At 39.8% G+C, this 72,089-nt stretch overlaps 6 protein-coding genes and 1 pseudogene across 6 annotated transcripts in view; 1 reads left to right on the top strand and 6 right to left on the bottom strand.

Moving 5' to 3' along the window:
- The window catches only part of mmp15a (matrix metallopeptidase 15a), an 18,997-nt gene extending 11,885 nt beyond the window's left edge, over positions 1–7,112 (bottom strand). Inside the window, exons 1-4 of the mRNA XM_042496403.1 lie at positions 6,344–7,112; positions 3,599–3,747; positions 1,296–1,418; positions 884–1,206 (exon numbers count right to left, since the gene is read on the bottom strand). Of these exons, the coding sequence (XP_042352337.1) occupies positions 884–1,206; positions 1,296–1,418; positions 3,599–3,747; positions 6,344–6,466 (718 nt within the window). The 5' untranslated portion in view covers positions 6,467–7,112. The remainder of the gene's footprint in view (positions 1–883; positions 1,207–1,295; positions 1,419–3,598; positions 3,748–6,343) is intronic.
- A 6,821-nt stretch (positions 7,113–13,933) lies between these two features.
- Positions 13,934–18,834, bottom strand: zpd (zona pellucida glycoprotein d). Its single transcript, XM_042496573.1, has 10 exons — positions 18,565–18,834; positions 18,333–18,384; positions 18,144–18,251; positions 16,942–17,150; positions 16,684–16,841; positions 16,000–16,114; positions 15,784–15,911; positions 15,508–15,691; positions 14,284–14,389; positions 13,934–14,115 (listed from the first exon to the last, which is right to left on the bottom strand). Exons 1-10 carry the CDS (start codon positions 18,583–18,585, stop codon positions 13,994–13,996), a joined length of 1,203 nt encoding a protein of 400 aa, XP_042352507.1. The 5' UTR covers positions 18,586–18,834; the 3' UTR covers positions 13,934–13,993.
- Positions 18,835–24,650: 5,816 nt separating this feature from the next.
- nup93 (nucleoporin 93) lies at positions 24,651–62,795 on the bottom strand (the record flags this gene model as incomplete). Its single annotated transcript, XM_042496072.1, has 22 exons — positions 62,711–62,795; positions 60,723–60,909; positions 59,860–59,977; positions 43,747–43,809; positions 41,224–41,352; positions 40,334–40,408; positions 39,308–39,400; positions 39,000–39,139; positions 38,714–38,846; positions 37,571–37,728; positions 37,310–37,475; positions 36,475–36,568; positions 31,701–31,892; positions 31,484–31,610; positions 31,250–31,322; positions 30,370–30,414; positions 26,613–26,729; positions 26,374–26,492; positions 26,172–26,289; positions 25,946–26,029; positions 25,515–25,643; positions 24,651–24,758 (listed from the first exon to the last, which is right to left on the bottom strand). Coding segments are annotated over exons 2-22 (2,460 nt in total), but the record flags the coding sequence as incomplete, so codon positions are not given.
- A 2,785-nt stretch (positions 62,796–65,580) lies between these two features.
- LOC121949819 (histone H3) lies at positions 65,581–66,220 on the bottom strand. Its single transcript, XM_042495600.1, has one exon. It carries the CDS (start codon positions 66,033–66,035, stop codon positions 65,625–65,627), a length of 411 nt encoding a protein of 136 aa, XP_042351534.1. The 5' UTR covers positions 66,036–66,220; the 3' UTR covers positions 65,581–65,624.
- Positions 66,221–66,396: 176 nt separating this feature from the next.
- Positions 66,397–66,985, top strand: LOC121949820 (histone H2A-like). Its single transcript, XM_042495601.1, has one exon. It carries the CDS (start codon positions 66,397–66,399, stop codon positions 66,778–66,780), a length of 384 nt encoding a protein of 127 aa, XP_042351535.1. The 3' UTR covers positions 66,781–66,985.
- Positions 66,986–68,620: 1,635 nt separating this feature from the next.
- Positions 68,621–69,118, bottom strand: LOC121949821 (histone H2B 1/2-like). Its single transcript, XM_042495602.1, has one exon. It carries the CDS (start codon positions 69,100–69,102, stop codon positions 68,731–68,733), a length of 372 nt encoding a protein of 123 aa, XP_042351536.1. The 5' UTR covers positions 69,103–69,118; the 3' UTR covers positions 68,621–68,730.
- An 893-nt stretch (positions 69,119–70,011) lies between these two features.
- LOC121949818 lies at positions 70,012–70,979 on the bottom strand (annotated as a pseudogene).
- Between the last annotated feature and the right edge of the window lie 1,110 nt (positions 70,980–72,089).

The raw sequence follows: 72,089 nt of genomic DNA, 5'->3' as shown, positions 1-72,089 counted from the left end.
GTACATGCAAACTGCAAATAGAGGTCTTTTAAAAAGGAGTAATCCCTATTTCAAACAAAAATTACAAGTGATCACACAATGCCAGCTAATGATACTCACTAGATTAGACACACAGTAAAGATCACAAATCTGGGATACTCAACTTGTTTTGCTTAGGGGCCACTTTTGCAAAATGATAGGCGGCCAGTGGCCAGTCACAGCAGCCCCATTGATGTTTCTAAGATTTTAAGACGTTTCTCTGATTTTAGCATTTCTAGCATTTTAGGACATTAAGAGCTTGGCTAGGACCTCTGTTGGGGGTGCTGAAGATCCTCAACTGGCACTTTTTTTTGTTAAACAAGCTTTATTTTGTGCTGTTTTATGCACTCTATCACCTTATGTATACTAAAAGTACAAAAAAACTTCCCAGTTTAAATCACTGTATTTTTATTGTAAATCAGAAAATGGTTGGGAAGCCACCCGGCACCCTATCAGGGGCCAGATTTGGCCCACATGCTGTAAGTTGAGTATCACTGTCATAAATGAATCAAAGAGGTATTATGTCATCAGTCCACATTGTTGTATAACTTAAACATTTCTGAAAGAAACAATATGAACTCTTCCATCATTATGCAAATCATGAAAACACTTCCAAGGTGATGTACCTGAAAAAATATTCTAACGAGCTAATCAGCTGGTTAGATTTTATTAGTATGGCATCTCAGCGAGCTGGCAAAGAAATCTCATTCCTAGTCTTTGACGTGTACCCAGTGAACCTTTCAGACTGCAGCCCGATTGACCAGTAAAGACCACAGATAATCAGCTAATGGTTAGAGAGATTATCCCGTTACAAGAAAGTCACGTGTTCAATTCCCACAAGGAGATGAAGAATCAACCCACTCACCTCCGGGGTTTTGGTTGTCCAGTGTCCACGGTTCATCAGCATCAAAGTGTGTATCCCCACCTATCCCTGGTCCGGGGTAGTAGGCGTGTGCCAGCGACCCTCCCTCACCATCAAACAATGACATATCACCATGGAAACCAGACGCAAACAACAGCAGGATGTCAGCCAGCTCTGCCTGGCTGCTGTTGGTGCTGAGGTTGTTTTCTGCAGGTAACTCCTCAAAGGTGAGCGGCGTGACCCGTCTCCACGCCTCAAAGGCGTTGCGGATGGCATCATACGTACGCTCTTTGCCCAGCGAGGAGGGGATGTGCTGGTCCATTATACTGGGGACAGAAGTAAAAGCACATCAGTGTTAGTATGTTAAACATTGTGTTTTGTTGTTGTCTTATTTTTACGTGTCAGTCTTAAAAACCTGAATGTGATGTGGTCTTTGCCCCACTGCTGTCCAGTGAGAGCGTAGCGTTTCTTCCTCGTGCTGTCTTCTAACTCATCCGCTTTTCTGTCTGGGAGGCCACAGCGAGGCCGATGCATGGCCCTACACACACACACACACACACACACACACACACACACACACACACACACACACACACACGGCTTATGCATTGTTAGCTGCAAAAAGTGGTCCTACAAATGCAGCTTGTACAGGTAATATTATGACAATTTTCTCATGGCCATAAACTCAGCCTTTATTCTGCTTTAGATTTTGCAATTTCAAATCATTTGTCCAAACTCTTCACAAAGCTGGAAAGCCTTTTTCTCAGTCAGGACTTAAATGGCACAATAATCAGTTCTTACCAATGCATTTTATACCCTTTTCAGGAATTATCCCTAAAAAAAACAAAATGTTAAAAGGACTAAACCATAAGGAAAAAAAATAATTTGTCATGTTTGAGGAGGAGATTGACATTTTAATCGACTTAGTTTTTTTTGTTGAGCGTTAAATTAGAAGATTCTGAAAACTCTCATATCTGTACTGTACAACAGTCAGAGGCAGGTTAACTTAGCTTAGCACATGCATGTCAAAAGTCTGGCCCGGGGACATATTGTGGCCCTGGAACCAATTTAAATGGCCCTTGGCTTGCCTTTCAAAATATACTATATCTGGCCCGCCACACAATATACAGTAGGTTAATCAACCAATATCAGTTTGCTTGTTTTTCCTTCACCTCACAATGACAGGACTTTCACAGAGTTTGTAGACATGCATCGAGTAGGGACTGTGCAGGCAGAATTGATGTGTTTTTATAAAAAGACTCAAAGACATGGCCACAGCAAAGAGGTGTAGAGTCAACAGTGAGGACTGCCGCTTCCAGGAATGGTGGAAAGTTGAAAACTTTTTCATGGAACAATGAAACAGTTGCATTAGTCTCATTTGTGTGTGATTTTTTTTAATAACCCATTTAATGTGAGAAGCAGCTGGCCCCCAGGTATTTTCACATTATATAATCTGGCCCCCATTCAAAAAAAAAAAAGTTTGGACACCCCTGGCTTAGCACAAATACTGGAAACAACAGGAAACAGTAAGGAGGGGTTACTGAATGGGCCTAAATAACACATATTGATCACTAAGAAACACACAAAGATCAGAGAGAGATGCAAAGGAACTGAAAAGGGACATATATTAACTACAAAATGGGGCAAAACAACCACTAAAAGACACAAAATGACCAAAAAAGAGACACAAAATGACTTAAAAGAGATACAACCCCCCCCAAAAAAGATGCATTACAACTATACAGAGATGCAAAACAACAACACAAAAATAGGCTATGTGACAATAAAGTGTGTGTCACTTGCTCCTTTATAAGGGGGGGTTCTTTTGCATATTTGTGCCCAGGGGCCCACTGATGGATAAGCTGCCCCTGGGAAACAACTAGCTTTGCTGTTTTTCACTTCAGGTTTTGTTCATCTTACCCAAACAAGACATAAGGTGTTAATTTATTATGTATTGGCTGATTTTCTCACCTTTGCACAGAGCCATGCCTGCTGTTTCCCCCTGTGTACAGTTTTATGTTAGGCAAGTCGAACCTGCTGCTGCTGTTTAGCTTTAACATATAGATGTGAGATTGGTATCAGTCACCTAACTCTCAACAAGAAGACTTATTTTCTCAAACTCTCCCTTAAAGACCTTGTCATTTTTCCACAAACGCCACGCACATTGTACAGTGAGAACAAAGGTCTAATACAAGGTCCCAGTTGAATGTGAGGATATGACACAATAGCCTGACTATAGCCTGACTATATAGCCTCTCATTAGTTAAGATGTGATATAAGCAAAGGGGAACTACTGTATAATCCAAACCTTATGGGCATAAAAAGTCATTACGAGCTGGCACTGTTTCAGCAGCCCCTAGTAATACAAAAACATTACTGTGACTATGTTATTAGTATGTTATGTCATGGGAAAAACCCAGTGCTCTGAGATAAGTAGCTTCAGGATGTTTAGTTGTTGAGTTGAGGTTTGCTGCTCAGAGTTTTCAGATGATGGCCTGAAATTTGTGGCCATGCATCATTCCATCTATAACACAAAATGCATAAAAATGTGACATTTTTTAAAAATGCAAATAGAATGTAAAACAAATTCCTACATCCCACAAGATCTCTGGATTCAGTTTGTGGTCACTGCGCACAAATGTTGAGTAATGCTGCAAATTTTTGAGACAAATGTCCTACAGAATAAAAACCACTGCTACAGAAAAATATAGAGCTTACATAACGGTGGCAGGGTCCATCTCTCCTGTCACCTCGAGGCCGTAGAAGCGCTGCATGTCGCCGATGGCTTTGGACAGAATCTGAGCAGACTGCATGGTGGACATCTGGCTGCTCGCCTGAGACAGGTAGCCAAACTTACGGAGCCATGCCTGCGAGAAAGAAGCGAAGAGTTACTCTAGCTTGGGGAAAGTTGACTTAACACATATCTGTTTTTGTGCGTGTGAAGCATGGTGTTTGTGTGTATGACAACTCATGCTAATCCACTGACTAATGACTTTGGAGAGCATCTCAGGAGTTAAAAGTAAAGAGAAAGCAGAGATAGAAACCAGATGGCTTCCATATAACATTACGACATTCCTGCTCTCTCATTCCTGAGCCTTCTCCTCACTGACAGCCAAGATGAGGAGAGGAGAACTGGAAAAAGGAAAACTAAAAAGACAATAACTAATCTGTATGTCACTACTTTAGCACACAAGATAAATATAAAACTCTGCATGTGTGTACTGCAAATGGTGGTAAAAGGCTGACAGTGCTGAATTTCCCCTATTTGTTTCATGTTTGCTGACAGTGAAATTGAGCGTGTTGAGCCACGTTGCCAGGCGAACAGAGCGATGGCTCCTGGGGGGAAAAATTCTGTCAAGGTTTTAGTTCTGCCCTTTAAAAAGCCTCGACAGCAGAGATAAAAAACAACAGCACAGGCCCTCTAACACAGCTGGATCATGGGACTCATACTTTCATGCATTTACAGGATGAGCACAAGCCAGGGGCTAAACACACATTGTGTGTGCACACACAGAGGCAGAGAAAAACCCTAACCCTAACCCTTAGAGACAGTTTCTGCATGGCATCACAAGTCCCAAACCAAATAATGTTAGAGTGCGCGTATTCACGTGTGTGCCTGAGGAACATTAAGGAAAAAGCAATACATCTGTAGGATATAGCTGAAATCTAGACTGTGACATACTGACACCTTTAAATGCATCACAAATGATATATCAAAGAAGGTAATTATAAGCAGATAAAATGATGCATTCATCAACAATATTTAACTGCAATCCATCAGTAAACAGTTACTACATGACATATAGCCAGTGCTGGTATGGTTACTTTTAAAATGTAATAGGTTACAGATTACTAATAGCTTGTTAAAATGTCATAAATTATGTAACTACTTTAATTACATAAATGTTGCATATATACTGCACTCAAATTCAGCTTTGCTGAGCCACGTTGTCCAAAAATATGCCAAAAGAAGTAGTTCCTGCATGGCAAAAAGATAAAGCAACAGAATTAATGTTTTAGTCTAGTTTTAGTGTATATGTTGAGTTAATATATACATTTTTTACTGAAAAGATTTCTTTTGTATGTAACCCCTTTGTAACCACCAACATTTTGATTACTGACTGTAATTGAATTACATATTTTTTCTCAGGAACTGTAACTGATTACAGTCACATTTATTTTGTAATTTAATTACTGTAACGAGTTACTCCCCAACACTGGTTATAAAGCATTATCTGTTTATGCAATTGTACAAATATTCATGTTCAAAACTCATAGTGACGTCACTAACTAAAGGTCAACCAGAGGTGTGGACTCAAGTCACGACTTGGACCTGAATCACAAATTTCATGACTTTCGACTCGACAAAATCAAATGGGATTTGGACTCTGCTTGGACTTTAACACCAGTGACTCGTGACCTGGAGCCTTTGATCTGAAAATACTTGATGCCTTCACCTGAGCCCGACTCAAAATTTAGGACTTGGGACTTGACTGGCGACTTGAGTGGAAAGACTTGACACCCACTTGTGATCTGCAAAACAATGACTGACTAGCTTTTTTCAAAATGTCAATATAATCAGAAAATAGAATTTGCTCAGTTCTCACGAGAGTATTCACAATGAAAAAAAATACAAAAAAACCCATTTTACATGATTACAAATGTATTACAATGTTGCCAATCATTCATTATCAGTTTATACCCGTTATGAGGGCTTAAGAGATGATACAAATAAGATATACATTAACTCAAAATGTCCTTTTATCTGTTTAATACTGCGTGACAGTGTTATAAAAAGTTTATTCAGAGTTTATATTCTGCTAAAAAAAAAGTCTAATGCAAATAAATGCTTAAGCATGAATTTGTTAAATTTCACATAGTATGATCTTCCAAGTTTTCAACCAAACAGATGAGTGTTACCTTGTAATACAATCACACTACACAGACAGATACAGTAAGGATGCACAATATTAGATGTTTGCCAGTATCCAATGTGCTATCTATCTATCTATACATACAGGCAGAAATCAGCATGGTGGCCAATTCCAATATCTAATTTCAAAGCCAACATCTGCCGATACTCTTGAGACGCCAATATTATCGTGCCTCCCAGACTGAGAGATACAGATACATAATGTTGCTCTTACATGTGTGTACCACATGTGCTGTTATTTGGAGGAAAAAGGTCAAAAGGTCAAATGACATCCCTGCAGAGCAACAGCTCACTTGATGCTTTTGTGTTTTACCAAAACAAACATGAGGATTTGAACTTATAACCTGCTCATGGAGAGCTGTAATATTATATTAAATTGAATACAGGATTTCCTCAGAAACTTTTGTGGCAACATTATGAAAAATGTAAATTCCTAAACAATGAAAATGAAAATTCCTAAAAAAATGTAACATTGTGACCATCTACATTTAAAATGTGGTTTGTATCCTGACCCACAGACATGAGTGTACCTCAGCACTGAAGCCTTCTTCCTCTGGGACATCTGTAGCTGAGCTGCACAGGACGATCAGGGACAATAAGGACGATAATGTGATGATGGTCTGAGTCCGGGGTTGTTTGGATGCCATCTTCATGGAAGATACAGTGGCAGAAAATGACCTCCTTCTCCTCCAGAATATAGAACAAAGTGCTGTCGGTGTTTTTCCTCTTCTGCTCCTCTTACATTTAATCACAAACCTCCGCAACAAGTGATCTATCTGCTCATTTTTGGATCTCGCGCATCAGAAAAATCGCCACAAACTATGTTACGCAAATAAAGACGCATTTACAAACCCTCGGAAAAACATAAACCAAGATGATACTAATCCATTCCCGGTTGCAGGCAGTCCGGTTTGTCCTGGGCCAGCAGCCTCATGGCTCACTCAAGTGTTCATACAGCAGATCCTTTCATGCATGCAGCTAACACACTGTAGCCAGCGGGCACATACACTAGACCTTGCCCTTTTCCGACGTCCACAATGGCTGATCAGCAGCTGCAGGGAGCTGCAGAGAAGAAGCAACAAGTCTCCTTCCACTGTGTGCAAATACGAGCTGAAGAGTTAACACAAAAAAAAGTGTTTCTTCTTAAATCACGCAGTTTCTGAACTATCTGCAAAATGTTGCACAAAAAAACAAAACCCTTCAGATGTTAAGTAACACGCTTTCAAATTTCACCTGCATCGTTTTCACCAACGAATATTTCCGACTTTTGTCTCCGTTTTAACGCTGAGGGAAACGCGTGAAGTATTTTGAAAGCGTCATCAGACAACAGTGTGTCTCACAGATTTCTAATGATTTCATGTGGAGAAAGAGGGCCCTCCTCTTCCTCACACCAGACCACCATCAGAGGGTCAGTGCGACCTCTGCTGTTGTTACAGGAAACGACAGTCAAACTAATTGTAGAATAAATCGTAAAATATTATAGATTACGTACAAAGCCCTGAGAGGCCTCAGTCAAAGGCCCCACGTCCCCTCTCTCACCCTGACATCCTCAGATGTGAAGCTCCTTGTCGTTCCCAGGTTCAGATAACTCACTCCTAAACTTTACTGACCAGCCTGAGATGATCAGAGCCGCAAACTGTGTCTCATCTTTTAGATCACTTTTAAAACTCCACTTTTTTTTTTTTTTAGTAATTCTACTTGTTTTACGACCCAGATGTTGTTTTACGACATCTGTTTTTATTATAGTGTTTGGCTCTTGGATCATTTTGTTTTGTTTTATTTTGTGTCATGTTTTTATTGTAATTGTGTTTTGAATGGTGCTATATAAAATCAAGTTTATTATCACTACGGTTATTATTGTTAGTATTATTATCATCAACTCCGTTTTTTTTTTTCAAATTGTTTTTTTAGTGACTTTTCTGACATTTTTTACTCATCTGTTTCTCAGCATTTTAGCCAAATATTATCACTACTTACATGATAATTCCTACAAATAATTGTCCATTTAATCTGTTATGGTAATTTAACATCCCTGAGAGATAAGGAAGTCATGTAACATAATAATTTTAGATGTCTGATGTTGACATTTATTGAATTCAAGACCAAACCAAGTGGTCACGTGGTAAAAAATAGTGAAGCTATGTAGTTGTAGTAGGACTTATTCTGGACCGATCCTGGAGGCTGCATGGAGGCAAACAGAGCGCTGAGTGTGGTTCACTGTGTGGACCGCTGTGGGGCTCGGCTGGTCCACATCCACTCTCAGATGACTCGGGAAAGCCAAATACCCAAGAAGAGTCCTGCCCTGTGAAATCAAAAAAGACTCATGATCAATTTTTGTACAATGTGCTTTCTACTTAAAAGTGCTAGTTTGGGATTTTTGACGTGGGGCTGTATAAGATGCTTATCTATACATAAGCAGTGTTTTACATATCGTAGCTGGCGGCCGGTGCGCTCCCGGTTTGCAGAAAAAGACAGGGTGTGCACCCCACAGGGGTTGATATCAAAACATATTTTAGCCAGTTAAGAAATGGCCCACCAAAAAAAAAAATCATTTCAGTCTAAGGAGACACTATATTTAAAGTATTTTCATCACTTTACTTCACCGTCACATATTCTTTTCCTTTGGCACTACATGTGTCATTTGCCCCCAGACAGCTGTTTGGATCAGAAAGTGCTGTAAGCAGCTGTTACGCGATCCCACTGAAACGTAACTTCACGTTGAAAACACTCTCAATACAGCATCCACTTAGACTGATATTGTATTTTTTAGGTAAGCCGTTTCTTAAAGTGGCTAAAGTGGTAATGCAGAGCTGTGGGGTGAGCGCCTCGTCTGTTTCTACAAACAGTGAGCAGGCCGACCTCCATCTACTGTGTTGACGATACAAAAGTATCTCATACAGCCCCACTTAAAAAATCCCAAACTATCCCTTTAAGTTGACAGACAACATTATCATCATCATTCCTGCAGATTCAGTGATCACTAAATAAACCAGTTTAATCAGTACTGTCACAGCGTAAAAAACAACTGTACGCTGTTAATTAACTCCAGCTTATAACCACGTTATGTCACCTCTGCTTTACTTCTGGTCTAACTTACTTACTAACTTGATCAAAAACACAGAGACCATCGCTCTCCGGCTCATCTTGTGTTCAGCTGTCCTCCTCTGGTCAGGACAAACTTCTTTGTGGCCAGAAAAGTGCAGGATGGACCGCAGGAAAAAGTACAACAAAGTTAATAAGTCATAATAGTCATAATAATAATAGTAATAATAAGACATTGAATATTAATAATTATCATGTTACTAAAAACTAAATCAAAGCAGAAAATACTTACCAAGATGACTGAAACAGTCGATCAACACTCTCACGCTCGTCTTGTGGTCGGCCATCCTTCTTCTCTGATCCAGAGGACCAACCTCTTTGTCGCCAAGGAAACTGCTGGATGTACCGCAGTAAAAAAAAAAAAAAAAAATACAAAAAAAAAATAAAGATGAATCAACTTTAAAATAAGTGATTATTAGACTTGGAGAAGACTTTTATTAACATGGTTCCTCTCTATCACCCTGCCTTCGTCAGTTTCAGCTAAGTGTAGTAAAAAAGAAAGAAAAAGTCAACAACAAAATGATTAAGATCAAAAAATCACTAAAATATTATTGATGTATTGCAGGATCATTTTCTGAACGTTACATTACCACACCTCTGTCAGACATGAACATCTACCCTTTAGTTTTAAAAAGTCAAAAGAAAAACACAGTGAGTTGGTTAAATTATCACCACAAATATTAAATGATTAAAAGACAAATATGGTTGATATGATTATTCGTTATTGTCTTACCTCTGTCTGCTCCAGCTATCTAAAGGATATAAAAAAGACTCAGACAAAAATACAGTTAGTCAGATAAATAATCAGACTTTTTGAAAAGTTGATAGAAAAACATGCAGCAGACTTTATTAATGTTTTATTAATTATTACCGTACCTCCATGAGATGGAGTCATCTACATAAAAAAAAGATTTTTAACACGACAAAAAACATCAGGGAAACAAATTATTAAACTACTGAAAAATAGAAGTGCAGGTAACAATTGTTGGAATCGTTTTTATTGACTTACCTCTGTCTGCTTCAGTAGCACAATTAAAAACATGGTGAATAAGATTATGACTGAATTATTTAAAATATGGTAATAAGACTTCCTCTGCATCTCAGCAGTAACTTGCAGCTCTCCTCTCTGCTCCTCTGTGCAGGAGCTGAGGTCAGACGTTGGTAGTTCGGATCCTCCAGAGCTTTCTGCCTCACTGAGGTCTACTCACAAAACCTCGGCGACTTGTTAACACTTACCTGCTCCCGGCTCTCCTTTTGCTGCTCCTTTTCATGGAGCAGCTGAGGCCAGGAGTTGAGGGAGCAGCCTCTTTAGAGCTACTTCCCTCCATCTAGTGTTGCTCCTGTCTCCTCCTGTGAGACACTGAGGTCGCTGTCAAAAAGTGTCCATGACAGCTGACCTTCACGTAGCTCCTGATGCTGCTCCGCAGGCTGTAAATGCTCAGCAGGAACCTGCAGGTGCCTGACAATCAGTCTCTGAGGAGCAGCAGCCAAACAGGAGCACGACGGAGGAGCGGAGCACCAGAAACACCAACAGGAAAAGGAAGAGGGACCACCAGCAGGAAGACCAGTATCAGCACCAACAGGAGGAAGCACTTGTCACCCAGCCTGCCAAAAGCGCTGCTGTCGGGCTGCTGGATGCGAGCTCCGGCGTTGCCGTCAACCTCCTCGGACATGGGGCGGCAGCCAGCCGTCCAGGGGGTCGTCGTCGTCGTCCTCCTCCTCTTCATCAGACGAGAACAGAAAGACCTCACCATCTTCAAACAAAAACACAGACCCATCCTCGTCATCATCTTCATCATCAGATAAAGCTGCAGGGATGTACTCACCCTCCTCTACCTCAGGTGCCTCGTCCTCCTCAGAGAACAGGTAGAGGTAGAGGTCGGCAGGTCTGATGAGCCACGAGAGCGCGTCCGCGCGGTCAGCGTCTGGATTCTGAGAGGAGCCACCTGAGCAGAAAAGAAGATACAAGCACAATGTTAGTTACATAAATAAACACACACATCCGAAGAGTTAAAAGGCTTTTAGCTCCGAAGGTGAATCCCAAAAATAAAGTCGGATCACATCCAAAGGACCGTTTACACACAGCAGCAAAAAGCCCAGCTCACTGCAACAGTGTGTAAACACACACACACACACACACACACACACACACACACACACACACACACACACTTGTACAGCGTGCTGCAGATCACTTTCCACTGACACATATTATTATACAAAAAAATGGACAATAAATATTTTTTTCACGTATTACACAAACATTAGGATAGACAGAGATTAACCCTTTAACACCTGAATCGACATCAGTTTTATTGTGCATTCAGACGTCTTACAAAAGCAATCAAACCTCTGAAACCTGGAAAACTGGTCTTTGTTGGTTTTTGTTTTTCTTTTGTGCTTATTTTAAGAAAATTTTCTTACAACTTTTTACCACTTTCTTGCTAATTTTTGGGCCATTTCTTGTTATGTTGCACCTTGCCTTCTGTGTTTTTGAAAGAAATCAAGCCAGTTTGCTCAGATTTCAGAGGGTTAATCAAGTAAAGTAGTAAAATGGTTACATTCATTCAGATTTAGTTTCTATTTCTACTACCAAAAAAGTGAAGAATTTGTCCTCATCCATATTTGCATAATTTGACATAATAATCCTGTTCACACCACTGTTTTATTTTTCGAAACATGTATCTTCATGTATCTGTGCAAATTATTGATTTTTTGTTACAGAACTTACTAATATTACAAATACGAATTACACTTTAGATAGCCTACTAGAATAATGAAATCAATTGCCTTTTTATTCCACTGGAAACATTTTGAGATGAATGGACTGAAAACTATCTTATTTGATAGAACATGTGAATAAAAAAGTTTTCCTTTGTGGACAAAACTTCCAATTAAAAAAGGTCATGAACTGCAATACATCTCAGTTTATGTAATTATAATACTCAGCATATTGCAACATGTTTAAAATCGTAATAATATTATATCATGACTTAAGTATCCTGATAATGTTGTATTGTGGGGCCTCTGGTGATTCTCATCTTGCAAACTAATAGTAACTCATTGCACACACAACTGCATTCCTCTCTTTTCCTTTAGGTATATTTAAAGTGAAGCTTCAACAATCATACAGAGCAAACTCAGCTCTCTGCTGAGAGGAAGCGGCTCTGCTTTGTTTACATTTGTACATCGTGCACGCTCTGACGTCAGCTCTTCATAAATCCACGTCTCCATGGTGCTCAAGAAAAATGCAATTTTTGGCATTATTCAAAAAAATGTCCAGTCGCCATCTTGATTTTGATAAACTTCGACGCCAAATTCACAAAAATGTCCCACTTAAACAAAAATATCATAGTTTTCGAATCACTACATGATTATTAACACATTCTGAACTTTTCCCGCGAAATTCAATACACTCCAAACATGAAATATTGATTTTTTTTTGCATGCAGAAAATGTCCTGTGAGGGGCTGTTCTCCCAAATTATTGTGTCTTAGTGACACAAAATTCTTTCACTTAAAACTCAATAAAATACTCACATTTTGTACTGCAAACACCTTTAAACACCCACTTCTAGGCTTTAGAGACACTTATTTACGAATTTTGAGGACAAAAAGTAAACTTAAAAGTTTTCTTACCTTCACCGGGGGAGTCTGGCACACTGGCGGCTCCAATCAGCAGGCGGTCCTCCCAGGCTGGTGACCTCGGCCGGCTGCACGCCATCTCTCCAGGACAGGTGCTGCTTCTCCGGGAACAGAAGTTATTCACTGGTCCACAGCAAACCTGCAAACAACAGAGATCGTTTTCCAACAGAAGTTTGTCGTTCAACAACAATTCAGCTTACCAGCGATCAGGTTTTGCAACAGCGTCTGTCACTTGTGCCAAACTTGCATGCAAAAGGAGCGTTGGAGTGATTGACAGCTCTTATATAGCCTACAGGTTCCACGGTCGCACGTCATTCCGTTACGTTTCTTCTACTGACGCATGCACGTGCGTGTGCGTGAGCAAGTGAGACAGACTATTATAAATAATCCAAACATAAATTACTTGTGTATCAAAATATCTAGTTTTCTAATGTGTTTGATTCCCATGAAAACTTGGATCTTTTTTTAAAAAATAACATTTTTCTCAATGAAAATGATAATAATAATACCTATATATTTGTGAAGTGGTTTTCTAGACCAAAAAATGCAAAAACCCCCAACAAAAGAAACCTGTCCCCTACAGCATTGCTGAACACTGCAGCCCAAAACAGACATGGCTTTACTACATCAAACATACTGTATATATGCATTTTTTTCCATTTTAAAAATAAAGCTGATTTTTTTTTCAATGACTGACATTTGTACTTTAAATTTATCACAAAATCTTGGCTCTCCTTACAATTAAAAATCTGTCTGTTTGCAGCAACAAGATTAGAGGAAGTAGGCCCACACACCCTTGATTTTTTTTGCAGCCGTACTGTTGCTTTTGTTAATTTATATGCAAATGCTCCCAGACATAACAGCAACATTTTCAGTCTATTCTGTGGTTATCAGACAGTAAACTTTTTTTTCTATATGCATGTCTGTGCACATATGCACTGAATCGTTTCTCCAGAGAATGTCTCTTATGAATTATTATATCTAGCTGCAGTAATAAATAAAAACACGACTTGTCATTGGGAATACTGTTACTGTCATTATTATTTGCTATTGTTGCATTACTTTGCAAGTAAAACAAAGTGGAAAAGGTTATTTTTAAGACCTGCACAGGTTCTGCAGTTGGCAATTTAACTCCCAGACTCTTTAACCGTGTTCTTGACTCTGTTAAAACTAAAATTGGAATGAGCCAACATGGAGCAAACTGAGTTTACTTGCACACCTTAATTTACACAATATCCAGTTGTATTACTGCATTTGACACAAAACTTAAATTTTGCTGCTGAAAGCAAAGGTCACCGTGACTCAAAACCAAGCTGCTTCACCTTGCTGTGACACACCATCTGTTTTGGGACTTATATATCGGGACAGGAATAAAAGAAGATATGGATGCTTTTTGAAGTTTTATTCAAGCTGCCAACAGCAGCATTGTTGTTGTCAGTGCTCCTCCGTTTGTGCGAGCCTCCTGCTGCCTGCCTTGGCCACAGTGATGAGGATGATGAGGAAGAAGCCCACAGTCCAGACACCTGCTACAGGCAGCACCACCGATGTCAGTATGCCTGAAACAAAAGCCAAAGAGATAACTGTGGTACCCGCAGTGGGAAAGTATCACTTCCAATGAAGCCTACAGAGAAAAAAAAGACAATGGGAAGGGCTGACGCAGCAATGACCTTTTGGTCGTGCAGGGGTAGAAATATGGCAACAGTGACAGAGAAACAGGAGCTTACTGGATTGAGGTCTGTCCGGCATTTCAACCCTGATGGGTCCATAAGACAGGAGGCCCAGAGTGGGGGCGGCTCTCACCGCTTCTCTCTTACTGATTGAATTACAGTTCTGTACAGAAAAACACAGGGGACATGAGAAAAGTGGAAAAAAAAGAAAGCCAAGTCAAGAAATCTTTTATATAGGGATGCATGAAATTGGATTTTTTTGCTGATATGCAGATATATGACAACTCATTTGGCTGACAACTAATACATCGTATCTACTTTTTTTGCCCACCTAATTTTAGTGATCATCAAGTCTCATCTGTAGTGGAATTATCATATAATGCATACTCTCATTATGATGGTCCGCCAGCAGATACAGACATCATATACAACGCTTTTCAGTGTATGTAATTTATTGCGCAAAATAAGAAAAATATTTCAGCTTAGGCATGATGTTTTGTACATGTTCACTTTGTCAACTTAAAAAAAAAGGTTTGTTATATCGGCAGAAATCAGCATGTTGGCTGATTCCGATATTTAGTTTTAAAGCCAATATCTGCTGATACCGATGACGTGCCATTATTACCAAGCATCCCTACCTATATATGATAGTATTTTCATTCAGTGTTGGAGATTTATGGGCAATCAGCTTTTTCTATAAAAGCTACAAATAAGTGGATCACTACCTGACGGTAGAAAAAAGAAAGTTTGAATGGGTTTTTGGTTAGTTGCCATAAATAAGGTCTGTGGTTTACACAAGATGAAGAGAATTTCACATTTTGTTCCTCGACACAAAATAAGTCAGGATACACCACACTGTGAACTTTGAAGCTTTCATGAGTCTTAAAAAAGGAGATTGCTCACAAGTCACTAAATGAGAATACAGAATGTCATCACAACAAGCTGCGTTGAACACGGCTTTAACAGCCTCGCACTAGTGATGACGCCATTGTTGTGTAGTTGGTTTAAAGCTTAAAATGAGCTTTTTACTTTCGGCGATTACATTTAGGCTTCAAAAATCCTAAAGGGGTGTTCATTTGTGACGGTAATCTTACTGAGCAAAACATATAGGTATCGTAAACGTTTGTTTACCACAGAGCTTATTTTCTGCAGTGATTCAAATCCAATGGAAAAATCTCATAGGCTTTTTGACGAGGGAACCAGTAACAGCTGCCGGGTTGGCCTACGGAAAAACATCCCTGGGGCTTCTCTATACCAAGTAAGTAAGATGAGTGAGCTCACGGGTGTGCAGGACTTGTGGTCGTCTGGCTCACACAGCTGAACGGTGCAGTGCAGATAGAGCTCGGGAGGTTCTGCTGTGAAGCGAAACATGTCGAAGCTGTAGCGAATGGTTGAACTTTCTCCGTTACGCCCCGACTGTCCTGCGCTCACGTTCAGGAAGGAAACAGTGCTGTCCTTCACACACCTGGATAAGGAGATGGAAACGAGGAGCTGACTGGAGTTCATATTTAAAAAGGACAAAGGTGTGATGAGCTGTGGATAGAGAGCTCCTCTGACCCGTTCAGAAGCAGAGTGTGAACGAGTCCCTCTGAAGTGTTCGGCTGAGGAGACTGTGTGGCCCAGCACTCGTTAATCCGGAGCAGGAAGAAATCTGCAGGCTCTGTGACCGTCACCTCCACATACACCTGAACACAGAAACCCATCACTGAGATGATACAAACTGCTTCACCAAAATTTTATTAAAATTTGGATAAACTGGCTGATGAATGTTACCTTGTCTCTGAGTTCAATGGTGGGAGCACTGGTGTAGGCCTTGGAGTAGGAGCGGTCTGTGAACAACATCATTTGTATTGTGGCATCGAGGTCATCTACTCGCATCACTGCCTCACTGTGTGTGTACGGGAAGAGGCAAGGAAACAAAAAGGTCTGTTTGGTGACTGAGTGCACATCTCAAAGGAGGTATTTCACTGATACAAAGAGTCTTCACATAAAAACTTGGCCATCTCTGCAGCAGAAAGATGCAACTACTATCTTTTCTATGTAGGTGCTGGTTAGATGCAAAGAGGTCTATCACAGTTCACCTACACATACTATCTACATTGTTTCTGATACAAAGCTGGTTGAAAAAGTTGAAGTATCCCTTTAAACATTACAAATAGCTGCAATTTCAATTTGTACAAAATAATGTTTTCAGATTGCAGTGCACAGATCTGATCACAGATCAGGCCATCAGTGAGACTCACTGGTTCCACACAACCCGTCAATTTCACATGTGAGCTTAACAAAATAATTTAGGAATCCCTGTCATGGACGCACACACTTGAACGGGGAGAATTTTCCTCTAACATGTTTACATGATTGTTAATGGACAGATGAAAATATGTAAGCGTTGCTTATGTACAAATAAACTGAAGTGGATCGGAATAAATAGAGTCTTAATTTAAGATTCTTCCTTACGTGGAAAAGGGGACGACTGGGAAAGGCAGGCTGACTCTTCTGACGTATGGATAGACGCATGCAAAGTCCATCTTAATGACTGGATTTCTGATGATGTTTCCAGTAACCTGAGGGTCCGACAGAAGACTCAGGGAATAGGAGATGTGGGTAAAGTTTCTCTGTGAGAAGGGAAACATGAAAAACAAGAAAGTGTTATGACAGGGTTTCACTTTTGTGATTTGTGCTTGGCATTTAACCTAGATAATGCTCAAGTTGTACCTCCGGCGGCTTGCCTCCGCAGGCGAGATATTTGGTTTTGGATATTCTGGATGTGTAGTACGGCACACCGTTGATGACCTCTCTCTGAGCACGACACGATTTGTTGGGCAGGTGCAGGGACTCCAGCGGCACCTTGTGATACTTGAAGAAATCTTCTATCGCTTGAATTGCTATGTAGTCTCTGCCGCACATTACTTTGATGTGTGCATCTGTAACCAAAATGTAAAATAACTAAAAGTGCAAGGCGAGTGAGTGCCTGAGATTCACAAGAGGACACACATACTGTTACGTTAACACAGTAGGCTATAGAGTGCACAAAAATGGAAATTAAAAAGTATTGCCAGCAGTTTCCATTTTGTCTTGTAGCCTACACACCATCAACTTACATTTAGGTTTAAGGAGGATGAACAGGTAATTCAACTACATGTGCTGAAATCTGCTTGAAGGATTTTAATTCTTTGAACATAAATTGGTTTGATTTCTCTCTCAAAAAAAAAAAAAAAAAAATAGAGGAGGCAACTAAACAAAACATAGACAAAAATTTGCAAAATTAAAAAAGGAAAAAAGTTACCTGAAAATAAGCAACAAAAACAATGTATAAATATTAATAATAACAGTGAAATAATAGTTATATATAATGCCCCCCCCCAAAAAACATTTTGCTCAGGTTTCAAAGTGTCAAAGAGCTTGTGAAAAGGCATCTAAACGCAGCACAAGAAAACTAATGTCAGTGCAGGTTTCACAGGGTTAAACAGTCACTCTGCTGTTGAGTACAGGATTGCTCAGCCAGTGAAAACAGTTGCATGATGTCTCCTGTTTCTCTGGAGAGGCAGCTGATGTTATCCAAGGTTTTTACCAGCTAAGCCTGCACAACAAACTGGAGGCAAATAGTTTGAAAGATGTGGGCAAAAATGATGCTACTGATTCCATTGGGAAATTGACTAGGCTAGTGACTAAAAACTATCACATCTAAGCCCCTGCATCAGTTTCAGATGCTTTTTTTAAAGCTGTCACCAAATTTAACATGAGTTATTAAAATGCTGATTTAGGGAATTGTTTTATCTTCAAAAAGTCATCAGACTTTTTTTTCATAGTGACTGGTAACTCAGTGCCCCTTCTGTGACAAATTAATACTTTCAGTATAAGATGGAGAGAAAAACAAAAAAACAAAAACGCAGTAAAATAATCCAAAATGCTCTTACCTTTGTCACACCGGTCAGCATAAAAGCCAGTGGCACATTTGCAGCTTCTTTGGTCTTTAGACAGAAGACATCTTGAGCGGTCAGTGCAATGCTCCACACTGCAGACTCCTGCACAAGAAACCAAGTAATGTCACTAATATCACTTGGACAAGCTATAACAATTATTTCAGGACAAAAAGACAGCCTTACCTTCAACACGGTGGCTCGTGAAGCCGACGAGAAGCACGAGGACCACGCTCAGCTGCACAGAAGAATGAATATTTCCACTTCAGCTGTGTACGTCTTACATCATTTAACCTATTTACAGTCTGGACAGGCTACATTATCACTTTAGCTTGTTCATTTAAAACGATCTTACCTGAGCTACACAAACATTAACTTCGTTTTGCATAATACTTTTAATTTCTTCATCTAAACCCACCTTCAAGTCGACGAGGATCATTTTTTGTACCGTGTTCCGTGAAAATATATATTTAAAATTCGTTTTTAAATGCGATATTTTCCGTCAAACAGGACGCTATCCTCTGTCTTCCTCCTTTACGACACCTGCTGCTCCCCAATTATGAACACCTGTCACTTTGGGCTCTGGTGCTCGCGTGCTCCTTATCACTGGCGTGTCCTTTTTTCTCTTTTTTTAACTGCAGTGGGGTTTTTTTTTTAAACACTGCAGGGTCTTACAGACCCCTTTTTTAGTTTAGTTTAAAATGTTAAATAGACCAATCACAATGCAACAGAGTGACACCACACAAATGTAAAACAAAGCTTCCGTACTTAATAAAATAAATAATTCCTCCAAACTAAATAGTATAATAGCAAGTATAAAGTGCCAAAAAACCTCTAAAACTCTATTAAATTGCTGCCTCTCTGGTTTAAGACTGAAATACACCTAAAAAGTTTAATTCAGTTTCTTTGTCAAACAGTTTAAACTGATTGGGCAGACAGCCAAGCACAATGGGGTGGCCAATCAGATTTCAGGGGTGGTCCATGCCACCCAGGCCACTTCATAGACACGCCCCTGCTCCTTATAGACAATAATTTATAGTAGTATACTAATATTTTTAATCCACTTCCAGTTGGCACTTTTATCTGAAATGTTGTATGTACTGTATTGATAAATCTGTCTGTCTGTAACTCATTGTTATTTTGTATGTTGGGGGAAGATGCCCAACTTAGCATATCCTTACATGGTAACAATCAATAAACCAACACATGAGATGTTGCCGTAATGACACCGAAATGAAAATCTTTCTCATTTCATCAGTTGATTTAGCCTTAAATAGAAAGCAAATGCAAATGTCTCCTCCAGATGTTACTATCATCAGCTCAAAGTAGTTTAGAAAGTTTACCCCTTTACTACTTCTAATATGTGAAATAGCACCACAATCAAACAGGAATTCTACTTAAATGTAGAAATCAGTGCTGAACTGGATCTCTTAAAAAATGTCTTTTGGATCCTACATTTACTAAACCAAATCATACAAACATTTAAATGGACCTAGAAAAGGATTTTAGTAGTTAAGGAATAAAAAATCAGGTTTTTAGTGTCAGCAGGTCAAAACATTGGGTGGTTCAACAGTGTCTTAAGGGAAAACCTAAAGTGGGTCACTGTATTTCCTACAGAGCCAACTCGTCACAGCCGGAGGCCACACTCCATATTCTCAGACATCATCAGGCAGGCCTCTCGTCTTTTTGGGTGCAGACCATCTGTCTTTGATGGGACACATCAGAGCCAGAATAAGTTGTTATAATAAGGGAGGCACTGTGATTGATGAGGCAGGTTTGCAGCAGTCCATCTCTGGTGGCAGATCAGATGCTCTGAGATAATAATGAGTGTCTGTTTCTTTTCATTTAGTGATGGCTCCACTCTCACGTCCTCATTTTCTGATAGATCCTTCATGGTAAAATATAGAAATGGTCATGATGGGAAGTGATTTTTGCACAAAAGATGGATAAACAGCTACAACTGGCCGCCTATTTAATTTGAAGAAAAAAAATCTGTTGTCTGAAGCTTCAGAAGCGTCCTATTATCCACAACAAAAGCATATGGTGAGGAAGGTTCTTGTTCATACACCCTGCTGTCTGCCAGTGGATCCAATTAGCATATCAAACAGTTAAATCGCTTCACTGGACCCTTGTGACACACATTTTTTGGCCTTGCTTTTAGCCGTTAAAATTTATTTTACTGATCATAAATTTTCTTTTGATGCCTAGTTTTTTTTTATTCTTTGAAATTGAAATAAGCTGGAAATCAATGTTTTATTATGTTGCTGCAACCTCAACCTCACACATAATTTGGACTCAAACAGCAACAGAACAAATCTACAAAGGAAATATTGTAAAATTATTTATTAACAGAGTACAGAGGTAAAAAAAAAAAAAAAAAAACCTTGTCGTAAAAGAAATACAATGTGTGTTAACACCTGTGAATTTATCCTGGTTTTGCCTCAACAGGAAGAATTTATCTTGACATTATTTCATTCAGTATGCAAGCAGAAATTGATGTTATGGTTGGGTAAAAAGCCATAAAGTCAGCACAGCAGGTGTAATTAACCCTGTGAAACCTGAGCATATTGGGTTGATTTCATTTAAAAACATGGGAAGAAGGCCCAAAAATGTGCAAGAATGTTATCTTAAAATTAATAAAACAAACAAAAAAAAAAACAACCTAAAAACAAAACAAACAACAAATATGATCATTATAAATAAAGTTTTCCCTAGCTTTTTGCTTTTTTCCCTAGACATTTTCCTTAAGCTTAAAAAAAAAAAATCTACCAATTCCTTGTAATTTGTGGGAAATTTCTTACCAAGTTGCTCATTGCCCTTTCCCATGATTTTGGAAGAAATTGCACCAATTTGCTGAGGGTTTAAAGGTTTTAGCACAAGTGAAGGTGTCTGAAAGAAAAGTGATGTCACTCCAGGTTTCAGAGGGATTAAAGAACCTTCATTCACACTGCAAAACAAATAACAGTTTAGTGTCCATTGAAGTACATTTCCAAGTTTTTAAATGCACCTCATTTGTGTGTTCATGTTGTACCACTGGACATTGTCAATTCCATGTAGATACAAAACATATTTATCTCTTGCAGCTCCTGCATCCCTCAGCAGCTTCATCTTGAAGTGATCCTTCGTCTCGTTGAGAGTGGTGCGGTGCCACCCTGGTGTTGTGAAATAGCCGGCTTATAGGAGGTGTCTGTCATCGGCCTGATTCACAACACCAGCTGCGGCACACACACCTGAGAGCCTGGTCTTCTGCTGCTGGATGTTTTCACACACACACACACACACACACACACACACACACACACACACACACACACACACACAGACACACAAACAGACACAAGGCAGGCTGTACAAAAACCATAGGAAAGAGACCTAATTCAACATGGAGGTAAAGACAATTAAACCAGTGATAATCAACTTATGGCCCACAGTCCATATCTGGCCCCTGATAGAGTTCTGGGTGGCCCCAAAACATTTTCTAATTTACACTAAAAAAGTGATTCACACTGGGAATTGTTTTTGTACATTTAGTATACATAAGGTGCCAGAGTGCATAAAACAGCATCAAAATCGAGCTTGTTTATAAAAGAAAGTGTCAGTGGAGGATCCCCCGATAGAGATCCTAGCTAAGCCCCTAATGTCCCAAAATCCTAGAAATATCCTTTAATCCAAGAAATGTCCCAAAATCTCGGAAACTTCCTAAAATCTGAGAAACGTCTTAAAATCCTACAAACATCCTGAAATCCTAGAAATGTCCTGAAATCTTCGAAACGTCCTAAAATCCTAGAAATGCCCCCAAATCTTTGAAACGTCCTTAAATCCGAGAGACATGTATGGGGCTGCTTCGACTGGCCCCTGCAAAAATGGTCCCCAAACAAAGGAAAGTGAGTATCGCTATAATGAACCCTGTTTGTTCAGGAGTCTCTGCAGCAGGCTCAATCACTCCACTGTTACTGACTAATAAGCATCTGATTTTAGTTGAGGATAGTCCCTCTGATGTAAGTTACATGCCAGGTGATTTTCAGCTTGTCCGGCATATCATTAAGTTTCGGAGGAGCAGTGGTGTGTCTCCGCTCCCAGCACTGGGGCGGAGTACAACAGCATGGATCCCATAGCACTTGGCTCAGCTTTGTCCGTGGCCGTGGATGAACTCAACATCTCCGTACAGTTAGCCTATGTGGAGCAGCCAAGACAGAATGAGCCTCCATCTGTGTTCTCTGAGGCCAGACTGAAGGACAGAGAGTGTGGGCCACAAATTTAACTGAGGGGATGATGGGTGATTGTTGTTGAAGATCTGCATGCACTTGGTGGCTCGCAAACTGCAGTGGAAGTCAGTCTTTCTGCTGAATGCATTGGTGGGCTGTTGCTAGACATTTTCTCAGCTGTGAAGGTAGATGCCAAAGGGGTTGCTGCTATGGTGTTTTAGGTTGCTGCTAAGTGAACAATATGTTGGGAGGTGACTGTTTAACCCTTTTAAACCTGGAGCGACATCAGTTTTCCCGTGCTGCCTTTGGATGCCTTTCACAACCGTTAATACCTTTGAACCTCGAACATGGAGCAGTTTCTTTCAAAAACATGGAGAGAGATGCAATGAGCCACTTAGTGATAACTGTTTAACAAATCATGAAATTAGTAGATTTAGACTTTTTTTTTTAAAAAAAAAAAAAGTTGGGAAAAACACATTTCTGATGATCATAATGACATATTAAAGCATATGTTACAAGGAGATTCTAGTTTTTTAAATACTTTTTTCAGTTAATTTTCTTGTTTATTCTTTATCACTAATTTCTTTCTAATTTTTGTGTCATTTCCATCGTTGCTCATTGGCTTCTTCCCATGTTTTTAAGAGAAATCAAGCCAATTTACTCAGGTTTCAAAGGGCTAAAGTTTAAATGAAGCCAAATAATGACTACGTCCACTGAATCCAGCGATAAATTCACTAAAAATGGCCACTTTTCTCAGAGAATACATAAAACTTGCAGTTCACAACCTGTTCATAATGTCAAATACTGTGAGACTTCACTGTTCAAGAGGAATGTGTTGCCATTTGTGTAAAAAAAATGGCTATCATTACCCTAGAAATCCCCCCTCTGATACAGAGACAGAAATATCCCTCCAGTCCTGCAGTCGACTTCAAGCCAACCAACCATCTGCCAGGGGACAGGAAGTGTCACACTTTTGCACTACAGCCTTTGGAAACGACATGGCGACGGCCTGCGACACTCAAACATTACAGACAGTAACTTGCTCATGTTAAACCAGAGGAAACACAACTGACAATCCCCAATCAACACCACAGAGATATACGCTCTGAGGTCATGAGGTCTCAGACGTTTAAGAGTTTTCTATGTGCATAATATTGAGCCCAATGTTGTAAATATTATCAATGTAAAATTAATATTAAAACTGTCCAATCTGAATGGTACGCAGGAGGATTAGGGCCATGCTAAAGAAAACAAAAAAAGATTTCAAGAATAATATAATTTCGAGACAAAAAGTCAAAATGTCAGGAGAAAAAACATATACATTTACAAGAATAAAGCTGTAATATTATGAGATTAAACAGAAATATAATCATAAGACTGGAAAGTCAGGTAATATGGTATAAAAAGCAACAAAGTGTGAATAAATGATCTGAAGTGAATTGTTAGTGTGTGGGGCTTTTATGCTGAAGGCTGGAGTTCAGCATCTTGTGTTGTTTTAAAAAGCCTATTTATAGACTTTGATCATTTAGCTGTACATTGTTGCTTTTTTTATACCATACAGTCGTCCAATTAAATGGCCTAATAGAGCTATAACTGTACCTTAACTTAACTGTGCATGTAAACATGCTGATTGATAATCTCTGGTAACTACGAATAGCTACCGATAGCTACCAGGGAGAGGAAAAGCTCTGTCATCCTCACGTTTGGTTGCACATAGGTTGACGCACTTCCTTTTTGCCACAAATTGAGCCCTCATTTACCTCATAATGATGAGTCAATGCCAAAGAAAGCTGTCTATCGCCACTTTAAGTTTCATAGATGCAAAAATGTGTTTTGCCCTTTGGTGGTCTTTCTTGCTATGAAAGTCAAAGACATGAGTGAGTGACTGCTCTGCACATGCAAAAATTACTGAGAAAACAATGACTTTTTAGTTAAAAACAAGGCTAAACGATAAAAAAAATATGATGAACATATGGTGGTTTAAAATAAAAAGACAACTGAAAAGTACACTTATTTTTTTATTACAAATCATCAAAGATACAAATATGAAACAACAAAACAGAAACGAGATGGGACGAGACAACAGAACAAAAAGAAGAGACAATTAATGAGAATTCAGATGGATGATTTAAGGATGTATCTGCCAACACAACAATGGGTGTATTATTCTATACAAAACAAAATGGTACATAAGTGTGTGAATATGACTGTGCCTCCAAATGCCAGTTCTGGTTGTAGCTGTGAGCGTGTGTGTGTGTGTGTGTGTGTGTGTGTGTGTGTGTGTGTGTGTGTGTTTGTGGGTCATCAGTAATTCCATCTGCACCAGTCTTGCGTTGGTGTCTCCGGCCATGTTGTAGGGAATCATACCAGCAAATGTGATCAGGGCTCTGGCCTGGCTGCGGAGTTGCTGTTTAAAGAAGGAGGACGCATGTAAAGGGTTAACACACTGCCGCTGTGAGAGGAGACTGAGTGTTTCTGTACGTCTTCTCAGACCATTTAGAGGGTGGAGAAATACCTGATGGCACAGAGCATCAGGCCGTCTCAAATAGGACATGTTTTGTTGTAGAATGCTTTTATTTCCTCGGTCAGTGTATTTTGGTAGTACTGCTATCATTTATTAGCTATATTAAATGTTTTACCGACTAATAAAATAAAGTGACGATACTTGTAATTATCCTAATTTTCACTTTAAAAAAACAAAAACAATTTTTTTTACCTGTTTTCCTGTTATTTTCATTCCAATTTGCCTTGGATTTTAAATTATACATTTGTTTTAATTTATGATGTAATATTTACTTGTGTGGACCCAAGAAATAGTAGTTGTTTCCCTGGTAGTGGCTATTGAGGATCCAAATAAATAAATAAATGGATAAATTTGAGAGCAACAGTGTTGCCTTATTTATGATCTATTTTGCAATCGAAAAGTGTTCCACTCGACATATTTTGGTCACTTTCTTGAACAGCAAAATTGAAATGATCTTGTTAAAAAATGTGTATGTTCTGAGTCGGGGTTGGGAGGTTATTTTATGATTTTTTTTTGACTCCAAACTATCAATATCGGTATTGGCCTTACAGATACGTATCTATTGTGCTCTAATTAAATATTGATCTCTTTCAGCTGTTTCAGTTTGTCCCTCTGCTCTATCAGAGTCTGTGTCCTCACCATGTCTCTGTCCTCTATGGTCCTCTGTGGTCGTCCTGGAGTGCCTGCTGGTGCCCCCCTCAGGCGTTTGTGCTGCGTGAACAAGATGTTCATGGTGGCCAACAGCACTTCAGACAGGTTATGGCGCACCTGGGAACACAGAGGACACTTTAAGGAAGGGGGAAAAAAAATACAAAGTTTGTGTTTTTTTCTGTATGTGTTCTTTAAGTCCCTTCGCCAAAAAGCGCTGTCTTTTTTTGTACTATTACTAGTTTAAAGAAGCTCTCCGATTGCTCTCTTAAAGGCTTTTGACAGATGTGGGAAAAAATCTGCAGAAAATGCAGATGCAACAATTTTAGACAAAACATACAGATGTGGTGTGCAATGGCCTTGATGCTCTGTATATTGTGACAAAACCTGAAGGTCCCTTTGAGAGTTTTTCATGATCTCACCTCATCACTGAAGTTCCTGAAGGCAGCCACTCTCTCCTCCACACTGTCCTGACTGAGAGGGAGAAGCTTTAAACGCTCCATCACCTGAAAGACAAACACACAGAAGGACGTCTTTAACAAAGGAGCTTTGAATATTCAACACAAATACATTATTTCAATATATAATCGTGGCATCGCATCCTCGGTCTGTGACGAAATATCTTTGGAAAAGTTGGGCTGTACTCACGTCATAGGCTCTGTCAACATGACCAGCGTGGTACTCATCAAAGAACGTTGTCAGGTCTAACAGCAGGTAGAAAGTACTATCAACAGACTTATCTCCTGCTATGCCCTGAGAACGATACCTGAAGTGGAATTAGAAAATGATTTAGTTTTCATAAGATGTTTTTGATTAGATTTAAACCAGTGCATGATGTGTGTGTCTTTACCTCTCAGCGATAGCCACTGCAGTGTTTTTTAGCCTCTCCTTGTTGGACTGCGGAGCGCTGACCTGGGCGATGACTGGACTCAGCAACCTGTTCATCAACTCCAGCACCTTATCTGGGTTCTACACAGAGACACATCGGACAGAGACACAGTGACAACCAACAGCTGCAAATGACCACAGCTTTGCAAAAACACACGTGCAGGACATGAATGCAGAGATCGCACACACAGGTCTGCTCACCTTGGCCAGCTCGTAGAGTTTGACCGCCTCCTCAAACAAGCCCTTGTTCTCGGCCTCTAGTGCGACTTTACTGATGATAGCTCTGGTGTCCCCGGCGAACTTATCTATGACTCCAGGCTAAAGGGAGGAGGAAGAGGAGAGATAAGTGAGGACATAAAAGGTCTGATGGGAGAGCAGAGGGTTACTGTCCTGTAAAATAAGTCCATAAATTAAGTCCACACAACTGGTCTTTCAGCACTGGTGGATATGCATCTATGAAGCAGGAATCCAGACAGATTAGAAAATGAAAAATAACACATCAGCTACACTAAACATAAGTGATGATGGTAGAGATTAGGAGTCGTCAAATCATCGGCCATGCCGATAATTGGGGCCAATATTTGGCATTCTGTATCGGCATTTTATTTTAATGATCACTGAATTAATTAATTATTTAAAAAGTACAAAGAGTGTCAGCACGGGAGGAACTTTTACTTTGCAATACTTTAGGGAGCTATTTTCATTTTTATTCAACTTTTCACTTTATTGGCATTTAAATTTTTGTGCTGGAGTTTGTTATATTCCAAATTCTTAATATTGACAGAAAGATTTCCATTTTTATTGTTACTGCATACGGGTTCCAAATATTGGTTATCGTTCTCATTAACTACTAATAATTGATATCAGTACTAGCTCTGAAAAACCAATATCAATGTCAATAACAATATCAATGTCAAAGTCATGTGTTCCAAATCGCACACTAATTGTTTTCACTTTTAGAAGGTACTACGGCTGCCCTTACATTTGCTTGCAGTATGCACACAAACATGCTGCCTCTTCATAACACACTGAACTTTGACCCTCCTGCACATAAAATCTGTTACCATGGAGATCAGAGAAAACACCATTTGGAGAGCTCATCAGCGATGGAGATCAACCCGGAGACCTCTGCTGGTGTTATATGGCAATGTATGGAGTTTAACCCTTCATTTATAACTGCATAGACTGTGGATTCAAATATTCTATATTACTAAAATTAGTCTAGGTATGCATTTCTCTATTATTGCTTTGTTCATTTTTTGTAGGTAATCTCTATGATTATTTTGTTCACTTAAACAATTAGGCCTAATATATAATACAATTATATTACTATTAGACTCCTCAGTATCGGTCATATGTGTCATATGTGATGATGAACCTCCTCTCTCCCCCTTTCAGGACCAAGCGCCAGACCTGGAGGGACAGAGCTGTCTCTGCTGCTGCCTCCACCCTCTGGAGCTCACTCGACAAACCCCTCCGAAACTGCACTGACCTCCACACTTTCAAATCCCACCTCAAGACCCACCTTTTTAAATCTGCTTTTAATGTTTGATTTATCCACATTTCCTGCTTGTCTGTCTTGCTTTTACTGATATTGTTTTTATTTATCCTGTATGTTTCACTGACTTTAGTTGACTTTGTATTTGTCTCTGTTAAGCATTATTATTATTATTATTATTATTATTATTATTATTATACATCCTTGTGGCTTCTGTCAGTCAGCTGTTTGCGGCTCAGTCGATGTGACGTATTGTCCACTACGCAGAGGTTTGTGGGTCAGAATAGCCGGAAAAGCATGCTGGCTCGCATCCTGCAATATCAGACTGGATATAGTAGAACATACTGGTATTTTTGGCATACTGCATCTGACATACTAAATCTTTTTGGCATACTATATAGTATGGTAGTATGGGTATTGGAACACACAGATTAATTTAGGACAGGTCAGAAAACTAATTTCCAATTCACCATCATCAAAGCAATAAGCATTCCCTTGATTTGCTACCAGTGACAGACAGATTAACCCTTCAGCACCAACAGGCACAAACGGCAGCTTTTTACCACCAACAAAACAGCCAATTGAACTTAATTGTGATTAATTCTATTACAACACATTAAAACAACCATCAAAAACCACTGCTACATTTTATCAGATATACAGCAGCTGCACCAGCTTGTTGAGATTCTTAACTAATCGAAATCTTTAAGGGCTGGCCTAAATTGCTTTTGCTTTATGACAGATTTACTGTAAAGAGTAATCGGATTCCTCTTATCAGATTATTTTCCAATTAAACTCTGTTAAGGAAAGTGCAGCCTTGACACATTCGCAATAATAAACAACAAACCTACAGACTGTAGGCTACAGTGTGCTCCAAATCATCAATCAGATCCTCAGTGGACTGAGATTGTTTCAAGTGGAGTATTTTTTTTTCTGTGCAGTGCACTTCTGGGGACATTTTGGTCCTCAGGTTTGCTGCAGAGTGAGTGGTCTTTTACACTACTGTTTGGTAAAGGGAGTTGCAGATTTGGAGGCAACAGCAAGGAGAGAAAGACTGCACCACAAGGTGAAGAAATGGTGAATTTACAGCTCGCAGCATGTTAATAGGACAGGCTTTTGTAAATGTATTTTTATCAAATATTATAACAGTAGTGTATTCAACTTGATTATACGACAGTAGCTACTTTATTTAACTTTATTGTTTATATCAAGAAATAGTATATCATGTATCGCAACATAGACTGAAAATGTCACAATATTATTTTAAAACCATATCGCCCAGCCCTAATGGAAAACAAAGCAAATATTTGTACTGAACTGCCAAATCCTATCGAATGACATAATTCTGAGTTGGGTAGAGATCTAGTATTTACAAAGCTTTACAGCACAGAGACTTCTAGTATCAATATTGTTCTTTTTCTAAATATTGACTCTGACTAAATCTGATTGTTGATCATAGACTGTATTAAAGAAATGGCCACCATGACATCACCCATTGGTTTGTGGACTATTGTTTTGAAGCCTCAAGTTTGGCATTTTGGCTGTTGCCATCTTGTTTTTCTTTTTCAAGCAGAAGTGACCACATTTGGATGGGAGGTTGAGCTGACTGACGCATTGTCAATGGTGCATTGCTGCACCACAATCCTGACTGACAGGTCAACTAATAGCAACTTCTTAATCACAAGGTAGGCACGCCCTGGAGCCTATCCTGCTTTATCATCTATTTCACTTTGAAAGGGACCAAAACCTACAAAATGAACATCATGCTGTATTGAAGAAGACTCGAAACAAGCAATTGAGACCATAAACTCGTTAGGAAAATGTTTCCTCCTTCTATGAAATGCACTACATGAAAGGAGTTGCCTCTGTCATACACAACAATCTTAAAAATCTCATAATGTAAAATGTAATCCCCAATAAAAAGTCTATGTATGTAGCACCATAAACCATCGCTGAAATATTAATTTAACATGTCATTAGTTAAATAGTAAATACACTGCAGTGCAACCCTCGATCAGTCAGTATGCAGCACATCCACCAGACTCGTGTAGGTGGAATGAAACATACAACAAGGTGGATTTAAGGGGAATAAAAAACTCTCAGACATCTTACAGAGTGCTGCAGGCACGGTGAGAAATGTCAAGAAACTTTGGCTACAAAGCAAGTATTGTGAAGAGCTTTTTGATCCATGACAGGGGAACAAAGTGCTGCTAAACGGGGAGTGTCAAAACATGTAGGAGACGTGTCGAAGAAAGGGAAGATTTCTGTCCTTGTCTGGCTGACTGAACCCCCACATATAGCGAAGACAAAGAGTGACGGAGGAAAAACACGAAATATGAAAAAATGTAGAGAACGAATAAATGCAAAGGCATGGCTAGACAGCAGGTGAGAGGTACGAGCATGTCCTAAAAACACAACCACCGACATTATGGGAGGGGATGAGAGAAACAATCCTCCTACCTTCCTACTGCCGTCCTTCTCTAATCTCCCCAACAGCATGTCAAACTGTGAAAAAGAAAAAAATCAAAATCTTCACAAAAGTATACAATGTAATAGCAGACAAATAAGTACACCTTTAATGTTTAACTGCACTGAAATAAATCCTTCACTACAAAGCTTCAAATATTCTGATTTTGGTGATGCTTTAATGGATTACTCGTCTTTCATACCTATTTTCTGTTCACTTAAACTGACAACGCTTAAACACAAAACATCACACACTACTTAAATAAAAAAGAGAGTTGTGGTATATTTAACTACAGCTGACATCCAGTCCAGTCAGCAAGTGTATCTAATGGTTACTTCTGGTAAAATAGGTGTAATCCATGTTCTTTATAAAACATTCAAAACCAAGGAAAGTGATGGTTATAACATCTTTGAATAGGTATTGTTACTAATAAAGGAAATAACCTATTTGCAAAATTAGATTTGAATTTTTTTTAATATTCACTACATTTTGCAAAAACTATTGTCGCCACCTTAATTTGTTTTTCTTGATGGGCATTTAAACAAAGTTAAAAAAAAGAAAAACATTACACAATTTTTTTCTAAGCTAGATTTAACTGTTTTACTTTCAGTAGAGAAGTATCAGATTAGTGATCAGGATGTCCGAGAAGAGGTCAGGAGCACAGGAAAATAATTACATGGAAATGTTCTGAGCCTCTAATTTAGGAAACATGACTCCTTAATGTATTTAGTGACGTGCAAAAACTCGTCTAGGGCAGCCACATCTGCTGGCCCATCATGTAATAGGCACCTGGTATTAGTTGCGGCTGTATTAATTGTGTTACTGTGTTGGCATTGTTTCCAGACTGTTTCTATGCAAATGTGGGTCACTCACCTCCCGACTCTCAATAACGAGTTCACTGACACAACGCATGAACATGTTTTCTCCCTGGCTGTCTTTCTCATTGCTGCAGAACGACAAACACAGCAGGAATTAGAAACAAAGGCATTGTGCTGAAAATGAATAGATCCCAACACTAACTGAATCTGTATTACATTATTTGTCACACATCCTCTCTTTTCACATCCTCGTGTGCTCATCTGACTGTGAGAGAGTAGGATTACTTACCGTAAGAAGTAGAAGTACTGCAGTGCTTCCCGTGGATCTGTGGACTCAAACTTGCGAGTGTACAGCATGAGCAGACGGATGAAGTTGAGGCGGCGTACCATGGGAGGGTCGCCAGGCTCCTGGCTCACTGCAGAGAACAGGTCAACACATTTTGTTTAACTGACATTGCTCCCTGAGTGTCAGAACAACCCTAAAAAATAAAGGTGATTACACTCACATAGCTGAGCGCTTTGGCCAGATGATTTCAGCAACAGCCGCAGCTCGTATAAAACCAGCGCCACGTGCACAGCATGACTACGAAGTCTCTCGACACGAAACAAGAACGCCACCGCCGCCTCAAACTGAGCTGTCAGGAACAACACCTGGAAATACAGGAAGGGCTGCTGGCTCGCAGAGAAATGGGACTCTCCTGTAGGACAAAAGATAAGAGACAGGGATTTGGTTTAGATGACACACACAAAAAATTCATAACGTTTTCAAGTGTTTGGACCTAACTTCACGTCATTTTAGGAGGAAAGAGGTCACATCTCTAATATCAGCTTATCCTCACACATACATCTTTGCGACCAAATGCAAACATTTATTCTTTATTTTGAATAATTTGTAAAAATGACCACTCTAAGTTAAATTAAAACAAATAACAATAGCGCTCATCCTTAAGCACAAATGACAAAGCAGAGTTTGTTTTACCACAGGGTAAGGAAAAACTGATAATGAAAATGAGACTTGCTCATTTAAACTTTGCTTTTAAAATTGCTACCATCAGTTGTCACGATTGCAAAAAGAGTTCTACTTTAATTCTGCAACAACGTTAATATTCACTCTGATAATCACAAAATGACAAAGTATTTTTTTTTGCGCATATTTGCATTCATATTGACAATGGAGAGGTGACAGGACAAAGATCGGTGGGGAGCAGAGTCACCAGCTGGACTCCAACTGTGGACATTGGGTTGACATGGTCCTATTTTTACAGCTTATTAAGCTGACTAGCGTTGTGGCAGTGTGAGGACCTACACACCCACACGGTAGAGCTCTAACCAGGCCCCACCCTACATGAAACCGCACAGTTTCTGTTAAAGTCTGACCCTCGGCAGCAGCTTTGGACGCTGCTGTTTAAATTGTTGGAAGTTGACATGTCTTCTCAATATCACCCGACATCGCTCTTAAAACCAGAGCAAAACCAGTCTGGCTACACATGAATGAACTTCACGATTCAGGCAGATATGTTGGTCTCTCGTGATTTGTTAGGATAAAAACTGAATCCTCCTCCTCACGAAAGTGAGTAAGAGTGGTCGCAATGTCAGACTGAAGGTGAAAACAGGAAGATGGGCTGACATTTCTGTCTGATATCAGGTGGCCTGTACCAAAATGTAATAAATGTGTAATTTGTCCCTCACCAGAATTGGCAAAACAAAGCTCAGTGGAGAGAGAGGAAGGACCTGTCAATCAAGCAAAGTCTGTGCACAATGGAGGTCTAATTAAGGAAAATAATTGAAATCACCTGTGTGGGAGTTACAGTGTTTAATAAAAAGAAATTGATGACTATCTGACAGTTTCTATAGAAACTCCTCTCATGCTATTTTTTTTGTCTTAAACTAAAAAACAGTTTAACTATATATGTACATACAATGTCAACTTTTGACAGTTGCTATGGGAACTAACATGTAAGAATTCTGTCAAGCGCAGGTACTTAGTCATCAAGTTTACTTTTTAATTATAATCCTTAATCCTCTCGCTGCATGAAAGTTTGAGTAGAACAGGGTGGACCATGTCAGCCATTTTATAGCCTTATCTCAGACTTACAGCACTTTAGTTCAAAATGGGAAAGCGCATGGGAGAAGAAGAGAGGGAGAGAGCGATGAAGAGGAGAAAAAGGACGAAGGAGAAGAGATAAGAGTGTGGGTGTGGAGGGGGGGGGGGGCTGCGGCAGAGTGTGCAAACAAGAAATGAGAAAGAACAGGATGCACATACGAGAGAACACGTGAAAGGGGACGGAAATCAGCAGGAGGAAAAAGGGAAACGACGGTGCAGGTGTGAGGAGAAGCAGGGAGAAACGATAAAAGGGGAGGACAGAGATGCAGCGAACGGGGGACAGAGAAACGGAGAACAGACGAGGCTGGCAAGGGCTGGCAGTATGTGAGAGAAATGAAGAGAGGCTTTGGGCTTTACGTCCCGCTGTGAAGCAAGATGGAGGACAACAAGGAACACTGTGCCAGACGACCGAAGGAGCGGAGCAGCTTGAGAGAAAACAGAATGAGGCTCCAGGCTGTACTTCCCACTGAGCTGAGGGAGTGGGAGAGGGGAAACGGGAGAGGACGCGGGCTACCGAGAGAGGAAAAGAGTGCAGTCTTATCTGAACGGAGCAGGATCTGCCCGTGGAGAAGGCAACACCCAGGGGAGAAAACTGTGCTTTCGTGATCTGCGTGAGAGAAGGCCTAATGCCCTCACGCTCCCCTTTTTTGTGCATCAGGGGACATGTGGTTGTTTAAGTTTTATTTTGAAATTAAGTCTGGGTGAAAAATCAAAGTCAAAGTCTGTCAAAAAGTTCATTCTCACTTGTGCTGTCTGTCATTTAGAGGGGTGTACAAAGGCACGGGTTGTTTACTCTTTTTTTCTGCCCATTATGGAGAAATTTATAAATGTTTCACACAATTCCAATTTCCAATGAGCACTTCCTGTTCCTGCAGTCAGAGTTCATACACATTTTTACCAATAACTTTCCATTAGCTTTCCATGACTTTGAGGCAAATTTTGAAGACTATACATTCTCTGAAACAATCATCAATACTATTTTTGGCCTTTTTTTTTTTTTTCATGTTGGCAATTTTTTAAGGACATTTTCTTACTTTTTTTCTTTAAATTTTGCTTTGGTTTGGAAGGTGTGTTTTATTTCTTTCTTTCTTTTTAAATAGGGGCCATTTATTTCTTTAAAAGATTGGGCAGTTTTTAAAGAAACAATTTTTGCATTTTTCCCCCTTTAGAATCTTTTGGCGATTTTTAAAGAAAAAAAAAAAGAAGCTTTTTTTTGCTTTAAAAATCACCCCAAATTACATAATTTATCGTAGCCAAAAACTGACAAAACAAACATTACCGCTGGATTTTCAAATTTGAGATGGTCCTTTGACACATCATGTGTTATTATACAGGTTTGTGAAACAAAATTCCATGACTTTTCTAAAACGTTCAGGGTATATTTGGTTTTCAAAAACGTTTTTAGGCCTGCGTATTGCCATTTGCAAATTCCAAAAAATTTCCAGGTTTTTCATGTAAAAACACTGTGATGTGATGTGTGCAGAAGACGAAAAAAAAAAAAAAAAGCTTTTCAGCTTAAATAAAACTATTTCCACCACTTCTCTTGTGCACAACTCCATGTGCGCGACCGTGAATGCATTTGAGGCATGGACGATCCACAACTGTGCCCCTTGTCCCCTCTTGTAATATTCACTGTGAGACCTCAAGGACACTGAATTCGTGAAGAGAGATCAAGGAAGCAGAGTGATGCAGTCAGGAGGAAGCGTGCATGGAAGAGAGTTTAAGCTGCAGCTGTTCCTTTTTACTTTACTGAAGGCATTTGATAAGGCCTACAGGGAGACAAAGCGGGAGGCGTTATTTCTTTTTCCTGCACAGGCAGCAGGTGACTGGCAGTTACTAGCACTTCCAAACAAGAAACTCTCCTGGCTGAATCATAAGAACAAAACATGAGAATCTGCGTTGCTATTTCTACATTTGGCAGTTTGAAAATCAATTCACAAACAGATTCTGACTCTTGAACTTTTGTTCCTGCCGATTACGACAAAGGGTTCACAATTTGATACTGTGCTGAGTCACGCTCCTGGATGGCTTGTTGTCCACAGCAACAGCTGCCGAGACTCATGGGTACTGTAGTGCCTAGAGCCCTTCACCGTAACAAACTGAAGGTAAAAAGCATGATTTTTCAGAAACTCAGCTGAAATATTCAGAGCTGTTTGCTTTAGTGTGTTATTCCAATTTCATACTAGGGATTGGCATGAGTACTGGAAAACTTGTTAATACGTTTGTGGCTTAGGTGGTAGAGCATCGCACAAAACTAGGATAGTGGATTAAGCCAGGATTTTCCAGGTATCGAGACTGAATTTAGCCTTGACTCGGTTGCATAAAAGTAGAGACACATAAGTTACCATGGAGATTTATTCTGCGCAGCTAGCCTGCTCCTGACCAGGCTGGAAGCCAGGTTTGTTTAATCCTGGTGCCTGATTTCTTCAGTCAGCTGTCACTTTATAAGTGTTAGTAATTAGTCTTCATGATACATTTCATTAATTATTTATTTCCACTGCTAACTTTTAAGGCCAAGTGTCCAACTGATTTGTAAAAATAATGAAATGAAATTTAAGACCAATTTTACTGAAGCCAGTATTGAAGGAACTCTTTGGTGGTGTTAATGCAAGAGGCATTCAGTAAATAACTATTTTTTTTCTAAGTTATCCACTATTCTGAGCTTTTGCAATACAATGTCAGAAAAAAAGATTAATCAAAATCCCATCTCCAATCTCTTAGCATTTTTAAGACTTTTAAAAGATTGATTTAGGACATTTTAATCCCAAAAAGGCCTTATTTTTAGATTGATGGATTCAATGTCTTTTAGACTTTTTAAGGATCCGCAGGAACCCTGGTCTTACCTCATCTGGTTCTTTTAACAGAATGTAATACAAACTCAGAGGCAAACTGCTTTCATTTCTAAACAATGTACAGATATGGTTGTTGTCATATTATAATCCAGAGCCAGTTTTAACCAAAGGAAAATCTGTTCCGCAGGGGGCACAAAGCATGCATGCACACATTTGTGCCTGTGCCCCCTCTGCGACAGCTTCTCAAGTACTACAAAAGAGAGGATAATAGAAATGGAACAGAGGTAGGTGGGGAGGCAGAGTGATGTGTCACAATTGTTGAGAAACTAAAGTCAGAATATTTGTGGTCATTTGTGGGGCTAAAAGACAAATGCATTTCCATACCGTAGTCCTCCAGCAGCTGCTTCTGTAGCTGCGGCAGGGTCAGTCTGTCCTGAGGAGAGCTGCTGCCGTCATCATCAAAACACACCTGGTTCAACTGCAGGGACAAAACACAGTACACACTGTAAAAATAATCGAGGAAATTTGCAACTTTGGCTCAAAGACAGACTGCTTAACTGTGAGACAGCAAATGACTCACACAAGTCAAAAGATTGCCAACAGTGAAGCTTTGGAACTAAAGCTTTTAATGATGATCATCGACCGTCTCGACTTCTCCTCAGGCCAGTCTGCTAACGCTTCACACACACTCCACACACTTACAGTTTACATCCATGTAACATGGATGCCTCACACACAGAACATCTATAAAATCAGCACAGTTTTAAGGTGGTTCTTAAATTATGACCAAAAACATGTTGTATGAGATCACTGTGACCTTGACCTTTAACTACCAGATTCTAAACAGTTCATTATTTTGTCCAAGTGAAAGTTTGAGCCAAATTTGAGGAAACTCCCTTAAGGCCATCCTCAGATATTGTGTTTGCAAAAATGAGACCGCTTTAAGGTCACAGTGACCTTGAGCTTTAAACACCAAACTCGAATCAGCTCATTGTTGAGTCCAAGTAAATGTTTGTCTCAAATTTGAAGAAATTCCCTCAAGGTGTTCTTGAGATATCCCTTTCACAAGAATGAGAAAAATGCAAAGTCACTGTGACCTCTGACCACCAAAATCTAATCAGCTCATCCTTGAGTCTACTCGAATGTTTGCCTGTGGCCACGGCTGTCGCCAGCATGGACGCATAAAAATGGCAAAATGGCAAAATGAAGTAGACTGTACCTTAAGCCAGAGGTAGTCCTCAGTCTTGTCCGCCACCTCTCCATGGTTATCACTGATGTCGCATTTCCCGATCAGGCAGTAGACGGCTCTCTTGTAGGGGTCAGCGCTGTTCCTCAGCACCCTGCGGTAGTGGAGACGAAGCTTGTTCTCTGAAGTCGGGGAGAGGCTGAAGGAGAAGATCAAGAGGCAAAAATGATGATACAGTTTGACCTCAGAGGGCGTCTCAACATATATGAGGACACGGAGGTGAGGCGCTCTCACCGTCTGTCAGGGCTGTTCATGTACTCCTGAAACCAGGTCTTGAAGTCTCCCAGCTGATGTTGCACTCTGTTCACAACCTGCATGGCTGCATTCAGATCTCCGCAACGTAGACAATAGTAGATCACAGCCCATACTGGGTGGCCCTCGATCTCACCATCCTGTTGCACACACAGACATTTAAAACCGTGGTGAAAATATTCCACTGACTCATTTTAAATAAAGATTCTGTCTCTACATTATTTTTGACTTGTGCACATAAATTAAGCTTGTTCAATACTGATAACAAATATCAGTGAAAATCAGTTCACCATCTGACTGTTGGTGACTGTTGGTGCGTTACGACTGACAGATTAACCAAAAGTTAAAAACAAACAAACAAACAAAAAAAAACATTCTGCTTCACACACAAATTTAACCCGGAAGCACAGACGATCTATTCAATCAGCAGAGTTTCAAGGTGGACATCCAATATTAGTGTCAGCAATTCAGAATCTGACCAAATGTCTCTCCTTTTGTTCCTGTGTTTTTGCATTGCATTATGATGTTACACTGAAACTGGCCTTTGTCAAAGGTCAACCTCAGAATGTCTTCACTTTATCATTTTATCCTATTTAACATTTGTGTGAAATTTTATCATAATTTTTTTTATAGTTGACATTCACTCAAAATTTGAAAAATTCTCTTCAGGCCTTCCTGAGATATTGCTGCCAGGGTTCACTCACATTTTCATTTCAGACTTTCAGACATTCAGACATTTCAAACTCCATCAAAACATAATTTCGGATACAAGTATACATGAAGGGAGAAAGAGGAAATGCTGGCAGGAAATAGAGAAACGTAAATGATGGTACACAAAATGTCATACAACGAAACATATTGGAGCTAAGTTATATATGCAGCGACAGAAAATAAATTTGCTGTTACGTTACATTAAGTGGAACGTTATCTACGGAAAACTATTTTAACAATTGGATAATTGGACAATAGGATTTCCATGACCGTGGGAACCTTGTAATCTACTCACGAGAATGGGACGGTTGTACGTACAGATGGAAAACCCAAAAGCATAATGCCTCTGACCAAAGTTATCTCTGGCACAGAGGAATAAAAAAGACTCAAATTCTGTGTATTTGTGTGGGTTACCTGCATGCCAGGCAGGGGCCCTGGTAGTTTAATGTTGAGGAAGCTGCGAACTAGTTGGTACGTTCCTGGCACTCCTCCTAACTGGGCCTGATGGAGGTTCCCAAACACAGTAACCATGGTGTAGTTTTTATAACTGGGAGAGAGGAGACAAACAAACAAATAAACAAACAAACAAACACACACACACACACACACGCAAGTTCATCATCATGATGCAGAATGGTTCAATCTTAAACTAGAAGCTCAATAACAATAGCTTAAGTAAAACAAAAACAAGCACAGTTACCTGTTCTCCAGGAAGCTGAGTCCCTGGCGTACAAAGGCCATTTGCATTTCCACAGCGGTGCGACTTTTGAGAGTGTCTTTGGCTGGAACCAGCAACACATCTGTCATCTGCTTCACCATCAGCCACATGTCTGATACGTTCTGGAGGGACAAGAGTGGGCGACGGTCACAGTTACATAAAGGCACAGAAACAGAAGGTGTATTGGCTGTCAGAGTAAAACTAAATTATATCTTTGAAGAGGACAAAAAAAATTAAATTAATTAATTTGAAATCACAGTTCATTTCATGATGATAGGAGATATTCTTACCTTATCATCCAGGCTTTCTACTACAGAGGCACATAAATCTCCCAGATTAGGCTGAATGTGACCGTTCACTATCTTCTCATTGAAAATGTAAATCTAGAGGAGGAAGAGGTGGTGATGAGGGGAGAGAAAGACAAAAAAGAAAAACAATTTATAGGTAATAAGCTCCCTGAATAGTTAAATGCTCAATTTTCAGGTCAAATGTTTTGCAAATCATTGTCCAAAAAATTGAAATACACCTACAACTACATCCTCAGCTTCAAAAGTAAAAGCAAACACTATGACGACCGAGTGAAATGATTCACAACAAAAAACAAGAAAAAAAGGATCAAAATGTTTAAAATGTCATCGAAGAGGATAACAAAAACTAGACAAATGACGCCGCATGCGATGTGTCGACACATGGTCAGAGGAAAAGCAGCATTTAAAGTACTGCGTCATGAAGCAGATCAGAGACAAACAGAGCGAAAGAGAAGGTCAGACAGGATGATGAGGGAGGAGGGACGGTAGAGAGACACAGACACAGAGTGAGAGAGAGAGAATTACCCAGAGTGCCCCTCTACTGCCCAATCAATCGATAAGTTTGATCTGCCATTTCCTGTCTTGCTGTGACCCCATTTTAACTGTGTGATCAGGGCATCACACACAGACTCTGTTTTACTTAAATTGCAGTAAATTCAAGAGGTGGATTAAAATTTCTGTGTTCTCCGGCAAATTCATTTAGTAGATGAAACTGCAACTTCACAGTCGGATATATAACCTCTTTTACTATAATCATCATTTTTCTTTCATTTTCACATTTTGTCACAAATTACTTACTTTATTTGATGTATTCATGGGAAAGAAAATTAATATTACCAAATATATGATCTGTTTTTTGTAACTAATTTTCTAAATTTGATGCTCTCCAGTGGTGGAATAAATATTTTTATTTTGCAATCATTATGAATTTTTACTGTTCTCACCAAATCTAATTGTGCGCCCTTTCCAGGAGATTTGATGTCAAATAATAAAATGATTACGACTCACCTGACGTCCATAGGCAACCTCCACGCTGTCCAGCGCACTCCTTCCTGGAGCGGTCACTTCACTCACAAAACTGGGCTACAATAAACAGAGAGGCAGCAGATGACATTTCTAAAAGGAAGGTAAATAAGGTCAAAAAAAAAAACCAAAACAAAACAAAAAAACCCCCAGAAAAGCCAATCATGTGCAGATGGAACTGTCCATTGTGTCTAATGTGTCACGTGTATCAATTAGCACCTTAAATGGATCCTCTTTTTTTATAGTAAATATTCTGCGTTTTGAGTCTTTTTAATCCAGTAGTGTTGTCAAAAATATTGATATATCCATACGTATCTATTAAGAATATGTGAAATGGTTTTAATTCTTTCATTATATCTTAAATTTTCATCACAGTCATTCTGCTGTTTTTTTCAACTAACCATGACAAAAATCCATCTTTTCCTATTGATAGGACAGCACAAGTGTGAAAGGGGGGGTGGGGGTGACATGCAGCAAAGGGCCGAGGCCAGAATCGAACCCACGGCTGCTGTGGCGAGGACACAGCCTCTATACTTGGGGCACTGCTCTATCCACTGAGCCCCACCAGGCAACCCAGTAAATTCAAGTATTTTTCTTGTAACTCAGAACTTGTAATGTCTTCCCATGTTTTTGAAAGTAATCAAGCCAATTGGTTCAGGTTTTAAAGGGTTAATGTACTCTTATCAACATAAATGATATCAGCTTTTCGTAAGGAAGATAAACTTCAATAATCCCAGCCTAAAACTAAATCTAAGGCGTCCAGCAGACTGAGACGGTTTGTCTCTCTTGGTAGCAAAGATTAATTTGTCCTAAGTTATCTACGCTTGAACTGTGGACGTCCTTGCCCTTAAAGCAGCTTTTTTTGTTTTCTGTACCTCCACATCTTGACTGAAGTCCAGTGCGTCCTCTCCTGCTCCGAGTAGTGTGTGCAGCACTCTCTGCTTCACCTGCTCCCACTGGACCAGCATGGACTCACGGTGGTACTCTTCAGCCAACAGGAACGTCTGAAACATATCAAAGTAGGAAACAGTCATACGCATGTATTACTTTACACAAGCTAGGACCAGGACTGGAAATTAATTTCTTTTTCCAGCTGCCACTGACAATCAGACTCAGAAAAGGATTTATTGTCAAGTAGATTTTCACTTACAAGGACTTTGCTTTGGTTTTCGGTGCAAACATTGAGTATACAACAAACATATTAAGAGAAATAATAATAATAATAATAATAATAACAAGACAAAATATTGCAACACTCGAAAACTTAAATATAAAATAGAAAAAATTTCAACAAAAATATGATTTAAAAATCGTGATAACATGACCACTCACTAGATCACAATTGTTTTTTTTGTCTGGTGAAAAAGGCAAATCTAGCAGGCACTTGCATATTTTACCAGCATTTTGCGTGTTTGCATACATCATACCAATGAATCGTAACAAACCGGGAGAGACACTTTAAATGCTGTGCTTTGACGACAGAGATCATTTTAAAGCAGCAGGTTTGATTCTGAAGTCAGACTTTCAGGCTGCAGAACTTTTTTTCAAAATGACAGAACAGACAGTTTAGCAGATGTTGAGGTGACAAAATCTCTTGCACATTATAGCTAACACAGTGCCTTGCCTCACATGCTAGGTGGGTGCTAAATATCGTGACAAAAATATGCACCTACTTTGCAATGATTTGTGATGTGCCAAAAGTTTCCTGGTGACCTCAACCTGTTGGAAGTTCCATGTATATAAGCTACGAAGTTAAAAATGTTGTGCCCTGCATTGGTATCCGAAGATGGATGGCGGGCCGAGTAGATTATAATTATTAGGACAAGACCGATTCTCTCCAGTAGCCTGACAACCTCGGCTACACACATGCAGCACAGAGAAACACGCATGAAGTTATGCAAATGGACTTACCTATGGTGCGCACACACAGACACACATACACCAAATTTAGCAGCAGACCCTGTCAAGATTGTCCTACTCCACTAGGACACGGTGCCGTCTATTTTAACTCTCCATAGAGACTCAGAGTGAGATAATGGGAACGTGAGATAATTGAATCTTTCCGATCTCCAGCTCAGGGAGATGAAAATGTAAACTAGAGCTACAATTTACTTGGTTAACTTGGTCACTGCCTGGATGTCAAAGCGTTTACTTCCTACAACTCTGAGTTGCATAACTGCAATCTGATGAAAAAAAACTATGATGAAATAAAGAAATTGCAGTACAGAAATGAAAAGACTGTTTTTTAATTTTTTTTTTCATTTATATTTCATTTATTTATTTCCTTTAATTTGCAGTTTTATTGGTTTTGTTGTTTTTTGGTCTTTTTATTTATATAATTTTACACTGACATTTTGCATCCTGCATCTTGTATTATTTGTCCTCTGGCTTTTATTTAATCTTAACTCTACTGTTGTTTTGTCTCGCTTGTGTTCAGTAGGACTGTTTGACTTTCTGTTGTTGTACCGCCTTCTTAGTATCCCGTTTCTGCTGTTGCTTAGCTTGTCAAAGCACTCTAGTATATATCTACTAGTACAAAGATAAATGTGAGGTGCTTTTTAAAAGTGTGTCCAGAGATAACTGAATTGTTTTTTTTTGAAACTGTAAAATGTCCAACTCAGTTCTTTTTCTTTCTTTCTTTCTTTGCAATTGTTTAACAATTATCAATGTCAAAAAGAAGTTTAGATATTATGTGTTTATGAAACAAAATGAATATAATTAGCTGATATATTATTAGCAGATTTTGGCATCTCTCAAATATTAATATCAGTCTCTGCCTTAATACCCAAAGATCATCTTCATCTAGTGATTGTTTTAAAACTGGACAACTCTTACTCAACTAAATATGTCATTTAAAGCATCTGCTTTCTTTTTGCTCAGTACATTTGAGTTGTTCCACCCTCGCACAGAAGTCCTTTTTTCCTCTCTCAGGGAGCAGAGAGAGATAATGGGAACGGCAGCTAATTAAACGCAGGGACTATTGGCTCGGCACATCAGGGAAGCCATTTCAAAACCATTCCCTAAAGGTTCACACCAGAAGGACTTTTAGATCACAGCAAGCAGAGATTACTAAAAATTTGTTTTTTTAAGTGTCGCCATATTGTGATGTGCTAATGTTCACGCACACCGCAGTGCTCGAAATTCATCTGATTTTGTGGAACTAAATATGAGGCAAACAAAGAAGCTCTACTGCATGTGACTATTACGTCTAATTACTGCATCTTGCTTTTTATCATTTGGACAATTTCACATTGTAGAATAAATATAATTAAAATGCTGAGATGTGGGTTTTGCAGGCCTGTGATCTGGTTTCTCACACTGCAGGATTTAGATTATGTCACCCATCTGTAGCGCTTTTTTCGACTGCAGAAGCAATCAGACACTAGGCAGATACTGACCCTACGGCGAGACTCCTCAATGGCTGACAGCAGGGCGTTGTCCCTCTCATTCTTCAGGAAGCCCTGTGGACGAGGTAGAGACAGTCAGACATACAGAAGGAGAGGCCATGACGCGTGACAAACAGAGTGAGAGAAAAGAAACAGAGAGAGAAGGCAAGAGATATTAGCACGAGCATTTGGGACAAACTGAAGCAGAGATAAACTGCATGCAGAGAGTTCTGGGGGGACAGATTTAGCTGCTGCACCATCATTTGCTCTACGGGAGACAGAAGCTGCTCCTCTTCTTCTCCATCCTGTTTTTCTCTGCCCTTCCTCGACATGTGCAGTCCCACGCACTGTCAGGATTAGTCAAACGTATGGTCGCTGTTTTACACACACGTATAGGCAGGCCAGGGAAGTGTCTGTGATTTTCACACGCCATTTTGCTATGAGATAGCAGTCAGCCTCCATTTTGAAGTTATCTCAAGATGGCTGCCCCTGCATTTATATACACACACACACACACACACACACACACACACAAGAACACACACACGAACACACACACGAACACACACACACACTCCTCTGATCCTTCCTATGAAAATGGTAATTATTCACATCCTACTCAGCTGATGATAAAACTACTTATCTTATACACGAGATCTGAGCTACCGCGAGAATGAGTGGTACTTCTGTAACAACTGGAGTGTGCAGGAGGGAACGACAGCTCTCTTTGGAGGGGAAGTCAGTGAACGCTGACGTGCATAAAGGGACAGCCATCTTGAGAGAGAACCAAAATGGAGGCTGCGCTGCAATGCACTTCGTCAATCTCCTCTTAAAGCAAATAAAAGAGTGAGTCACGGGATCACAAAATACAAGTTGATGTTAAAAAAAAAAAGAAATCTCTTCTTTCCTGTGCAGAATATCATGAGACATGTGTAGCATTTTAATGGAGGAAAATGACAGGTCATTTGCTGCAAATGAGTCAGAGGCAGAGCCACGGGAAAAAACATCGTCTCATCTCTTTATTCAGAAGTATTGACAAAAGAGCCTTTCCCGTCATCAAGCTGATGACACAGGGATGATTTTGGGGCTATATTTATAGCTGCATCTGGTTTGATACCAGGAGGAGACAGATTTCAGACGAAAAACGGAATAGGACGTTCAGGTCAAATATTGAATATGTTTAACTGCTATGAAGAAAAAAAACTTTTCGAAAAGGTTGTAATAAAAACTTGAGTTAGGCTGCAGCCTGCAACTTATGATATTTTCATTATCTGTTAATCTGCTGATTCTCTATTAAGGCTGGATGATATTGGATGAGTAGATTAAATATTCACATATTTATTACAATTTTTTTTTTTTACCAAATACCTTGATATTACAACCATATTGTTGGGGTAACTATTGGTGCTTTCACGAAATATTGACACGATTAGATTTTTGGATCAATAATGTGGATATAATGACTAAGTGGATAAAGGAAAAAAAACAGCTAGAACAGTCTGTTAAGTCCAGGAAAGTACTTCACTTTACTGTAATTGATGCAGCCTTTAAAACCAAGAAAAGACAAGACTTAAGATAAAATGATATTCATAATCTAAGACATTATCTCATATTACGATACTGATATAATATCGATATGTTGCCGAGCCCTCTTCTTGATTAATTGTGCTGTCTAAAAAAGTCTCAAAACACTTAAAAATGGCCAACACAATTTCTGAAAGCCAGAAGAAAATCCTTAAATGTTTTCCAACTAACATTAAAAACCCAAAGATATGCTACATATCAATATAAAAATATGTTCAATTTACAAATGAAATACAATTAACTTTGGTAAACAGCAGATCTCTGATCATTTTACTCACATTTCATTAAGAACAGAAGCAAAATTGAGGAGACAAACAGCATAAAGAAGGAGATTTCACTATTGCTGATGCATTGCTTTTGCTTGTATTATTATGTTCAGGCTTAATTCTTGACAGCTATGTTGACTGAAGGTCGATACACCAACTGAAAGCTGCTGTGTGTAAATTTACATTCCTACAATGCAAAGTAAAATACTGCTGCTCCTTACGCAAGAAAGTCTAACGATAGGTTGCATTCTTGCAGTTTATATAACCATCGGCCCTCTACCTCTGTCATAATGGTCTCTTAAGTTGTTGAAAAGTTGCTCTCTCTGCCAGATAATAGCATATTAATTCACAGATGACATTCTTTTTGCATCTAAGTATGTTGGATCCTTTTAGCTTGAAGAGCAAGCAGCTGGTGAGAGAAATACCATTTTCTGAAAGCCGAGTGGAGATCATTCTGCTCTACAGGGATGTGGGTGCTTTTGGCTCCCCTCTTGCTTTTATCTCTCCTCTCTCATCACCTCTCTCTTGTGTCCCTGTCCCCCCCACCTGCTTGCTGCTCTGCCTACTCCAGCCTCATTTCCTCCCCTTCCTTTCTTTCCAAGCTCTCAGCCTTCACCTCTGTCTGTCATTGCGTTCCTCTACTCCTCTTTCATCCCTCTGTCCTGACAAATGAGAGCAAATTGGAGGCACAAAAGGTTTACTGTCAGAACGAGTAACTTCTCGAAACAATGCCAATATCAAAAAAAAAAAACCCAAACGGAGGAATTAATACTGCACTGAAAGCTCGCAAATGTTAGAAAAGTGTAGGAATTACAAGCAAAATTAGAAGCGTTTCTTAAAAAAAAATCACCAACTGAATATGATAAAATAATCAAAAGCTTTTTCAGGTGCCGATATGAGTACCTTGGTGGTTTCACATTGGAACATCCTCTGGACTGCATAAGGTTTAGTCCAAACCACATTGCTGCAGCAGTAACAGGCCTAACAAACTGAATATCAAGCATAATGTTTGCTTTATAAAGTACATTTGCAATGATGTCTTTTTTTACTATTCACCTAAATAGACAAACTAACCAGCTTTATCTAGAATTAGGGTTGCAATGGTATGAGATATCCACAGCACATTAACTGTGTCAGAAAATATTGCTGTGTCACAGTATCACGATATTACTGAATTTTTATCATCAGTTACAATGACCATTCAAGAAATTAAAACGTTGTTTTTTAGTTAGAAAAAACCTGTATTACTGTAATTGAAACTTATGTATATGTAAAAAAGTCCAAAAAACCAAAATAAAGGTGAGATTCTCCATCATGTTTTTTTGAATACTGTAGATAAGCAAATGTACATGGTATGATAACTGCTGTTTTATATTTTATTCCATGGTATACCTAAAAAATGGTATGCCTCTGCAACTCCAGCTGTTATCATGTCTTTGTAAAGTAGGAATGATTATTTTCTATTTCAATGATTTTAACCCTTTTTTTGGTGACAGCTACAAAACCATTGGAGATGATGTGCCATCACTGGACGAGAAAAGAAGGTAAACCATGATACAGGGGTTAAAAATTGTCAACTCTGTCACAGTAGACTGCAGTTTGCTAATGTAGTAATGTGCCTTAAAACTTAAGAAACAACAACAATTCAGGTCACAGAGTAGCACTAACAGAAAAAAGTAGACCATTTGAGCCTATTTACATCTTTATTTGAAAACCAAGAGTCTGTGCTAATTTAGAGGAGCAAAGATTGAGTCTAATTGGAGGGTTTTTTTGTTTTTGGTTTTTTTTACACAGTGGGACAGTTCTACTGTTGTCCTAACATGACAATATAGTACCTTTGTAAGTTGCTCTCATCATGGCAGAAATCAGAAGTGTCGTTACGTTTGTGGCATGCAGTTGACTTTCAGTTTTGCAGTTGCGTGGTGAGGCATTATCTGCAATTATTAAGGTCGAAACAAAAAGATCTAAGGTGGTCTTGTTAAATGCCTCATATCATCAGTAAATTTGAATAAATTACAAAGTAAACCGTCTATCTACCCAACCTGCCCATTTACCCCATTGGTCCATCCTTCATACCCTTGTTTCCTTCAGCCACCTCCCTCCCTTCCTCCCTCCCTCCCTCTTTTCCCAGGAGAGGCTGAGAATAGGTCTATATTTAACAACTCTAACCAGAGGAGAGCTCAGGTCAACGCTCACTGGAGAGCTGCACTGGATAAAGGAGTAAAATAGCATTGTTGTAACAGAGGCTTATGGGATGTATCTACAACCAGAGAACATGAGACTGTATTAGTCACTGGTGATAACTCTGATTGTAATTTCAGTAAATTGGAGGTGAAATGAGAAGGTGAAATCATCTTGTCCAGAAATACGCAGAAGGGAGGAGGGAGGGGGAGCTACTCTTTCAAAAAGCAACTAAAGCAATGATGGCACACCACGCAACACTGTATGCTTCTGCTGGGCAGTCGCCTCAGCATTTTTGCTTCAACTGAAGTACATCAGGAGGCAAAGATTTTTTATTGCTGTCATTTTGTTGCCTGTTGCCAGCTGCAGTTGCACTGCCAACGACTTTGCCTATACAACATTTTTTGGGCCAAATATAATTGACAACTTAGCCAACAGCTGTGGCCAAAATTCCCATTTGTCTGAGATGCAAATGCTCGTCACTTTTACAAGAAATAATCTTTTTGCCTAAAATTTTAGTGTTTGGATGATATTACCTTGAACAAAAATGCGTCACTGCTGTGACATATTATGTAAAAAAAAAGGATCTAAAATTGTCTTTTTTTAAAATGTTGTTTAATGTTATAAACTTGGGCTATTAGTTCTCCCTTAATCGTGTTCAGATTTACTATATTTTCTGAGAAAAGACACATCATTGTTGCCAACGTCACAACTGCTGTGCACTTTCGATTTGCACTAAACAGCTGAAAGACTTGACATGTTATTTAGTCTGAGACACTCTGTACCCAGCATTTCCCTCTGACTAAACACTGCAGACGCTTCTATTCCTCCTTTGTATTTGTTCCCAAATGGCAAAAATAAACATAAGAAAGCAAAAATGCGTCATATTAAAGAGTCGCTAGAAAGAAACAGCAGGCATTTTAGCAGAAGACAAAGGCATGCTTATCACTTTCAACGATCATTTCAATGCTGGGCAATAGGTGTATCTAAAGATGTATGTTTTCAGTTGCCCCACCCCTGTATTGTGTATCCTCAGAGATCTGCAACCCACAGTGAACACCCACAGCCTGCTGGCCAGACAGCCCAGAAGCTTTTACAGGAACACAGCCACAAAGAGGATTTAATGATTAGAGATGAATCAGGAAATACTCAATTGCTGGTAATTAAAAATGGTAGATGTGCGTCATTAAAAGCTGAACTGGGTAAAAAAGGTAAAACTGAAGGTTGGTCTGCCGTTACTTAAAAATACAACTGATGGAAATTCACCCTTTGTCTCTAATTTCTCCTTTGATGCGCAGAAAGTACAAAGATCAGTGGACACCTAACTGTGTCTCTAAAAATTCACCTTATTATAAGCCAGCGGGCAAACATGACCATATTTTAGAAAATGAAATAAAATCGATCCTTTGAAATAGAAGTTTTTAGTGCGTGTGCGTGTGTGTGTTTGAACACACATGTTAACATGTACGCATGTGCCGGCACACACAGGCCCTCATTCTATTAGCTTGTGGTTATAGTCACACTGTCTTCGCCTGAATGCAATCTTACAGTATGTTCAAGGAAATCAGCAAGTCAGATTTTTTCACCCTTTTGGTCTGGCTTATTGCACACTGTGAAATACGGTGTAGAGAAAGATGGTGTCGAGGAATCTAAAGGCTACATAAGGACACAGGCAAAGAGCAGTTAAAGGGGAAATGAAGACAGGGAGCCTTGCTCTCTGTGCCAGTCATCACGAAAGTATGAGTGGGAGGCTTTCTGTCCTTATTTGCCATGACACAATGAGCCGACCATTGCCCGAGTGTGTGTGTGTGTGTGTGTGTGTCTGTCTGTGTGTGTGTGTGTGTGTCTGTGTGTGTGTGTGTGAAACCACACCCTTCACTTGCTGTGTGATACAAAAAATATATATGCAAAGTAATAAGACATATATACACATATGTGTGTGAATATATATTGAAACAGTGATGTTATCCTCCAATCATTAACAATAATTTTATGCATTTATCATCATGTACGTGGGTGCTATACAGCCACGAACAATGTAGCATAACCAGGAAAGAAATGGGCAGAGACAGACAGGTGACTAAAAAGTGTAACAGACAAAGCACATGCCTGTCTGAGTAAGTGTGTGGGTGTTGTGCATATCCATGTGTATAGGCAATACTCACTCATGCTGAGCGTCTATCTGCCTGCCTGGCAGACAGACTGACAGATGAGAAGACTGGATGAGACAAGAAAGAGTAAAAAAAAAAATAGTTTTTCGTTTCTTTGTCTGTGCCCAGGTATCTGTGCTTTGACAGCCCTGGAGACCTGCTTCTTCCTTCTGCCTCTTCATCCCTCTGCGTTGCTGTGCCAGCGCGGCAGCAGTGGCCGCCATGCTGGGGCGTGTTCCCTGTGCCCTGTCGAGCCGGCATGGCAGTTTGCTTGCAGCCTTTCCCCGTTACGAAAGCAGGCCACTGACTCTTGCGCGTGAGCCAGAGTATCGAGTGAAAGTGCCACATCAAGACTCACTAGAGGTGGTTTTATTGTCGGAGGGCCGTACCAACTGAGCGCTCAGACACAGGGGGGATCCACGAGAAGGAACTATGGATTCATATAGAATATCAGTTCCTACCATCAGCTGACACCCCTCAGCCCTCATCCTCTCTCTCTATCTCTCCTTCACTCCATCCCAGCATCTCTCATGGCCCTCTGCCTCCTCCCTCCCTCAGTCCCACTCATTTTCTTCCTTTTTTATCCATCTATGCATCCTCCCTTTCTTCCCTCCCCTCTCTCCTCCCTCCCTCAGCTCAATGCAATTATAGTAATGGATTTTTTCCCCCTCGGTTGATGGCTTCCGACATCCTGTCTTGAAATGAGGCTAATCATGCTCTTAAGGGTCATGTTTAGTTAATGAAGGGTTTGGGAGGCACATGTGGGAAGGGGAGTGGGGGTGGGGGGTGGGGGCATTCCTATATGCAGGCCTACTATTGCACACAAAGCAAGCATGTTAATCCACACACACTTCCACTTGTGTTAATGGCACACGGTCATTCACACACAGGCACATGCCATGCATTCATATGTGCAAGCCAGCACAGACAGCATGAGAATGCATGCGCCCACGTGCAGCCAAATCTACACCAGACACACACGTTCATTCATAAGCACACGGAGAGACTGTATATGCCAGCGATCGATTGCCACTGACACAGATACAGGCGTGCAAACACAGCACAAGGAGCCTGTGCACGACACACGCACATCCTGTGAAGCTATGTCAGTAGTGTTCGTCTATCTCAGCAGATGCTCTGGGCTTAGCCAACTGCATCCGCTGAACGCATGCCATCACTGCTGAAGGATATGTGCGTGTGTGTGTGTGTGTGTGTGTGTGTAAGAGGTTGGGGAGGGCAGGAGAAGAGAAAGGGAGGGTGCGAAAAGGATGTAAATGGGAGAGGGAGGAAAGGAGGAAAAACTAGAGAGGAGAGAAGGTAAAGTGAAAGAGAAAAGGAGAGTAAGCAGAGGCACCAGCTGAAAGAGAGTGAGGTGCGGAAAAGGAGAGAGAAAGAGAGAGCACCCTGGCAGAGAAAGATGGAACAGTGAAAAGTGAGACGAGGACACAGAGACAGAAAAAAATTGCAGTCGGTCGCCATTTTTCAACCAGCACTGCTCTCCGCCTTCCGCTTCTACAGTTTCATTTTTCTGTCGATTTTTTCATTTGATTACTGTCCTCTTTAGCTGCTCTTTTCTCTTGGTTTCATCCTCTCTATATTTCTATTCGTCATCCTCCTTTGTTTTCCATTGTGTACATTATTTCAAGACATAGAAAACAAAAACCCAGAATTGCCGAATACTAACCCAAAGCTATTCATCCATGACGATTACCAACACGCAACACATACAACACAAACGCTGAAGTAGCAGAGAATAGAATAAGGATCTCATTGTAAAAACGTTGACTGTATGGTGACAGCTTGGGGTCTGCACATGTGTATGTAGATCTGTCAGTAGCATGAGGGTTGGGAGTCCAAAACTAAGGGGACTGGTTAAGAAACATGCTTTTATTTGCATTTTCAGATTCCTGGTGTAGTGTGTTTCAGTCTAAATCCCTGTTCACGCATACATCAATGCATGCATATATACTGCAGATAAACATCAAAGCATTACCCGAATCAATCAAATCTATCAAATTACAACTGTAGAGGATGTCAAACAAAGCTAGATCATTTCCATAGGAGTGGGAACAATAAAATATACTATTTTGTCACAGTATTTGGGGTACAAAATGATAACCTATATTACTGAGAATTTTTTTTTTTAGTACCACCTCTTCTACATTTAAGCAGGAAAATCTTAATGGGGTTAGACATAAATGTATCCACGTTTTGACCATACATGGAGAGAAACAGGATGAAACCATAAATAAAAAAAAAAAAAAAAAAATCTAGTCTAGTCTAGTCTGAAGCCCTACATAGTCATCAGTGCCTTCTATAGTAAGTATATAGGAAGATCCCCTCTCATTTGTGTTCAGCCATACATACAGACACATCACTCACACATCAATTCCCTCAGCATGTGTTGTTCCAGACAGGATCTGCAGAGGGATGCATCAGCTCAATCACGCGAAACACGCTCGCTCACACACACACACACACACACACACACACACACACACACACACACACACACACACACACACACACACACACACACACACACACACACACACACATTGACACACATGCATTTGCACTTTGCATTATTCTAGTTCATCAATGCTGGAGCGTGTCAACATACCTCTTATAAACCTAGAAACTAAAGTCTCCATTTAATCTGGCGAGACAGAGCCACACATGTTGCTCAGGGAATTGCAGCAACTTCCCCGAACCAGGACAGAGGAGGAGAGGGTGAACAGAGGAGGAGCGAGAGAAGAGTAATGTTAAAGGACCAGTGTGTTAGATTGAATGGGATATATTGGCAGAAATGGAATATGATATAATAAGTAAGTTTTCTCTCTAGCGTATAATCATCTAAAAATAAGAATTGTTTTGCTCTCCTTACCTTAGAAATAAGCTGTTTATATCTACGTGGGGAGCAGGTCCTAATTTATGGAGATTGACATGTTGCACTGACATGTTTCTACAGTGGCCCAGAACAGTCCAAACAGCTATGCAGCCATACGGCCAAGGTCTCGATCTTAAGTAATCGTAGAATAAAAGTGACTTCACATTAGCATGTGTAGTGCGTCAGATATACATGAAATTTTAAGCTCAAGCTGCTTTATTCAGCTTCTCATCAGTTTAAATCATTCTATTTGTCTATTTGTTTTGGAAATGAAGAGGCCTCTACAGATATTTCAACTCGTAGATCAGTAAAGGGTAGGCACACATTAACTAATGAGAGAATTAATCAAATTATACTTTAAATTATGATATTGGCTTCCAATGATTTTGTGAACAAAATAATCAGAGATAAAAAAAAAAGATTATTGTGCCGTATTCCTCTTCCCAATGATGCTCTCATTTAGTTTTGTCTTACAGACCGAATCATAATGGTTGTTTTTACAATTACGGATGGAAAACACTCCATCACATAAAACTAGCTGGATTTTGATACAGTGTGTGAATTTCTTTTCATACATATACAACTACTAGACCAACATCTTGACAGTGTAATGAATCTTGGAATGTGTAACAATATGTGTGTTAAACTACTGCAACACTAGCCGCTTTCACACTCGCCTGTTTAAGGCGGGAATATGATGCCGTTTTGCCGACTCGCTGTTCTGCATATGACGCACGATTGTGGAAGAGGAAGACAGAGTTGAACAAAGGTAGTAACAGCTCCAAAACGAGGTCTTTGTAAAACGTACAGCTAGAGAGACGTGACTATGGGTGCGGAGGTATGATGTTTTGATTACGTATTATGTGAGCAACCACACCGCGGGAGATTTAAAAGGCACCTTTTAGCAATTTGCGGCTAATTTAAAGAAGAAGAACAGTGGTTGTAAAGGTCCATTAACAACAATAAAGAGGTCCTGGAGCTCCTTACCCTGCATATAACAAAGAAGGTAAATGATTGTTATTGACATGTAATGCCTTTGTTGTTGTTCAGAAACTGCTGCACAGGCATATATTTTGTAGCACACTAGAGGCTGATGCTGTTGTGTTACATGTCACGGCCATCACGCCTCATTTGATTGCGGGATGCCGGGATGAAGTGTTTGATCACATTGTTGTTTGGTTCTGTATAAAAGCACAAAGGAGGCATAAAGAAGGGACTTCGTAGCAGCTCTGTGGCGCGATCTCTGTGGCGCGATCTCTGTGTAAAAGGGGGATACTTAAGGTTTTTACTGAAACTGATGCTGTTGCCTTTTGTCCTACAAGCGGTATGTCAATCCTGTGTTGTGTTGCTGTCTTGTAATATCGCAGCTCCAATTAACCTCTTTTTCCATCAGTGTACTTGGTGATGTAAAGTGACTGTCCCAGCGGGATGTTAAATGGAGATCTGTAGGAGGGGAAAAAAGTGGGCCGCAGTGTGGCTCGGTGTTTATCAGAAGTTGGCTCCGTTTTCTCAGAACAACAGAATTCACCACAAGCTTTCCCCGTTTTGTTATTTCTTGCTGAATGGGCCTCCTGAGTCTGATTAATTTTTTGGCTCCTTGTCATCGAGCCAAACGCACCCCGTGAGACTAGAGTCACAATTAGTCACAATTTGCAATTAGAGTCAACTGTTTGTATATCATCTCATGATCTTAATTAAAAGAGAGCTCCCAAAGGGCCAGCAGCCAGCTTATTAGATGAATACTCGCCTCCTTGTTGGCCAGCTAGTCAGACAGTGACCAGGAGAGTAGAAACCCAAATACTTTTTAAAATTTTTTTAAATTCTAAATAAATGAGATCACAGGTCTATAAAGATGTCCATTCAACTCTGTCCTCTTTGAGGACGTAGCAGTGTTTTTGAATATTTACGTTCATCTCAGAGTTCCTAGAGATTAAGGCAGGTTAGATTTAAGACTTTTAAAGAATTTTTAATGCCACTCAGAATTAAATTTTTAGAATAATTTTACAATAACCAAAATTGAAGAAAAAATAATACATGAACCGATCTTAATTACTTAGGGTTGGGAACAATTTTGCCCAAATATTCATAACGTAAAATATGACCTTTTTGGTTATGTTAGTTCAAGGGGATTTTGGCAAATTTTGTATATGTATTAAAAAAACCAATAACAATAATAATAATAATAATAATAATAATAATAATAATAATAATAATAATAATAATAATAATAAATAATAATAAAATGTTACCAATTATTTTGAAATTTTACGGTGCAACATCAGAAAAAAAGATTCATAACATCCTACTCCCCATGTTGTAGCATTTTTAAGACCCCAAAAGATCGATTTAAGATATTTTAACATTTAAGGCCTTATTTTTCAGATTAATGAATTCAATGCCTTTTAAGACTTTTTAAGGATCTGTGGGGACCCTGGTTCAGCCATATATGTAGAGGAGGTAGATAAAATGATAGAAACACCTTTCAATACAATTCAGCTCATTACAAAGTGCAACATCACAACATACATGACGAAGTGAATATAAAGGGACTTAAGATGAATGTCAAAACAATGCTACTATCTTAACTGACTTGCTTTTTATTCTCACCACCTTCCTGGAATTTGGTTGCTCAAATGGAGCTGTGGTTTTATCTGTAAAGCAGCAGAGGAATTATTCTATTGAATGAGATATTGCACATTTCTTCTGAAATGAAACTTTGTAATGTACAGTCCTCTTATAAATCAATAAGGGAAAAGCAGCATGAGCACAGAGGGAGTGTGTGTGTGTGAGTGTGTGTGTGTATGTGTGTGTGTGTGTGCGCGCGCGCCCACGGTGCCAGAAGCTAAGTGCTCTTCCAGTCAGTCAGTCAAACCCACCCAGGCTAGAATACATCCGGCTGACCAAGAGGAATGAAAGATGAGTAAATGTGAAAGAATGAAAGGCAGATAGCAACAGAAGAAGAAAAATAAATATATATAGAGAGAGAGGGAGAGAAAGAAAAATGGTATCAAATCTATGGCCTAGGAGGTCAGAGAGAACAGGAAGGCATAGAGAGAGATGAATGAACAGATATAAACAGAGCAGTTAAACAACATAAACAAACAACAATTTAGCTGGTTAAAAGAAGGAGAAATGAAGAGAGCAAGAGAGACAGAGACAGAGACAGAGCTCAGGGACACAGCAACTTGAATTGAAATTGACAGACAGAGAGAGAGAGAGAGAGAGAGAGAGAGAGAGAGAGAGAGAGAGAGAGAGAGAGAGAGAGAGAGAGACTGAGAGAGAGAGAGCTCAGGGACACAGCAACTGGGAGAATAGGCTGAGAACATCTGTATTAGTATCAGCTATCTGCTAAATTGTTATTTTAAACATTGGTATAAGCACAGAGTTTCACAATCAGTGCATCCCTGGTTTAAAGTGGAAGATAAAGGTAAAGACAAGATACAGATCCTTGTTGAATCAATACAAAACAAAGACTATGCATTATCAACTGTTAATAAAACAAACACCACGAATGAATAAATGCTAAAAACCATTTTAGTAACCATCTGTTAAAAGAGTACAATACAGAGTTAGCACTGCACTACTATAACTTATCAGATTCAAAACTGAGTTTTTAAAACAGAACATCAAAATGATTGCAGAAGAACCAGAGACTTTGTCATTCTTCTTCCATGTCAAAACCCGGCGCCTATTTTGCCCACACTGCAACTCGACCACAAACAGTTCTGCTGGAGATCCAGATGAGTTAAGCTAGTAGTCACTAATAAAGCCTCAAGCAGGGACAAGGAACGAGCCTCAAAGGTCTCCACAGCCCCAGATTTGTTTCATTTTCAATCTTGTAGTCTTTAGGCCAGCCTCATGCGCGCGCATGCATGCGTGCGCGCACGCACGCACGCACGCACACACACACACACACACACACACACACACACACACACACACACACACACACACACACACACACACACACACACCACTAACAGCTTAAGAGAGACCGACTGCTGCTGCCTCTGTTATACCTGCGGCACCATGATGCCACCTCTGGAAGGGGACTACCACAACCTTGCACATCTCAGCCACTTGCCTGTTACTCTCCCGAAAATCACAGACAGAAACAAAGCCTGTAATTGGCAAACAACTACCAGAATACTACGCTTCTGATCAGACGCTCCCGATGGTGGGTGACACAATGTGGCACAGTTGGTATGGGTTCAGTGACCAGCTGGATCTCGTATTATGGTTAAATGTAAAGCTAAACATGTTCTGAAAACACTTGAAGCGAAAAGTATGCAGGACAGAAACAGAATCTTGGTTTATATTTGATCAGTGCTGATTAGTTTTACTGTTTGATCTCTGTTTCTAATCAGCCTCAATTTTCACTGTGCAGGAAGCAGTGTGGCGCCCACTTCTTGTTCACAAACTTTTACCATTACTGGAAAATGGGGCATTCAAATACATTTCTGATAACATTTTAGGTGAGAAATAGGCAGTGCAGTAATTTATTCTTCATTTATATTTGATCAGCACTTCCTACTTTACCCTTTGATCAGATTTCGGACCAGCTTTGAGAGAGAGGGGTGGGTGTGTATCTTGATCAGTTCTGTACTCTTTTGAGTCTGTGGCGGTGGTGGCATCTTCACATACTACCCACATTGTTTTGATACAAAGATGGTTGAAAATTGGCAAAGTACCCTTTAATGTTTAGTTACCTGTTAATGGGTGTCGGTCTGTCAAAGCAAAGTTAACCTTATCTGACATCCCTGCATCAGCCCCAGCCTCAAGTGACATCACTTTAGGTAATTTATCACCATTAGTGTTTTCTCATCCTTTCTGCTTGAACTATAATGGAGTCAGAGCAGTTGAGCTGCTGTTAATGCTTATGTAAAGCTTCCACTCCCTGCTTTACAGCCTACCAGCCAACTACTGTAAACCTTTTTGAGTTTATGCCTGACTAAACATGACAAAGTACAAATGCCATATTAGGCATGGGCAGTATCACAGTATTATGGTATACCAGGGTATTTAGAAATCCATTTTGTTTGATTTTAAAGGCCGTCAAAAATATGGACCCTCATCTTTTATTAACTTCATACTGGAGAGGGTGCATTCAGGATATTTTACATGCAGTGTGCATCATGTGCCCTGGAGGTTACGCTCACACCACAATGCATGTGTGAGCAGTGTGCGTTCACATTGGAAGGATTTGTTGTTGCAGCACTGCTGAAGAGCTGCCTACTGTTATAAGTACAATATTTCCACAATTGCGGAGGTCGTACCGCAAACTTATACCGCCAAATACTGTATACCCCGGTGTAATTCCAAGGAGGTATAAAAGTATAAAAAAAAAATTACTGCCCTAGCCTACTTCGTATGTACTTGAATCCGACAAGAGTTTATTACAAAACAGTTCAGCTGTTTCTGTATGACAATGCGAATACTGGATCAATACAATCATAGTGTAGCCTTCAGAAGTGATATATTTAATAGAATCATTGTATTATCTGTGTCATGTATTGTATATGTATTACATTTGCACTACAGGTGAAAAAACGCTTTTTTTCATTCTGGACGACTGTACAGGCAGAGTTCAGTGTTGACTCCTTGAATTCTGTGTGACACTTACTCCTGTTACATGTCCTCATATACTAACTTCCAGGCAGCAAGTGTAAAAAAGAAAAGGCTCATAAGTACATCTACCACAACTACAATAATCTTTCTCTACAGTCCACTAAAACAAAGCCTGTTGGTTAAGCTGCAAGCCTATTTCTCCATGGGAACATTTAACCCACTAAGTCGCCTGTGTGTACACACACATCTGCATACTCCTGTCAGCCCTTTGTGAAAAATTCCAAACTTACAGACATTTTTCAGACCTGAACTAAAAACACTTAGCGGGCTGATTATATCATCTGTAGCTAATTAATGTTACTTCCATTCCTTGGCCCCAAAACACATTTTTTTCCTGGTTATCTGGTGAATGCAATCTCTGCAAGCCAATGTTTGAGGTATGTATGCTCAGCCAAAGATGCTTTTTAGAAGAGCCCCTTCCCTGTCTATTGTTACGATATCTGAAGCAATATATATAAGACCGCTTTTTTGTTGTTGTTTGCATTCCACAAAAGCACTCACTGGTAAGTTTGACTCGTGGCCTATTATGGCGCATCTTCACCAGCTGGTCAATTTGGTTCAGCTCAGTTCAGTAGGCATTGTTTTTGTGTTTTCACTGTGAAAAGTTGTGGATGGTACATTTAGTACTGTCCCCATTTTCTGTCACCCTACTGCTGGGGTACCTACAAGACAGATCTGGTACTAAAAGGTAGCGCAAGAAACCTTGTAATCCATGCACTGGTCAGCAGAGAATCAGTAATCTTTTTTTCATACATCAGTAATCTATAACAATAAAATGAAAGGATGTTTGCAGCCTCTGACAGCAGCTGTAGATTGATAAAAAAAAAAAAAAAATTTACTTCACTGGGCCGACTGACAACTTTTTAGGTGGAATGTTTATGTTTAATGTTATTCAATGCATGAGTTGACAATGTGAATCCATCAACTCACCTTAAATTTCAGTATGACATATACTTTAAGTAATCAGTGGATCTCCAAGCGTTTAAAAAATGTATGTTCATTTAGACCAGATTACGTGAACTGCATATATTCTGATCTTAGCGTAGAGAAAAAAACTTGGCAGAGCATTGTTGCTGTGCGCTTTGGCAGCACTAAATCCCTGCTCTTGCCTGACAGAGAGTCAATGCACAAACCTGCAATTTATAAATATCCCATTGAGAGATACTCTCTCTCCAGCCTGCAGCCCCGTTCTGTGGATGATAAACGGGGCGCAGATTTCACTTTGTATCACTGGTGATGAGGAAATTCAGCGAGTGCTGCTGGACAGACCAGCGAGTTACAACAACGGCGCCCACATGTAAGAGTACTGTCTGCAGTAGAGACGCTTCACAGATCTAGGGTCTAAGTATCTGTACGTCTTACTTTTGGTTCCAATGGTACTTTACCGAAAGCTTTTGATGGAAATGCAGAATTAGGTAATTCATACCTGTATGTCTGTGTCTTTGACCGGCTCCAGGGGCTCAAAAGTGGTAGCTGCACTTAGACTTTCCAACCTCTGAGAAATGTGGAAGATATCTAAACCTCTGGAACCAAGAAGGATTGACCTGGGAAAAAGACAGAGTGGTGGAGAGAATTAATGACTGAAATGGAAGGACCACACTAACAATAAATTGTAGTTTAGGTCAACAACCACTAGAGGGAAACAAGAGGCCCTTCAGCTATTGCAGTACCACCCATAAAAGACCATGCCAGTTCCAGACAAATAACAGTCTTCATGTAAAATAAATATATGGTATTAATAAAAGACTGAAACTGTTAAACACAACTAAATAAAACTTTATCTTAAATACTGATTAAAACAAGAAGCCCGTACTGTCTGTCACAGGGGACCATCAGTGAAAACTGCATAATTAAGTCAACAGTTTGACAATTGTACGAAGTACAATATTATCCATGGCCAAATATTGTCTGTTAAATGTCAAAAAGGTGTGATCTTTAAATGTTCCGCACAGAAGCCAGGACAGCTATAAAGAGGTGTCACAAATAATTACATTTCCAGGGCCAGAAGAAGGTTATTTAACCAGGAAAGCATCATATCAAATAGTATTGAATGTCACCCCCTGATAAAATAACATTTTAAAATTTTAAACACATGACCATGTTTTATTACAGAATGAAAAGGGCACACCAAAGCAGCTAGTGAGTAGTGCTGTCAGATGACAAGTTTATTGTAGAGAAATAGATGGATTTGTACTATGATCTATATAGGTTTTGTGAACACCATACAAGAACAACAGAGGTTTTCTGAGTGTGCAGCATGACCCTGTGTGCACGGGACATATTCCTTACGCTTTCACGTCGGCAGCATCTTGCGAGGTGCGAGTCAGGGTGCGGGATCGAAGCCTCTCCCCTGCCTGCTGGATTTCCTGGAGGTTCCTCTCAACATGCGGCAGCTCTGACACCGCTTCTGTCTCCGCAGCTAGCTGCTCTGCCTGTTGCAGCAGCTCCCCGAAACCCTCTGCATCCATACCTCTCTCTAGAAAGAGAGCGAGTGATTTAGTAAATACATTGAGAGTAAAATATACAGCAGTACAAAATGGGTCTGTTAGTTATTCATGAAAATGAAATAATTTTCTTTTAAAAAGTCCATTAGACCATTTATTGTCATTTTTACTATTATGCGATTTTTGAGTAAAGATTCCTCGTCCACTGGAATGGAGAGGAAAAATAACACAAGGGCATACCAATGTTTTTTTTTTGCTGATGATTTATGAGAGCAGAAGAGAGTAGAAATCCATCATAGCAATATTTTTTTGTGTTTCGAATATAATTAGATTCTAAATGGGTTAATCAGAACTGAACTAAGAAAAATGTAATCTCCTACAGTGCACATTATATATGCAATAATCTGCAAAGGAACTTAACCTTGGACCCTCTTCCACTACTATGGCTGATTAAATGCCTTATTTCAGATAGTTTCAATTCTGTGTAGATGTTTTTAATTATACATCTACACCATGACATGTTTATTATGCTGTATTTTTAGCTATTAGACATCCTAATAACTGTTTGTTGTTTTGTATGATTTTATTTCTATTTTTTGCTTACTGATTGCTTTTAATATTTGTTCATGCTTGGCATCACAGAAAAAGAGGGTCTCCTTCAACTGATTTCCCAGTTTGAATGAACAGCTACATTTCAAATTAAACACGCTGATGAAAAGAGTAAACAACAAAATGTGTGTCACTGTGTATAAATTGAGACTACATTCGTATAAAATGTGCATGCACCCATCAGAAACAAAACAGATTCACATAGGATTTTTTAATCCCACAGAACATTGATTGATCCATGTTAGTCACTGAATGGCTATATATATATATATATACACATAACATAAATAGATGATAACCTATACACGAACTCAATGAATATCTAGTATGCAACAAGAAATTCAATCTTACATGATCGAAAAGGAGTAGAAGAAAGTATTAACTTATTATTTCCTATCCCTTCTCAGCTAATCATCAGTTAATTCATAAAATCTATCTCTAACACACACACACACACACACACACACACACACACACACTAATATTTACACATACATAAAAGCAGACGTAGACACACACACACACACACACACACACACACACACACACAAACAACCACACATATACACACAAATACGCATACATATACGTGCATACGTGCATGTATGTCCCACTGAATTAACACATATACAAATGCACGCATATGTACGGACTGCATGTTTAACATATTTAGTTTATGACTTGACCACTGTAGGAATATACTTCACCGTCAAAGTATTAGGTACGGAGCACGTGCCAAAAAAAAACTGAATAAACTATAGGTAGCCAAGGGTTTATAGGACGTACAGGTACCAGAGCTTTTTTGACAGCTGACATAAACACGATGACACCTGCAGCGCGCGCATGGAGTGCAATGGTTAGCGTTAGCACAATGCTAACTGCTCAGCAAAAGTAAGCCAGTTTAGGTACTCGCCTTAGTTATGATAACAGCGACAGGCAGCCTAGAAGGTAACTTCAATCGTCGAGAACCGGCAAATTAGTTATAACAGTGACAATTTAACGTTTAGACAATTTCCTTTCCCGGCCTAGCTTGTAATAGTTAGCTACACTAGTTAGCTTTAGTCAAAATGAATGGCGCTCTAGGGTTAGCTGTGAGGCTAAATGGCTAACGGCTAGTTATCTCGCGTGCTCGCAGTTAGGTCAACTAAAAATCATAATATTTGATTTTAGCAGGCAGATAAACCTCATACCTGTCGTGTGGCAGGGACGTTAGGGTGGACTTGCCTGGTTTTCTCGGACGAAGGTGTTTACAGTTGTTAACTCTTATTAAATTGTGCTCATGTGTATTATTCGCCCCGGCACTTCTGGACTCGATGCTGATTGGATGATACCCGCTCTGTGCCGGATGTTCTTCTTCTTCTCTGGATTGGACAGACCAGAGGCTGCAAGGCTGCAATGGCGTATTGCTGCCCTCCACTGTTCGTTCCTAATAATAATCATAATAATAATGAGAAGACGAAAAATCTTTATTATTATTGTTATTTTTCTCTCTCATATATATATATATATATATATCTACACACACACACACACACACACACACACACACACACACACACATAGGGTCTGTTTCCTGTATAGTTTTCTGGAGAGCGGCATTGTTGGAGGTGGTCTTCAGATATTTTTGTGCTATTTTTTGGTATCTTAGTTTGATGGTCTTAATGCCTGTTATATTGTGGATGTACTGGTTGTTGATGAATAAAGGGAGTCTGTTGGCCAGTTTGAGTGCTTTGTTTTGAATGGTTTGGAGGCGTTGGAGTTGGTTGTTTGAGATGGTGATCCAGGTCAGAATATCAATAGCAACTCAGTCTACGGTTAAATAGACCTTGAACCTTGTAGGATAGCTTAGGGCTTTTGCTCTTTTCTATCCATGGTTGGAGGCTCGGTTTGAATCAAACTCAGGGTTACAGGATACACAGTTACTGAAATCCTGTCTGAGGAGGTAATAGCAATCACAGGCAGGCCTGTTGATAATTACATCTTTGGTGCATGAGCGCCACCTGCTGAACAACAGCATTATTCAGGGACACTATGTCTGCCATAAGACTTGATCATAAGGCAATTGGGAGTGAAAAGTTCTATTCAGTGTAGTATTTTTTTTATGTATTTAAAAGGGATCATGTACAGTATGAAACACACAATTGTTATCATTTATTTAAAGCATTTTATTAAGAGTGGGGTCAATTTGCATAAATTGTTAACAAACATATACTGAACTCGACATGAAATTAAATAATTGATATAATAAGTGATAATAGTAATAGCACGATGCTTTTTGGATTGGCAGCAACTGTGTCTGAGCTCAGATAGGTCTGTACAGGTAGAGATACCTGTCCTTTCATAAGCCTTGTGTGGCTGTTGCTGTCCGACATGCTGATACGACACACCTGCAGAGCTGCTTTCTCTGTCCAGGGTGCTGAACCTGCACTGCTGCTGAGCTGAAAACAGCAGTGCTTACAGTCTTGTGTATGACACAAATCTATGACCTGAAATGTTCATTATCAATGTAAAAGCACATGTCTCGACAGTTATGACACTCATGATATATATATATGCTCGCATGATCCATCAAAGAAAGTGTGAAAGAAAGTGGCAGGTAGAACAGAAATAAATTGGGGTAATAAAAGAGTTGAAATGTGTCATTGCCTTTGAAATTAGGATGAGTATGAAGATGTCACTGAGATGAAAACAAAAACGGCTGGCGGTCACTTTTGTCAGCATTCAAAAGAAACGGTCAAAATTGCAGTGGAGAATAAAGTAGAAGAATATTTTAACCAGTTTAAGATATGGACACACATTTGGGATGACTTTGGTGCATGGATACAATAGGTATGATAGACCCAAGCTTTTGTGTAAAAAGTAGAAGTATGCAGTAGCAGGAAATGGAAATACTCAGTTTAAGTAAATGTGGTGATGTGTCCTTCCGTGTCGAGTAATTCACGAACATTTCTGTAAAGCGAGGATCGAGGCTCGTATCGATGACGTATGTGGTGATGTTTGAAGCGTCGGGAGCCGGCTGTACCACGTGACTGATTCAGGAAATGGTTCGCGGGTTTGGCGTGCGATTCGAAATATAAGGGGCAACGAAACGCAACGGACCTCCACTATCCCCGCACATTTTGTTGACTTCAGACATTATTGTGCGTTTGTTTGCAATCTATTCGAGCTTATTAATGAGTATATTATTGGTTTATTGGCATTATCATTTAAGCACAATTCATTTTATAGCTTCACGCACCAAAGCCATGGTGTCATTATAATCACTGTCTGTTTTACATTTATTGTCCACTTGATGGCACAGTAGAGAAAATGAAGCACCGTGAAGCTTCGGCCCATGAGTGAACCAACTGGATGAAAAGCTTCAATGCTTCATGACACTTCATCTCGCCATCACTAAGTAAAAGTACCTACATTCATTTTAAATTAAGGACAATAACAGGCTACTTTCCACCACTGGTCTTCACTTGAGTCTGTTAGTTATGTGATTCAGATGACTGTAACATGGTCAAGCAAAGCTGTATTAAAAATGTATTTAACCTCCAAACTGTCAAAAAGAAACTTGTAAAAGAATAACTCAACATGACATCTTGGTGACAGTTTAGATGATTATGTTAGGTTAGGCTATGTGTTTGCCATGAGGATAGACACTTGTTTTTTGATCACTAAGGACAAGAACCATAAAAAGCAGACAAGCAATTAATGAAAGAAAAAAAACTTAATTTCATTATTACATCTTTAGATTCAAGATTCAAAGTGTGTATTGTCATATGCACAGTATGGAAACATGTTTCCCTGTACAATGAAATTCTTACTTTGCTGTCCACAGAATGCCTAACGTGTAGCAAATATAAAAGAAATATGAACCCTTTATATTATATTATATATTAACCCTTCTAACCATGAGTAAACTGGCTTTGCATCTTGAAAAAAATACCTTAAATGAGTACATAAAAGTGAATAAAAAGAATCAGTTTCTTTTACCTGGACAGTTTTACCTAGCTTTTGAAAGACATCAACCTAATCTGCCCAGGGTCCACAGGCTAAAAACGGTAAACGTGTTATTATTGAGAACTGAGCTCTTGAGTGATGTGAGGTGGCTCTTAAAAGAGCCGTTGCGGTTTGTGGAGCAGAAGACAGTTTAAGCTCTCTCTCCGCGGATGCGGCGGGCCAGCTGGATGTCTTTGGGCATGATGGTGACTCTTTTGGCGTGGATGGCGCACAGATTGGTGTCCTCAAACAGGCCGACCAGGTAAGCCTCGCTGGCCTCCTGGAGAGCCATGACAGCGGAGCTCTGGAAGCGCAAGTCGGTCTTGAAATCCTGAGCGATCTCTCTGACCAGGCGCTGGAAAGGCAGCTTGCGGATCAGCAGCTCGGTGGATTTCTGATAACGACGGATCTCTCTCAGGGCCACAGTACCAGGCCTATAACGGTGAGGCTTCTTCACGCCGCCGGTGGCCGGGGCGCTCTTTCGGGCAGCCTTGGTAGCCAACTGCTTCCTTGGTGCCTTGCCTCCGGTAGATTTGCGAGCGGTCTGCTTGGTTCTTGCCATGGTTTCTTAATTCTCTTATCACAGGAGAAGTATGCTGCTCGCGGAGCAGCCACGCTGCTCTTAAACTGTGGGACCGGCTGTCACATGGTGACGCTGCTTCAGACCTCCGGCTCCTGATTGGTGAGCGGCTCCTCTGGAGCTCAGGACCGCCTAGAGGAGAGACCCCCGCCCCAATCTCCGCTGCTTATTGGCCACAAATCCTTTCAAAAAGTCCGCCGAAAGTCAAGAGTGCCCCTCCCTCTGCTGGAGCCTCTGTTCAGCTCTGATAGGAACCGCCCCGCACTCTCTGAGTATATAGAGGAGGGTTTCTGACCCCACAGGCACATATTTTCTGAGTATCAACTTTAGGAAGTATTACAGAATGAGTGGTCGCGGTAAAACCACTGGCAAGGCCAGAGCTAAGGCCAAGACCCGCTCCTCCCGTGCTGGGCTTCAGTTCCCAGTCGGTCGAGTTCACAGGCTGCTGCGCAAAGGAAATTATGCGGAGCGTGTCGGCGCCGGCGCCCCCGTCTACCTGGCGGCTGTGCTGGAGTACCTGACCGCTGAGATCCTCGAGCTGGCCGGAAACGCTGCCCGCGACAACAAGAAGACCCGTATCATCCCTCGTCACTTGCAGCTGGCTGTCCGCAACGACGAGGAGCTCAACAAGCTGTTGGGAGGAGTCACCATCGCTCAGGGCGGCGTGCTGCCCAACATCCAGGCTGTCCTGCTGCCCAAGAAGACCGAGAAGCCCGCCAAGAAGTAAACCAAGATACGTCATCTCTGCTGATAAAAACCCCTGAAAGGCTCTTTTAAGAGCCACACACCTCATCTCATAAAGAGCAGTGTTTCTAATGTGCATCTACCGCACTCATGGGGAAAATTGACCATATAATTGAATATAGTAGGTCTATAACTTGTTATTGACTTTGTTAATAACAGAAAAGTTATTAAGTAATCCTTTTAGAGCCACACACTAAATCTGATATCACCTTCAGTGTTTCATATATGTTTCTAATTATCGATGGCGTGAAAGAAGGTGTTTGATCTTGTAACTGCACACAATATATAGCCTTCCATATCAAATGTTAAAACTGTAAGTTACAGCCCGGAGGGTTCAATGAAAATCTCAGCCTTCTGAATGTCAACCTATGGTAACATATCAATTACCACCAAGATTGAATCTGAATTCTATGAACATTTGTCATATGTGCAGTATCTTACAGCACTTCTCCCCATGTACCTCCTGTTGAAACTGAGAAACCAACAGTACTGCTACAAACTAGATATGTTTCGTACACCTGCAAGACTAATGACCAATAGGCAAATCTCTGACTTTGGGTTTCATTTTGTGTTTAACTGTCTGACAGGTGCACAGGTCAAAAGCTACCCATGATTTCCTCCTAAAAGCCTGTTGGAAAACGTATTCTTCATTCTGTCTGGTTAAGTGCATGTTTAAATTTTTTTTTTTTACTATGTGATCATTGGAAAACCTAGTTTGAGCAAGATTTACAGCCAAAGTGAAAAAATGTGTAACCCTTGGTGACAAAAAAATAGTGTGTTACACAAATGACTTTCTCAAAAACTACCAGGACTTGTTTCACTTATGGTACCATCGCTTTTAGAAAAACTTTTTTCTTTATTTATTTTTGTGTGCATGTGTGTCTTTCAACTTTATCAATTGAGGCATTATAAATTATTGAAATTTTGATTTTACTATGTAATACCACATGTCTGGACAATTTCCAACTCTAACAGAAAAAAACATTAGTGGTACTTTTCCTTAAAGTACTTAATATAGTCTAAGGCATTAATGGGTTAACATGATTTTGAATTAATCGGAGTTGGGAGTATACTTGGGATTCCTAGTTGCTGTTACTGAAGCAGCAGTTACTCTTCCTGGGTTTGACAGCATTCCTGACACTGCAATACTTTGTCACTGGTCATTATGCAGTATTTTTACCATTTACTCTAATGACAAAAAAAGACTGTGTACTTTCTCATTCAGCATGATGTACACCATGAATGATAATGGCTCCCCCTAAATTTTATTGAAAAGATTGAAAGGTTAGAATACTACAAAAGTTGGGTTTTCCTGAGATAACGAGAAAAATAAGTTATCGCGAAAAAATGAGCGTCATAATCTCGTGATAACAGTAAGTCGTGAACTTGGGTAAACAAATGTTATGAGAAAAGGGCAAATAGCATGTATAGAAAGATGTCCTTTTAGGGCTTGTGTAGGAATATTACAAAGTCTGACAATATACAAAGCAAAATTGTGAAAAAGTAGTATTGGACTTAACTATAGAAGGAATCAAAAACAAACATAACACCAAAAACCTAAATCAAAGACTTCAAAATGATGTAGAACATTAAAGCAGGTAATAAATAAAAGTAATATACTTGTTATTATATATGTTAAAACGCCTTTGATGTAAGGAGGGAATGATGCCATTTTAGTCATTTCATACTTTATTGGAAAGACTTACCTTTTCTTTTTATTCTTCTGTTTATTAAAATAACAATGAATAACAGCATACAACCTATAAATGTGTAAATGGTAACATACATTTCAGAACCAAAATTTTTAACCAATTACAAACTCAGTATTTTGTAACCATGTCATATTTTTCAGTTTTGTTAAACAGGAAATGTCTTTAGTTAAAATATGGGCGGCTCTTAAAAGAGCCTTAGTGTTGTTGATGTGTCAGCAGATTTACTTGGAGCTAGTGTACTTGGTGACGGCCTTGGTACCCTCAGAAACGGCGTGCTTAGCAAGCTCCCCGGGCAGCAGCAGGCGGACGGCGGTCTGGATCTCTCTGGAAGTGATGGTGGAGCGCTTGTTGTAGTGAGCCAGACGGGAGGCCTCACCGGCGATACGCTCGAAGATATCGCCCACAAAGGAGTTCATGATGCCCATCGCCTTGGAGGAAATACCGGTGTCGGGGTGCACCTGCTTCAGCACCTTGTACACGTAAATAGCGTAGCTCTCCTTCCTGCCCTTTCTCCTCTTCCTATTGGTCTTGCCGGTAGTCTTCGTGACGGCTTTCTTGGAGCCCTTCTTAGGCGCTTTCACTGGGTCAGGCATGGTGTTTCTTCTGCTAGTTTTGTCGAAAAGGCATGACTCGCAATGAGAGAAGCATCTATTTGTATTCACTGTATGCAAATATTACTGTGCTGTTGCTCGCACACGATTGGTTGTCTCCTGAGAGGACTGCGCAGGCGCTGAACAAGTGACTTGTTGCTGTGAGTGATTTATTTACTGTAGGAAACAGACTGAAAAGTGATCTAATGACTGAAAAGAACAGAGCGTAAGGACAAATAACAAACAGATCACAAAGTATTGGTTTAGTTGCTATATCAGAATCAGGAATACTTTGGGAGGGAAATTGTGGTTCGGTTCAGTCACTAGATCACTTTTCAGTCTGTTTCCTACAGTAGATAAATCACTCACCTACCAGCACAAATTGTAAAATCTCACATCCTAGACCTCCTTGGGGCAGTCAGCTTCTTCTATAAAAGGCTCCAAAACCAAGAACACCAACCAAAAAAAAAAAAAAAAAAAAAAAATTAACACAAGATTTTAAGATTTCTGACAAATTGGTGTTAAAGGTTGGCTGAAGCAAAATCAGAGATGTGGGCATTTTTCAACTATTTTATGATGTCCTATAGATGAGTGTTGTAATAGTATGTAACTTTGATATGTTTGTGTCTTTAAAAAAAAAAAAAAACTATAACTGTTACTGTGTGTGCATGCAATTGTATGTATGTAGCTTGATATTTTTTCCTTTATTAAAACCCAAACTAGGGACAGGAGTTAGAAAGTAGCAATAACTTTATTCTCTACATGTGAAACATCAGTTACCAGCAAATACAAAGTATATACAAGAATAAAGAATATGAGAATATAATTGCACTAACAATACAAAAACAATTACTCCTTATATGTGTAAAAAAATATAAATATGGAAGCTGTGTAAAATATAAAACTACATACTTTCTGCTACAATATATGTAACTAGTAGTAGATTTGGTAAAAAGTAGGTTGTGTGTGATGTAATAATGTACATCAACAATAAAAAATATCAATGAGCAAGTTATGGAAAATGACCATTAAAAATTAAATAATACTGTACATTTGGAGCATTACATAGATGACTGCTTGTGATACCCGTTTGAAAATGTTGCTCCTTAAATTAACTGCACATTTAGTTAGGAATCACACCATATTCTTTCATAAAGACTATAAGAGGAATGAGCTCTTTTGGGAGGATTTGGGTGGCTCTTAGAAGAGCCTTTTGTTTAAATATCTGATCATCAGACTGATGGCAGCTCACTTCTTCTTAGGTGCTGTCTTTTTGGCTTTAGGCTTCACGGTCTTCTTGATGGGAGCTTTCTTGGCTGCAGGCTGTTTGACCTTCTTCGGACTCTTGGTAGCCTTTTTCGGGCCTTACCTGCCTTCTTGGGACTCTTAGTTGATTTCTTGGGCGTTGCCGGGCCCTTGACCTTCTTGGGAGATTTCTTTGCGACTACTGGCTTCTTGACTACCGCTACTTTGGGTTTTCTGACTGCTGCGGGCTTCTTGGCTTTTGAAGCGGCTTTCTTGACGGGCTTCTTAGCCTTAGGAGGTGCGACCTTCTTGTTTATCTTGAAAGAGCCAGAAGCCCCGCTCCCCTTGGTCTGAACTAGGGCCCCCTTTGCCACAAGTGCCTTGATGGCAGTCTTGACGCGGGCCTTGTTCTTCTCAATATCGTAGCCTCCGCCAGCCAGCATTTTTTTGAGGGCAGCCAGAGAAACGCCGCCTCGCTCATTGGAAGCGGCAACAGCCTTAAGGAGAAGCTCCTGGCAGCTGGGACTGGCCTTCTTCGGTGCGGAGGTCTTCTTCTTGGCTGCTTTGGCCGGCGCGGCTGGAGCTGGTGCTGCTTCTGCCATTTTCTGTTGAGTTGTTATTCGTCTTTAGGAAATGAGAATCAGAGTTGACTGATACAGTACTGACAGCTCAAAGCTGGTCTTAAACACACCATGAGAACCGTGGAGACTCAACCCAGCCTGTGACTCCTCTGTGCAGTGTCAAAGCTGGAGCACTTGTGTTTTCTCTGCACTTATAAAAGACGAAAAAACTGCATGTGTGAGAGGTGCTGCGGGCTGACAGTGAAGGAGCCGATAGCGGACTTGTGTCTCTTCATATTCAAGTCATGTAGAGCTCTGATGCGCTCTGCTTTTTGTCCGTGGAGCCTCCAAACCTCATCGATTCACCGCCGTCATCAGCACTGTTCAGCGGCTTTTCCCTCTCATTTCTCTCCTAAAATGGGTTTTTAAAAGCAAAACAACTCCGGTAAGAACCGTTTTCCAGCTACTCCACATGTTTGTACGGGGACTCGACTTAAAAACAACCATCTGCTGTTGACGAGTTTGTAGTAAAGTGAGTTTTTTCTGGCCGCAGCAAACACACTGATGATGGCCGAGGCTCCTGCTGCAGTTAAGCCAGACTTCAGTCAGAGCTGCTGTCACTGTGAACATGTCCCCTGCTGAGGAAAACTTTTGATATAAAAAAAGTTAATAGTTACACTTTTAATGATCAAACACACTGACAAAATAAATGTAACCTGTTGGACAGTGCAGTGGGCTAAGTGGGCTACGTGCTTAGTAACCAGTGGTGTGCCTGAAAGCCATAGGCATACTTTTGTGTGAGCTGCTGTGATTGTGAACATCACCACAGCTTCATCTCAGCTGTCATGATGCCTATATATAAATAATAATAATAATAAGAAGAATAAGAAGAAGAAGAAGAATAATAACTTTATTTATTTATCACACTTACGGTGATTTGACAGTCAAAGTGGAAGAAGAAATGGGATACTTAAGGCAATACAACCACAGAAAGCAAGACAGTCCTACTGAATGCAAGTCAAAACAAAATTGGGGTAAAGTTAAAATTACAACAAGAGGGCAATTAATACAAGATACATAATGCAAAATCTCATTGTAAAATAACACCATATAAAAGACCAAAACAACAAAAGTAATAAAACCCCAAATAAAAGGAGATTTAAAAAAACAATGATAAAATAAGTA

This window comes from Plectropomus leopardus, chromosome 11, assembly GCF_008729295.1.
Source record: "Plectropomus leopardus isolate mb chromosome 11, YSFRI_Pleo_2.0, whole genome shotgun sequence".
NCBI classification, from domain to species: domain Eukaryota; kingdom Metazoa; phylum Chordata; class Actinopteri; order Perciformes; family Serranidae; genus Plectropomus; species Plectropomus leopardus.
This window is presented reverse-complemented; position numbering and strand designations above follow the sequence as displayed.

Coding starts and splice junctions, on each gene's coding strand:
- zpd (XM_042496573.1), bottom strand. CDS start 18,585: ATGATCCTCGTCGACTTGAAG. Junction 15,912..15,999: donor CCATTGAACTCAGAGACAAG/GTAACATTCATC, acceptor TTCTGTGTTCAG/GTGTATGTGGAGGTGACGGT. Junction 14,390..15,507: donor ACCACAAGTCCTGCACACCC/GTGAGCTCACTC, acceptor TTTTCTGTACAG/AACTGTAATTCAATCAGTAA.
- LOC121949819 (XM_042495600.1), bottom strand. CDS start 66,035: ATGGCAAGAACCAAGCAGACCGCTCGCAAATCTACCGGAGGCAAGGCA.
- LOC121949820 (XM_042495601.1), top strand. CDS start 66,397: ATGAGTGGTCGCGGTAAAACCACTGGCAAGGCCAGAGCTAAGGCCAAG.
- LOC121949821 (XM_042495602.1), bottom strand. CDS start 69,102: ATGCCTGACCCAGTGAAAGCGCCTAAGAAGGGCTCCAAGAAAGCCGTC.